At 48.4% G+C, this 72089-nt stretch overlaps 1 protein-coding gene, 1 long non-coding RNA gene and 1 pseudogene across 2 annotated transcripts in view; 1 reads left to right on the forward strand and 2 right to left on the reverse strand.

Annotated features, from left to right (window-relative positions):
* LOC146194112 (uncharacterized) overlaps window positions 1–1451 on the reverse strand; it is a 7139-nt gene extending 5688 nt beyond the window's left edge. Inside the window, exons 1-2 of the long non-coding RNA XR_014705729.1 lie at window positions 1296–1451; window positions 1–19 (exon numbers count right to left, since the gene is read on the reverse strand). The exon at window positions 1–19 is cut by the window's left edge and continues 107 nt beyond it. This is a non-coding gene — a long non-coding RNA (uncharacterized LOC146194112). The remainder of the gene's footprint in view (window positions 20–1295) is intronic.
* A 34309-nt stretch (window positions 1452–35760) lies between these two features.
* On the reverse strand, window positions 35761–40522 carry LOC146194113 (uncharacterized; annotated as a pseudogene).
* An 11694-nt stretch (window positions 40523–52216) lies between these two features.
* Window positions 52217–56057, forward strand: LOC146194114 (uncharacterized). Its single transcript, XM_084596003.1, has 4 exons — window positions 52217–53634; window positions 54700–54885; window positions 55667–55772; window positions 55849–56057. The coding sequence occupies exons 1-4, from the start codon at window positions 52300–52302 to the stop codon at window positions 56055–56057; spliced, it is 1836 nt and encodes a 611-aa protein (XP_084452129.1). The 5' UTR covers window positions 52217–52299.
* The last annotated feature ends 16032 nt before the right edge of the window (window positions 56058–72089 follow it).

The raw sequence follows: 72089 nt of genomic DNA on the forward strand, positions 1-72089 counted from the left end.
CGGCTACAGCAAATGGCATCTGAAAAATTTTTGGAAGCCTCATGCTAGTCTTCAACGAGAAAAACATTGCCATACAGAAGCAGAACACAAATACTTTTACAACACACTAAAAGCACCAACTGCGGTGCTGTTTTTAGGATGACTAGGTAGAGGTTTTGCTGTAGCAAGCCAAATGTTAGCCTTCAATAAGGAAAGCATTCCCATGCCCACATCATGTGACCAGCGGTTATCAGAAGCCTTGTATGTGAGCATGATGCCCTAGATTCAATTTATGGCTATCACTGTATTAACAAGCATGGGTTTAAAGCTACTTTAATATGATAATCTAAGAACATGGTAAGAGCTTTCAGTGCGAGACATAAGCTCAGTATCATGCACTATAAGATGCTGCATGGCTCTAGTGTAGCTTTGGCATTATCTTGCTGTCAATAATGCAATGAAGTTCTGAGGAGCCTTTGAATATCTGTAAGGACAAAGCAACAACAATTTTGTTTTCATCTCACTTTTGCTCAACTCGTTTGTTTTTTTTTCTTTTGAGCCCGCGGCTTGCATGGCCTCCCAGTATGCCTGTTTTGCATAAAAGAAGGCGTTGCAGGCACCAGAGCTCACAGCCCAACTGTGTCGCGGCGGCGGTATGTCAAATTCCTGCCAGAACCGCGCAGAACAACGGGTCAAGAAAAAGACAAGTGCTGACTTTTTTTTTTCTCACATCTCCTTGTCCGGTTGTTCTGCGCGGTTCGGTCCCACATGCATAACCAACATGCGCAAGGTGCTGTCCTGGTTTGTCAAAGCTGAAGAAGAGTACTAAACCTTTAGTTATTTAGTAGCTACAGCCGTTCCTTCTAGAAACTGTAGTTGCCGTAAAGCTCGAGAGAAAGATGAGCGGCTGTCCATAAAAAAAAAAAAAAAAAAAAAAACGCGCGACGTTTTCACAAGTGTAGGCATGTCGCACGATAGGCTCGCGGAGTGCAAAAGTTTTCTCGTATAGTTTTTACAACTCAGCACGTTGCGCATGGTTAACAAATTAACTCCTTTAAAGCTCGGGCAGGCACTCCTTTATCAGAGACAGAGAAGTTGCGCGGCTTACTGGCGCAGCGTCCAGTAATGCCGAGAAAGATGGCCCTCAGACTTGAGGCTGCAATTTAGTTAGTCGGCGCGGAGCCATCCTGTCAGTCTCGCCTAAAACACTCGACCGTTCGGCTGCTGTACAGAGCTGTTTCCTTATCCAAAAGCTCAGCACCATCGGTGCATCGAAAAGTTCCACTAAAGAAACAAAAGTTCGGTGAAATACTTACTTTGGAATCGGCGGGTGAACAAAGTGTGCCAGCCGCACCAAGCCACAGCAAAAACAATGCTAGCAGTGCATTACAGCCGTAGGTATTTGTAACTGCGCAGAAAATGCAGAACACGGAAACGTGAAGCCATCTCCCATGACTAAACTTCAACTTGTCAGGTGGATTGGATTGGCTCATTTCAGATTTTTTTGAGGATAGGTTCGGTTTCGTTCTTTTTGAGCTTGCTGCTTGCTGCGTCTATTCAGCCACTGATTAAAATTTCACTGAAGCATCATGATAGAAAATGTTTAATGGTCATCTAACTTTTCATCAAAAATTTTTGATGGAAGAATTCAACGATGAAACATGCGGAAAATAAAAAAAAAGCTGTTTAATGGAAACGCTTTCTATCGCATCGATTCGCTCTGGCATCATATAATGGACTTGACGGCACTACTGATTTATACGCAGTTCAGATGAGCACGACGACTACAAACTATATAATAGCTGTGTAAAAGCAAATCCAGTGGCGGACGTACGGCGGCTGTCCGCTGGGCGAACGGATTCGACCATCCGCTTTCGTACGTACGCCGGAATTCCGGCGGACGTCCGAAATCGGCCGCCGAGTTGAGGCCGAGTTCGGTTGTCCGTCGGACGTCAGTGGCCGTCTGGGAATAGGGTGCTCCTCCAAAATACACCCACTGGAGCACCCCTCTAGCACCCTAAGTTTCATATATACACCCTTCATTTCGGTTCAAAATGGTGCTTTTGCTCTAAGCACCCTTGGTTTTATGTAGGCTGTAGCAAATGTGCTGAAAGGGTGCTAAAAGCCTGCTCAGATATGAGTGCAGATTGCATTTCAGTACTTACATATACCTTATACAAAACTAAACGAGGCCAGAACCGCGGTTAAAGAACCGCCAGTGAAGTGTAGTTTTCTCAAAGCGCAGCTCTAAAGGGTAATTTGTCTAAGTTACATGCTGGAATACTATCTTCACAGCATAAGCTTTCCAAGATCGCTCGCCATAATGAGCATTCCGAACGCGCCATATTACCGCATTAATGACATGGAACAAGCTATGCGAATAATCATCCACTTTGTTAACTCTTTCTAGCGCGATATTCTTAATGTATATATTCATGTAAGTTGCAGTTATTCTTCCATTAATATACGAATGGATATAATCTTTTTGACTGTGACCTTTGCATTTAGAAAGATGCTAGTATTTGACGATTAAATTTACATTTTATTTCAATTCAGCTAACCAATCAGGCGCAAAGGAATGTCTTTCAACAATCACTATTTTGTTCATATGTAGTAAACCAATGCATAAAACATGGAAATAAGAGAGAAGATGCCTGAGGAGACACCCCGGCTAAAATATCTGACAGTCACATCTACGGTCACGAAAAAAAGAAAACCACGCATGTGCAAGGAAAACAGGCTATATTTAATTAGTACCGCTTTTATACCGCTCTTCATGGAATCACGCTGTAGGATGTACAAACTATTTAAAAAAATTGGTTATCTGCGAGAAAAAAAACATACGCCATCAAAGTTATTATCCAGCCTCATCTCCACCATTTTCGCAAATTGAAGCCGGAGAACCTGCTCGTCCACTGCAATTAAGTTCTCTAAATCCAAACAAAAAACTGCAGATACAACATTTTCGGTGCAGGGCTAGCGCTTAGTACTAGGCACGGTGCAAGATATATAGGTGGGGACACAGCGTACCGCGCCGGTTCCAGATAAAGTCCCCTAGTTAGTCTAAGCCGTACGAGATGGCAGTTCACTCAGCGGCCTGTGACGTAGTGGGAGGCAATGCATTTCTATGGTGAATACACACTTTTTGAGAGCCATTTTCTCGTAAACTGTGGCCGATGATGAGAGAAAAATATATTTGCCGTGTTGTTTTTGTCTAGGTCCATTAGTCAGCGCAGTTTTATCAATCTGCGGCTTCGTGAATGCTTAAATAAAAGCACAGAAGGCGAATAATGTTTCGCGCGGAATTTGAAACTGCTGCACGCATAAGCGGCGGCACTTTGACAACAAAGCATTAACCTTCGGCCGTTTCATTTGTTCTTTGACTTTGCATCTTTTGTTCGCCCATCAGTGTGCCCGCTCATCCTTAGTTTGCTCCTTACTTTATTCCGTCCCTAAATTAGAGGTCCTCTAACTGGATTATGCCAGCTCCCACTGAATCCCCCCTCCCCCCCTCTCACTTCCTCTATACCATTACTTCTCCTAGCTTCTTTTTTCCTTTCCCTCATTCTTTTATCCTCAGTGTATTCGGTACAGTACAGAGTGGAAGAGAATTTCACAACAATAGAAAAAGAACACCGAGGATAATTTATTCAATACAAAACAATAGAGGTAAAATTACGGTTAACAGCTTTCTTGAATCTACGTTAGAGATTGGCGAACAGTAATGTAATGTGGTGCACCAAAGCAGCATATAAATCAGTTGATGAACATAAATAGATAGACAGATCGTGCAGCCATTCGTGCAGTCGGGATTCGTGCAAAATTGAAGACAGTTGAGCTTGCTTGAGGCAAAAAAGCCGTAAATCACGGCAGCATTTGTTCCGGTTGACGTACAAATAACTCGTCCGTACTTTTCCTCGCTTCCTTATTCCATTCTTCCAAACAGCTGGCAAGTTAGTGATTTAGTTATTTATGCGATAGAGAAGCGGTACGGGGCGCTGTTGCATTTCCTTCATTAAGCGGTTAAGAATACCCTGTGAATTTTTATATTTTTCTCCCATTCGCCAAACCGAACGCAGGATTCGCTTTCTCTGCTCTATTTACGCTATCCAAAGTGAGAAAACTGCTTCCCCGGTGCCTTGAATTGAATAACGATGACTTAATGGTTGAGTAATGCAGTACTCACTCCCCCATATTTAAAGATAAAGTGCAACTTCAACCTTTTCTTCACTTCGTTTTTAGGAATAAATTACGTCAATAGTGTTGACAAGCCAATAAATTATTCTGAACTTCGCTTCTGCAGTGATGCAGTGGGCACGGCTTAAGAATAAAGTGCTACGGTGATGCTTCTGGCGACGACGGGGAAACAGTTCGGGCCACGCAAACGGCTCACACAGGAGAAACGCGCCGCGCGATATCAGCAGGTTGCTATCGCAACGGCATCGTTGATGTATGTGTTTTTTTCTTCCAGCGAAGATTCACCGCTACATCGACGCTGACGCTGCGATCAGCGGCCCGGTTCGGAGGAGCGTGGCTGGTACTTTATCTGGAAACTTGCGTCCAGTGTCTCGCCCGTGCTGTGTCCCCACCTATATATTCTTACACCATGGTATTAGGCCAACGCTGATCTCGTGCTCAGTGTACAAGAACCGACCTGAATCAAGAGTGAAAACTGGGTCTGATTAGCTGTAACATCTTTCAGATTACTTGCAGCCTTAACAGCATATCGTATCGAAGCAGCATCTGCTAAAGATAAGGAGAGAGCCGAGGCGGTCTAATTGGTGCGTAATAACAAAAAAGTCAGAACAGCGCTGTATAAGGTTTTTGAAAATACGAACTAAACTTATTAACAAAGTAACACCTCAATGCGCACAACAAAAGAAAGCTCGAAAGACACAAGCTGGGGTGTCAAAGGTTCAAGCCGATCATCGAGGGATAAAAAAAAGCGGCCACCTGCAGCGCTTTCCACAATGATACCTGTATACCCAACAGCCAGCTGCAACATGATAGAAAAGGGCCGGAATAGCTTTGCTAAAGCCGACAACGTGGGCTAGCTGATAGCCGATACGGTCCGAGCTGCCAAAGCGCATACGTGCGCCAGCAAAACACGCGTGCCGCTCGTGTTTCTGCGTTTCTCTACTGCCTTTTACTTATGTATATTTCGCGGTTTCTGCAAGGCTTCAGGTGTACAGCAGAGAACGGCGACGTGAAACCGAACCGGTGCGGTAATCCAAGAGACGACGGTGACGCTATGCCGCCGTGCACAAAGGCCCCAAGTTATTCTATCCGAGTGATAAGCGTTCAAAGCACCACGAAATGCACTGTGGGCTCTCAGACACTGGCCCTTTTTTATTTGTCGCTCCTTTCCTCGCACTCATGTTGGCTCGCTCTGCCTTCTCTGCTTCGTTGGAGAGGAGGGCGCCGCATGACGCCGACTCCTTTCCCGCTTTCCCTTACACATGTCCACAGCGCTGCGATGTTTATCTGAAGCGCTGATCACGCGATCCTTCCCGTCATCCCTCCGTTTTTGAAGTGGTGGGTCGTTGCTGACGCTTGCGCTAACGAGTGTCTGTCGCCGGCCGTTGCCAGATGGAAATGTTGCTTGTGCGTTGCTTTGCTTGGTTTCTACGTTCTATGTCAATGCGAAGAGGATGGTTATCTCTCAAAGCTGCTAGCATGCTTGACACAAGAACAGCATCTTGCACTGTGGAGGTCTCGTCAACCCGTCGTCACCGTCGTCGGTGAAATTTCAGGTAAGCATACCTATATTACGTCCTCTTTTTGTCACATACCAATCTTGAAATGGGGTAGGCTTATGTTTGTGGAAGTTTTATCTGTGCTTTGTGAATGTGTCATTCAGTTAGGCTCTGACACTCGCAAGGGAGATAGTTGGTCATGGCGCTTTTTGGCCGGTAGTGCTGTGGGTACGAACGACACTTGAGCGCTGTCAAAATATTTTCTAGACCTGCCGAAAAATTTCTTTATTCGACATGGCTTTCAAGAACGCATTACGCGACAGTAAAAGCTTATAAAGGTAACACGTAGCACAACTACGGATAGCAATTGAGCTTTTCTTTTTTTCTAGCAGCAGTGCTCGCCCTCGCGAAGCTGTCGCAGAAAGGAAATTAGAAGGGAATCCATAGCGTGAGTGTTTTAAGCGGAGAGTTATGCGTGGGAAACGGGTGGCATTATAGTTACTTCAGGGCTCCGAATAGCCGACGTGTCTGCTGCGCAGCACGGGCAGCGTGCCGCGCAGCAGACACGTTGATCTCTACGACGAGGGCGCCCTCTCGTTTCGTGATTGCTTTTCTGCGGTGACTACATGCAGAAAAAACAAAATTGCCGCTTTTGTTTCTGGTTTAGGTTCCGACTAGCAATAGGCGGCCACTGACTAATTCTATGGCTCTAGACCTCTTTGCCTTGAACTCCTAACAGCTCACAGAGGTTAATTCTGTAAGCCGCTTTGCTTACCTCTGCAAGTTTGTCTTAAGCATTCGGCACTACCCGCAGTAACATGTTCCCCCGCTGAGTTCCCTCCTTGACGACAAAGCGCTAGCGAACACGACACAGCCTTTTCCAGTCGCTATCCCAAAGTTGCATCATATGTCCGCGAATCATTCCCGGAGATTGGACCTTTTTTGTGGAGTCTGTCAGCTGGCTGAACATCATTGTGACTTTTGCACAACCCTTACAAAAATGTCTATGATCACTTTATGCGACGTCTTTAGACAATATGATCACAGAAGCTATCGACCATCAAAAGAAAGTCTTTAGAACACATATGATCTATGTATGACCTCCCTTCCGACAATTGGCCACCGCGATTGAATAGAATGTATTTACATAGAACATATTTATACCTCCTATGATTGGACTATTGACAATGTATATGGACACCGTAACGACTGTGTTCCGATAATTGGCCACCGTTATTTTAAAGAATCGTGTTCATACAAAGTATTAATATCTGTTGTTAGGTTAACCATATTTCAAGTGTCAAATAATAATGTGTATTTTACTCACTGTTCATATGTGTTGTATATTTCGTGAAAAGTGAGACTGGTGAAAGAAGCAGATGCAAATTGATACCTTTTGTTGGCTGTCCTCTCTTAAAGACCCGTCCGGCCGCCTCGCACGATGGGCTCTCCGCCTACAGGAATTTGACATCCGCGTTATATATCGCTCTGGCCGTAAACACATGGACGCCGACGCACTATCTCGTTCTCCCGTCTCCAACGAACCTGCTTGCTCTACGGCGGCTGATCCCGTCCTCTCCTCTCTAACCATCGCTGACATGCCTGCGGAGCAGCGAAAAGACCCGTGGCTCGCATCTCTTATCGAGATCGTGTCCATTTCTCCTAACGCTGCTGCGCCTTCTCGGGCTTTGCGCCGTCAAGCACCACACTTTGCCCTACGAGACGGTCTTCTCTACCGCCGCAATTATATGACTGATGGTCGACGGTGGCTTCTCGTCAAGGGGTTTTTTACTGTACTTTAACAGGGATAATAGCCCTGTCGAAGTTTCACGGCGAACCACACAAGAACACAGCAGGTCTCAGTCTCCACAAGCGAGCACGAGCAGCGCAGCGGCACTTCGTCGTCCTTATCCTCGTCTTCGTGATATTCTCGCCTACTTAATCCTCGTCTTCGCATATCCTCGTGTAGTTCACTACACTTTATTTATTGCACAAACCCTTGACACAGAAGCACTTGGTTTCCTATGGCAACAATGACATTGTGTGTTTGATGTAGCAGCCATATCAAAATTTATCATGGTGTCACCTAGAAAAGAAATATACATGCTCAAAACTTTTCTGCCAATTTCACATGCTTTGTGCTAGCATCACACACATCTCTCTTCACTCAGATGCCTCTTTTTCCTTAAAATATGCCAACTGCATGGTTTCCGACCACGTTCTGTACAAACTAGTACCTGCAAAACATCCTTAGGAGATAGAGGCTATTGCTGTCTTTAGTTGTATTTTAACAGAGCACGTTGCTGGGCTAGTCGGTCATACATACCTAAAAAAGGGGAATTGTGCTAAAAAAAGACACGGACGAGCGGATTTGCGCCCGTCCATGTCCTCTTCTCGTCCGTGTCTTTTTTTAGCGCAATTCCCCTTTTTTAAGTTTAGTTGTATTCCCTTTGACCCTCTATATCATTCAACATTGGTTAATCACAATAGGGGCCCAAGAAACAAAGGACTGCAATTTACACGCGAGTATGCTTAGTCATCAGAGTGTTAATCAATAGTAAACTCTCTTCTCTACCATTTGCTACATCAAGCAAATAAACATGTTGAGCAGCAACTTATCAGTATGTATACATACATTTAGTGCATGCTACCAGCAAGTGATGCCAGTATGCCTGTTTGCTCCCATTTTTCCTACTATGAGTGATACCTATGTTTGCCATAGCAGATAACACACACACCTAAGTAATTACTGAAAGAGACCAACTACACCAAGGTTCTAGGTGAATACAAGAGCAATAATAAGGAATGATGAAGTATATTATAGTTACCCTAGAATATGCAGTCACACATACTTTTGCTACATATGCCGGTAACAAGTCTCAATAGTGTAATCCTATAGAGCAAGAAAATAAGAAAGTGCCACTCATGCCCATCTTTTCCTTTCAAGAGCTTGTCACCAAGGTAAAATCTTTATCACACATAAAAGCAAAATTTAGAATACCTTTCTTTTATAAGAAGTCCACATGGATGCTGAAGAAACTACGCTGCTACGCCCCACTGCTACCTGTCCCGGAAGTCAGGTTGCCTTGTTGTTACTTGTCGGCACAGACCACGGCAACAGGGAGTCTCCAGATATGGCTGAATGAAGCATCAAGAGGACTGCATATGCATACGAGAACACTAGTCAGAATAGGAGGAAGAAAGTTCTTTTGAATTATAAAAAAAGGAAAAGTCAAGTGCACAAGTAACAGAAACAAACAAGGAATACTTCATATGGTTGCTTAGTAACAGCATAAAAAGAGAAGCAGAATTAGAAATACAATGCTCCACAGAGGCAAACTACAGTAAAATGCTTGTGCACAAAATTCTAGATTCAGTGATATATGCAAGGGGCTACATTTATCTATTGTGCATGCCTATGGTACTATAGGAATATATTACTTTCTGGGAAGTCAGTCTCCACACCACCAGGTATCAAACTATTTCAGAAGTTTCTGAAAGATTTCTATGCAATGACAGGAAGATCTTTCACTATCAAACACAGTAGCAAACAACACTAAAATCTCTTGAGCACATGTATGTTTCTCTGAAAAATGGGCGGACAAAGGAAATGTAGTTGCTGCTCCTTTTATATTTTTTACTTGCAACTAATACTGCATCATTTCCAGCTATAGCAGGCGTGAACACAATGCAAACAAACAATAGAGGTGAGCAAGCTTATCTAAACATTTAGAATGACTTTTTGTAATAAAATGAACAGAAATCATTTAACTAGCCATGTACAGGAGAGAATGCGTGTATTTAAGCAGAGCTGCACAGATTTAAGAGCCTTAAAAGCTCTAGCAAAACAACCTTCTTGTCACTGTTGCCTTTTCACAAACACTACAGGCTGGCCGAGAGCTAGTTTACGTACAATACCCCTAATTATCAAACATTCAACTGATCACTTTTTAAAATACATTGATAAGCTCAGGAACGCATGGCTGAGCTTTCAAAACATCATCTGTTGGACAGAACCCTCATTATACTCTTGGATAGGTCTGATAATAAAGATCAGCATGGCGAACAGCCATTCGGCGCTTCCATGCACTATGCAAGCTTAATAGCATTATTGTATCTCACAGAACACTGTTGTAATTTTCAACACCTGAGAACCAAATTCCATGGGGGTTTAAAGGGACATCTTTGAGCAAAGTTCACTGTAGGATATTGCCCCCAAAAAGCCTAATCACAACAATCTATAAACACATTTTCGACAGCCTCTGGCTTTCTGCACAAAATACAGTTCACACCCCATGGCAGAAAGATCTTTCTCTGCCATGTTTATCCAGGCAGAGTTATCCAGGCAAAGAAAGGAGTCTTCAATGTAAGTTGCCAAGCGTTTTCATTCCTTTCTTATAAACGGTTTATAAGAAAGGAATGAAAACGTTTGGCAACTTACATTGAAGATTTCTGGCAGAAAGAACGATTTTCCATGCTAGACGTCGCCAAACGCCGTCTCCCCGAAAAGTTTTTTGCACATCTTCGGTACACAATCACGTGACACATGAGTCGTGGGCAAGTCGCGGGAGAATATTTTTGCAGGTTTTCGGTGAACAATCACGTGACACATAGGAGCCGTAGCCAAGCCGTAGCTACAGTGAACTAGAAGTAGCCTCGGCGTCCGCTCGCACGTGTCTCGTGGAGTTCGCCTTTTTTTTTTTTTTTTTTCCAGTCGCGCTGCCGCGCTGCTCAGACGAAAGGCGTGAAGCGTGGAATGCCGAGCGAGCGCCGGTTCTGTGCGTTCGCAATCTTTTGCCTTCGTTCTTTTTCTTCTGGTGGTTTTGTGGGGTGGCTGGTATTCGAGGCGACGCAGAGACTGGGAGTGGCGAGCCCGCTTCTTCACAGCGCGCTGCATGGATCGTGTGTTTGCTTTCCTCATTGTAATGAAAACGAGTTCTGACCGTATACGGGGCCATACATATTGAGTACCTGCGCATAAGTTATTTGCACACACGCCCGCTCATACATGCAGCTTTGCAGTTGCGGAAAAGAAATAGCTCTCAAGACTGATAGAATTATCCATTTGTGCTAAATGAACACGAAAAAATGATTGCATGATTTGGTTACTTTTACACGGAGACAACTTCGTGAATATTTTGTGAAGCTTTCAAGCCATCCTTTTTGCTGTATTGATGACATCACTGCGGTATTATCATGAAATTGCCCTGTTATTCGGTAAACACATATCTATTTTCCTTTTTTTTTTTTGCTTTTGATGCTGTTCATCTCTGTAATGCCTCCAATGTTTATGCCTGTGTTTATGCCTGTAATGTGTTCCATGTAAACTAGGTTCCTGTTGAACTGTCACCTGCTGATGAATGCGGGGGTCCTCGGCACTCTCAAGCAGTGTGCAACTGCTTTCTCATTGAGGAGCCCCCCCCCCCCCCTTTTCGGATTAGAAAATAAGTTTGATTGATTGATTGATTGAAGGGTGCGTAAATGTTGACGTATGGATGGATGGATGGATGGATGGAATATAGGAGCATCCCCTTTGAAACGGCGTGGTAGCAGTAGCTATCATGCTCATTTTTCTCCATATATCTTAATTATTGATTTAGAATAGTTAACTAAACCATCATTCTATTTATTAAATTTTCCTCCTACATTACTAACATTATGTCACTTCTCTGCTTTTAAGCCACCAATCTTCCAGCCGTTTTTTGCTAGTTTCCACCGCCGGTTTATTGACCCGGCCACTGTTATCTCTAAACCCCAGATCTCCAGGAACAGTGATTGCGCCTGCATCAACTTCCGGATGGATACCATTGCATTCGAGTATAATATGGTCAATTGTTTCACTGGAGTTTCCACATACAGCACATGTGTCATCTCCATTGTTAAACTTCTTTTTGTAGCTGCGTGTTCTAAGGCACCCTGATCTAGCTTCAAAAAGTAGGGCACTGCCTCTTGAGTTATCAAAGAAATCTTCCTTCCTGATCTGCATTTTCCACTTTCGGTATAATTCCACACTCTGTTTTTTTTTTCATCAAATTTATCCATTTTTTACCTTCTGTGTTTTTCACCTGTTGCTTAATGCTCTTTATTTAACCGTCCTTGTTACTAGCATACTTACTAGTTAGTTTCCTAGTTCTTTTCCTCCATTGTGAGTCAATGCTTTTCAGGTACAGGTATTTAAATACTTTAGCTGCCCATCTGTTACTGTCCAATTTCCTCAGGCGTTCCTCATATAATATTTTACTCTGAGCTTCCCGTACTTCGAAACATGCCCAGCCCATATCTCCCTGTACCGTCTCATTTGTAGTTTTGCCGTGGGCACCTAGTGCTAATCGTCCAACGGATCTCTGATTTGTTTCTAATGTCGACTGTACCTCTGATTTTAGGCACGAAACCGCATTTCCGAAAGTAAGTCCGGGCACCATAATTCCTTTCCAAATACCCCTCAAAACCTCATACCTATTGTATCCCCACAATGTCTTATGCTTCATTATCCCGGCATTCCTTCGCCCTTTTAAGTGATTGCTCATGATTTCCAATGTATGCCAATCCTTAGTTTACCCATACCCCCAAATATTTATATTCTGCTACTCTAGGTATTTCATGGCCTTGTATTTTAAGACCCTGATCAGTTGAGCCGTTGAAAATGATCAGACCCGACTTAACTGCGCTGAACCTGAAGCCTAGAGCGTCCCCTTCGTCTCCGCAATACTTGACTAGAGTTTGCAATTCTTCCAGACTCTCAGCTAGCAGCACAATATCGTCTGCATACATCAAACCGGGGAGGCGCTGCTCTAACGCCTTTCCACCTAATCTATATGACAGGTTAAAACCTAGGTTACTGTCTTGCATCCTCCGTTCCAGGTTTATCATATAAAGCATGAACAGCACCGGTGATAGAGGACAGCCTTGTCTTAATCCTTTGCATACTTTGACATCCTCCGTACTTCTTATCCCTTCCCACTTAATTTCTACTTTGTTATCCCGGTATATTTCCTGCAGGAACTCTAATATCTCATAACCGATACCTTCTTCTTTTAATATGTTCCACAGGAGTTCCCTGCTTACGTTGTCGTACGCCCCGTTTATGTCCAGGAAGGCCAAATACAAAGGTCTATTTTCCACTCTAGATATTTCGATGCATTGGGTAAGCACGAACAGGCAATCATCTAAGCGCCTACCATTTCTAAAGCCGTTCTGAAGTTCTCCGAGTATCTTGTTACTTTCTACCCATGCTTGCACCTTTAATTTCACCGCCTGCATGGCTAACCTGTACATTACAGATGTTATGGTAATCGGCCTGTAGGATTTTATGTGCATCCTTTCTCCTTTCCCTTTATAAATCAAATTCATTTTACTCTGCTGCCAGCTATCCGGAATTTGCTTATTCGCTATGACTGTTTCCAAAACTTTTAACAACGTTTCCTTACTTTTTGGACCGAGTTCATTAATCAGCTTGATCGGAATTCCATCTATTCCTGTAGATGTGTTTTTAGGAATATTTTTTTCTGCCTTTTTCCAGTTTAGATTGGTCAGTTCTAAGCTGCTTTGTATTCTGCTACCTTGTGTTGCTTCCTGATTTGCGGAGATTACCCTATCGTCGTTCTTAAATGACTCGGCTATAACTGATGTAATGTAGCTCACTGCATTGTCTCGCTTTAAGCAATTTCCCTCGTTATCTTGAATCCGATCTTGCTTTCTTTGATTCTTCTTCCTTAGCCAGCTATCAGTCGAATCGTCAGCGCTACCTAGCTGCCGCTCAGGCTAAAGCAGTCCATACCTAACTTAAAACAAATAAAAGAAAGGAAGAAAGCGTGCAACCTTCTCTGTGATTTGCCGAAGGCAGCTTCAAGCCGCCACAGGTTTGACACCGCGCTGTCTACGTTGGCTAGTCTGCCCGCTTCTCCCTCATACCTTTCGCACTTGAGGGGCGGGGGGGGGGGGGGGGGGGGGGATGCGTGCGTGCGTGCTGCTGTGTGCTTTGCTCGCAGGACGGCTAGACGCTCCCCCTCCTCCAGCTCGAAGGCGCGCGCTCCGATGGCCAAGCTGCTCCTTGCATCCTCCCCGCGCATTGGATTTGAAAGACATCTTGCAACCACTCTCTCGAGAGGGTGGCTGCAACTAGAAGTAGCATAACGTTCCCAATGGATCACAACACACGGAAGGATGAATGTGTTCAGCTACAGCTGGTCGATATTCCGTGGTTCTGCATTGTGAAGTGCGTGTGGATTGTGCCGTAAGCGCGCCTAATTGATTTACAGAGCAAGGTCAGTGCCACGGACCACAGGTAGCGTGGTGATATAGTTCACGAGGCTGAATGAGCGCGATGCAAAGGCAGCGAGCGAATAGGCGTGTTTCTGCTGGCGCATTTTATGCCGTTATGTGTTTTAGTTCGCCGGCACCTCCCCCCTCCCCGCCCCCTTCTCCGCGCCTTCCCTCTCCCCGGTCTCTTTTCTTACCATTAGCGCGCCTCCCTTCTCTACCCTTGCCCTTAGCACGCGCCTCACCCAGAAACCACCTCTAGCAAAAACATAACAGACAAAAGCAGAACCTGTAGAGCACTCGCTCGGTTGACGCACATGCCCAAAGGCTGCTGTGTGGTCTCGGATAACCTCCGCGAGCGAAACATACCATGCGCGCAGTCAGGAACAGATGGGCTGAGATATGGTCGCTGCCTTGACGGGAGCTGCGGCGCAGAAGTGAATAAGACAATTGCTAACATACTGAGCGCGGCGATAGAAAATGTGGGCGGCGCGGGAGCCGATCTGTTTGCATAACTGGTGGGCAGGGGCGTAGCGTGAACAGCGGGGTGGCTCGGCGGCGTCTGGGCGCACACTTCTAATCCTCGATCGAGTCGATAAAAGAAAAGACAAGTTCATTTTTTTTTGTGATGAAAATTTTGTCCTTGCCAGGGAAAAGCACCCCAGTAATTTCGGCGAGTGAAAAGGCGTTCGGTATTTTACTGAAAATGTGCATATACGCAGTAATTGTGTGCCATTAAATAAGGCTAAAGTCCCGCCCAGGGCCTCTTGGAGAGCATCGCGCGATGTAACCCGACAACAGCACACAGCGGACATTCGCCATCATAAAGTCGATAACAGGACTCAGTGCGTCCTCAACAAGAGCGGACGTTTGACGAAGAAATGCGCGATGAAGAAAGAGTGTAACCAGTTAAATCTTTCAAAATATAGCCTTATACGTTTTTATCTATAATTCGTGCAAATTGATCGTATCAATTGTCCTTTTCCATTTCTTTTTTTTTAACAGATGTTATTCACAATAAAAAAGTAATTCAAATATGATTTGCAATGAGCAGCATGCATTCGGTCAGTTAATTGGAACTTTCGATCTGAACATTTTTTCTGACATGCCAAATTGCTTCAATATATTTTAATAGCTGTGTGTGAGTGGCATAACCAGACATAATTTTCGAGGGCGTTATATACGGCATCGATTAAAAAATTGCAAAAAGGCCGAAAGAAGGAGTTCAAAAACTTTCGGAAGGTGTTCTGACCTCGAAACAAGCCCTGGCTACCCCCCTGCTGTATATTGACAGGAGTACATACAGAGAAGTATAGTCACTTAACAACTTGCTATGTACTAACTTTATATGAACTGATCCCTAACCACTAGGCCACGACAGTAATAGAAGTTCTATGACGCTTTTTTTTCAATCAAAGTTTTGTATTTGGTGGGCAAATGTTTCTGCACAACGAAATTTGCTTTAGTTTTGCAAGATACGCTGCAGTTTTCTAAAAAAAAAAATCCTATATCACTGTTCACTACAGTGGAAAAACGCAATTTTTGCCATTTCAAAAAGTTGCACGTTTGGAGACCTGTGGCTAACGTACTAAAATTTTGTAATCTGTTGTTTTTGCCCACTAAATCTATGTAACTTTTACTTGTATTGGAGTTATTAAAAAAAAAGGTTTTGTTGCAGTTCGTTTAGTAAAAAATCTCTAACATTGCTGCAGAAGTAACGCGCGGCAAAAAGTGCATTTTCAGCCTTAAATACAGGCATGATGCATTATGTTTTTAGCATTGTCTTTTTTCCGTTCTTTATTCAGATATATGCCTAAATGTCAGGTAAAATTTGGAGTTCTAAACTGTTAAGTGTGTTCTCCACAACGCAGAAAATTCGCCCAAGATTCGAAAACAGCAAAAAAGACTCAACTTTAAAGAAAAACGTCATCAATATTTAAGAACATCCCTCACAATAATCCTCACTACCTCATAAATATTACAGCCTGAAAAAGTGTTGCATTATATTGTTTAAAATTATGAACTCACGTAACTTAACACTGAGCGCTGATTTTGAAAATCGTTAATTTTCAGCCCTACATTCTGGCACGACTGAACAACGTGCTGCACCTGAAACATCTCCCCTCTATTATCCCGGCCTGGTTGTCTATTTCTAGAAACATTGAAAGGTCTAGACGCGTTTGTTCTTTCTCCATATTATTTTGGAATCGGCCGAAATTCAGAATTATAAAAAACGAACAACTTTGACTCGAATTTGAAAAACTGCCACATTTTCAATTTGTATCGAAGTCCAGGAAAACAATCTTAAGTACTTTATAAACATGTACTAAACTGTGCCGTAATATGTAAATTAAAATGTAAAAATAAACATAAAACTAAACGCATATGTTGTCATTCTATAGAAGTCCTTATGGTTTGCCCTTGTGGTGTTGGCGTGAAAAGTTCGAATTTAGTTACATTTTAACTTATGCAATATCCAAAGCCTTCTCAATGCCTCTAAAGTCGTTTTCTGCTTGTTGACAGTGCTTATGATTGCTTAAAGTGGAATGAATTCGCTATTTCTAGCAATTTCATGGGACAACGTCAGTGACGAACTTTTTCACTATCGTATTTTTCTTTTTTTGCGAAGAGCTGAGACAATCCATCCAGTTCTTAATTATATTATTTCATTTCTTCTTTATGAAAAAAATTGAAAATACTCAGTACTTGAAGACCTTCTTGTAATTTTATATTTATTTATAGCAGCAACACGAATGAGCCGAGATGATGAGCATTCTTGACGACTGAGCCACTGAGCCATCTAGCCCAGAAAAAAGACGAATCAACACGCAGTTAACACCCTGACCACCTAACCTGTAAAGATTAAGAAGTTCGCAGGGGTCAAGTGGATGCAGCTAGCACATAACCGGGTTAAGTGGAGAAATATGGGAGAGGCCTTCGCCCTGCAGTGGGTATAGTCAGGCTGATGATGATGATGATGAACCTGCAGTTTAGGTGAACGGCGGTTTTGCTTTGAGTTAGCTCGCCTTTTTCTAGGCTATACACCTCTGTCGACTAGAACGCTCGCCATCTCGACTCATTTGTGCTACTGCTATAACGACATATAAAATTCTACCTAAACTGTCATGAAGCAAATTGTTTTGATTAGGATTCAAATTATGTGCAGATTAGAAAAATGGTCTGCAAAAAGAGAGTATGTCAACGTTTGTCATTATGGAGAACGGAAATAGCATAATTATAAACTAGAGGGGGGGGGGATAACACATGTCACCTCGCTATACATGTATATATAATGTGTGTGTGTGTGTGTGTGTGTGTGTGTGTGTGTGTGTGTGTGTGTGTGTGTGTGTGTGTGTGTGTGTGTGTGTGTGTGTGTGTGTGTGTGTGTGTGTGTGTGTGTGTGTGTGTGTGTGTGTGTGTGTGTGTGTGTGTGTGTGTGTGTGTGTGTGTGTGTGCGCGTGCGTGCGTGCGCGCACACACAGGATGGAGAAAACTTCTGCCGTCACTTACACACTCCACGAAGGCATGCGGCTACTTGCAGTCAGTTACGCATCACAGTCAGAGGCTCAGATTAATGATTCGGGACTTCGGACTTACTGGACTTGATTGGCTTTCCTTAAAAGACAAATTTTGCTTTCACTCAGAAAGTGGCATATTTGCATCTTTTTTCAGACTGGATGTCGCAGTCATGAGGATAACCGCGCTGAGCGTCGGAAATTTTCCATTTTCCGACGCTCCATTTTCATACAAGAGTGCTTAAGTCCTACCAATTAGACTCGCATGATATATGTGCTGTACGACGTGGAAATTTAAATAATGTATTTGTAGCAGAGGAATTTACCTTAACCTTTACAAGGTTAGGAGAAAATGGCACCAGTAACGTTTTTATATACTTCGCATCTCACAGCTGGCAGTTATTCACGCATAAAAAGCTGATTACTGTACTTTAGTCTGTAAGACCTTTCCTGAAGAATAGGAATGTATTACCATGTCATTCTGCGTTCAGTTTGCATAATATCAGGTAAGTCCTTTTACTAGTGGTTCTGATATTTTTGTTATCAGACGACCTAAATATTGTCAAGGGATAGTACTGATTCAATTAACACCTATACATTATAAATTTACCTTTTTTTTACTGCAGGATCAGCTTTACTGTAAGGAGCTAGCGCCCCATGGTGTCTACAACTCCCGGCACGAGGAAGAGAAGACCCAAGATGGGAGGTGCCACGCAACGAAGAGTGACACGTAGGAAAAAGATCGGCGAAACAGCGTTGCAGCAGGACAGGTGGTCAAGGAGCTGCGGCTGATCGTGTCCCGCCTGGCCTACGACACGGGATAACAGATCTGGGAGTGGTCACGGAGCTGCGGATCGCGTCCCACCTGTCCAATGACCCAGATGACCAGACCTGGGAGTGGCCAACTCCTGTTGTGCTCCTGGAGCACTTAGCCAGCACGGACGTTCAGCATCGTGCTGGGTGCTCTAACTCACGCACTTGGAAATCTAGAGTCTGCTGCATTACGGCAACCTTTGACCTCTCGCCTCGGTTGAGCGTCTCCGTCCGCCAAGCCACCTGCTGACCTGAACCAAGCGTTAGTGGACACTGGGCGTTCCGCACACTCCGAGCCCATGCAACTGGGAACGTTCACATGGACTTCCTTCTTCCAGCGTTCGGTGACTGTTATCAGTTCATATTCATATTTGTTTTGCCTGTTACGGTTATTTGCTAGGTTGTTCTTTAGTCTAGTCTAATGTGTTTGTGTAAGAAAATGTTCCTAGTTTGACCGGTCTGGTCGTGTGTCTGTTTAATCCCACAAAATCAACCATTTAGTTGCTGGATATTAAAGAATCTCCTCACATTTATGTAGTCTACTGTAGCGAGCGCATTGAAGAAACACTTTTTCTACCTCTTCGTTGAGCACCAGCGCCTATTGTCTACAGGCAATGCAGAAGGAGATTGCTTCCTAGCAGAAAATTGGCTCTTCAAAATGCGTTTTTAACCTTAAGCATTCAGCAACTCTTCCTAGAGCAACTCTTCTTGAAGATGAATTTTATACACCAGGAACGGTTGTGATGAAATTCATGAACAAGATTGTGAAAAAAAAATCATGATGTGGTTGCGATTTCAGTGTTCATAAGTGCAGATTTTTGTGGCACTTTTATATATTCTTCTTTATATTAAAGTACTGGGCACTACTTAGTTCTGAGGACTCTAATTTGAGTCAGTGCAAGCCAAGTACAATAGCTTTCTTGATGGCGTATGGGCAAGAAAAGGCAAGATACATTTGTGAAGTGTCAATAAATGAAATTTCTGACTGTTCTACAAATGCCGTTTTGTTACTATGTTTTACAAATGGACTCTGGCTTAGGAAGTTGCCACAGCCTTATTGTTTCCTAAACTTTCTTTTGGGTTGAAAGTGTGAAAGTACATTGTTTCTTGGTGGTTATTCAAAGAAATGTTTTTTCTATAGGCACATTCTTGAGCTTCAGCCAGCTAAGGCATAAAGAGTAAGCACATTGGTGCTAGAAGCTGGCCTGGTGCTTGGATGCAGATGATGTCTGACCAATGCTCTTGCTTGTAGAATGTAAACAGGTTTGCATTTTACATGCGTATGGGTCAAGTTACCCATACACCATTTATACTTTTATTTACTTAATTTCTTCGCAATAATGCACATAAGCACACATACTGTGCTCAAGCCTACGTTTTGCTTTATGAGGGACATACAAAGTCATTTGGAATGCTCAGGTTGGGATTGCTGCACGAGCACGTATACAATACAATAATAATAATACAATAATAAGTTTATTTCCAGGTTCAACTGGAGGGTTTCCCTGATAAAAGCTGCCTTCGCAGCTTGACAGTGTCCAGGAAACCCTTACAAGCAGCAGCAGACGAAATCTCCAAATCTGTCATATATACAGTAGTCACATTCAATAACAAAACATTAAATACACACGGAAATTCACAATAAGCTTTAAAGTAAATGGCACAAAGAGAAAAACAGTTGAAATGCGCAGTAATTTAAGGAAAAAACGTCAACTGGGCAAACATTCAGCAATCTACAAACAGAAGCATAAAATCACATTTGAACAAAATATTTGCGCAGCTCGGCTTTTGTGTATCCTATTGTATTTTGATAAGTGTTTAAAACATGGGGCAGGTTGTAAGAAAGCATTTGTAATTTATAATCAGTGCGAAAACGTGGTACATTCCATGCATTAGTACTTCTTGTGTGCATGTTAGCACGATGCGTCTCCAAAGATGCTAAGGAAGAATAATATTCGGCGACGGATGCCTTTGAAAAATACATGATTTGTAGTAACCTATAATTATACAATTGATCAACACGGATAATATTATGAGCTTGGAATGCATATTTGGAGGTAGTCGCATAATCAACTTAGCTATTATTCTAACAATTTTCTTTTGAAATACGAAAAGCTTATTTATGTTTGCCTTGGTCATTGTGGCCCACACTAAACTACAGTAGTTAAGGTGAGAAAAAAATAATGCGTAATAAACTTGTAGTTTACACTTCATAGGTAGAGTTGCACGACATCGCGAGAGGACCCCACAGGCAGAAGAGAGTTTTTTGCAGATATGTTCAACGTGAGCGTTCCAGTTTAAGTCAGATGAAAAGTATACACCAAGGGATTTATATTCCTCACCAATTTCTATTTGTTGGTTTTCAAACTTCAGTACACAGTTTGGTGTTGTCGGCTTATTTCTTTCGCGAAATATTACAGCCTTCGACTTTGTAGGATTTATCTTTAATTTATTCATCATTGACCACCTAGATACTCTATCCAGTAGGTCGTCACCTTTCGCTATTACATCACTGAGATTACGGCCTGAAAGAAGTAATGTGCTATCATCGGCGTAAATTACAAAATGAATCGGAGGATCTATAGTTACAATGTCATTTATATAGGTATTAAACAAAAGGGGTCCAAGTACGCTCCCTTGCGGGACACCACAGCTAATAGGTAAAGGGGATGAAAGTTCATTATCTACAGATACTGACTGGCTTCTGTTTTGGAGCTAATCTTCAAGCAGTCTGAGTGGTTTACCACGGATTCCGTACATTTGAAGTTTATAAGCAAGGATCGCATGAGTTAAGCAGTCAAATGCCTTACTAAAATCACGGAAAAGGCCCACCGTATAGAAGTTGTCATTAATATTGTTCAAGATAATTTCTTTCATTGCTAATAAGGCTGTTTCTGTTGATTTGCCTGTTCTGAAACCAAACTGCGACTCAGATATTACCTTATGTTTATCAAAAAACTTCGTCATTCTTGAAGAGATAACCTTTTCCAGTCCCTTAGAAAACACGGGGAGCACCGAAATCGGCCTATAGTTTCCTGGTAAGTTTCGGTCGCCCCCTTTATAAATTACTGACACTTTTGCAGTTTTCATTCCGCTGGGAAAAACCCCGGATTCAAGTGCCAGATTATAGATATGAGAAATCAGGGGACAAATTATAGATATGACATATTTCAACGGTGTCATCTGCATGGCGTTTATATCTAAGGCTTTGCTATTACTAATTCTCATATACACATTGTAAACTTCACTTGCATCAGTTGGCTCGAAGAATATAGTTTCGCTAACCTGACTAGGATAACCGGCGATAAGGGTGCCTGTAGGATCTTGAGATGAAGTAACACTATTAAGCAAATGTTTGTTGAAGTGTTGTGCGAGTGCTCTCCCCCTTACTTCGTTTCCACTGACAAGCATCGTTTTCGTAGCATGGTTATTTACACGGCGACCAAGGACATCATTTAAAGCTTTCCAGGTAATATCAGGGCCCGCTTGCACAAAACAATCTTAAGACTGTCTTAGCTAAGTCCAGACTTAACTGGAGTCTAAAGAATAGGCGACTAGCATGGCCGCTTAAGATTGGAGTCAAGACTGGGCTTCAGTCCTGACTTGAATAAGTCGCCTGTATGATTACGACTCTAGTGCTGTCTTGGTTAAGACACAAGGACGCCAGGTGTCTAAGTAGAGAAATTAGGGAAATACAGGGATGCGCTGGCACTGTCCCTGCTGTAAGATGTACATATTCCGTCAATTTTGCGTTGTGTAAAATCCGTGCCATTGCTTTTTGCGGCTTAAGATTGTGTTACGAGGAAAAATGCCCCAAGTGGTTGCTGAGGCCGTTCTGGGAAGCCACTCTGGTGAACATGAACCCGAAGCGTACGACGTTCGGAACACGAGCCGTCTTAAATAAGCTTGGTCTTTCTAAAGACACCATTTAAGTCTGGACTTAGCTCGGACTTTATCGTGCAAGCCGGCTCAGGTCTACTTTAACTGACGTTAGAAAAGAGCCGCTGATAATAGATATTTTTAGCTTTCCGTAGCTCCGCGTTCAATCGGTTCCTTAACTTTTTGAAAGAAAGCAGCGCATCTTCTGTGCGTGTTCGAAGGAACATTTGATACCGGCAATTTTTGTCCTTTATCATTTTGAACAATTTTTTTGTAACCCATAGTTTTCTTATCTTTTTGGGAGGGGTGTGCACTTCCAGCGGAAAGTGCTTCGAATAACAACGAAGGAAATGGTGAAACAATAGGTCGTACGCATCATTGACGCTCGTTTTCTGCAACACACAAGAATATCGTGCTTAAAAGCTTCCAATGAGCTATCGTTGATGCGCTGCACACGTATGGACTGTTTCACAATGTTTCGCTTAACATGCTCATTCCGAAAAACGACAAATACCGGACAGTGATCACTTACATCACCGCAACTGTACCGCAAGAGAGTACACTGGTTTCAATATCCGTAATTAATAAATCAAGTGCAGTCGCACTAGTGCACGTGACACGTGTTGGTGTTTCTATTAAGTTTACAAAACCGCAGGACATAAGTTTCAACCCCGCCGGGGTGGCGCAGTGGTAACGGCGCTCGGCTACTGTTCCCAAGGGCGCGGGATCGAATCCCGGCCTCGTCGGCCGCTTTTCGATGGAGGCGAAAAGCAAGGCGCCCGTGTGCTGCGCAATGTCAGTGCACGTTAAAGAACCCCAGGTGGTCGAAATTACCGGAGTCCTCCACTACGGCGTCTCTCATAGCCTGAGTTGCTTTGGGACGTTAAACCCCACAAACCAACCAGGACATAAGTTTCATGTTAAAATCACGTACAGTAGCATTCTGGTAAAGCATATTGATATTAAAATCACCCCTGCACAAAAGCGAGCATTTGTTCAGTGACGCATATTCTAGAATCTGGTCAAAATAATCTGTAAAAGCCTTCATGTGGGGGCGATATACAACAGAGATCACTTGGTTTCTATTTTGCAGTGTTAAAACTTGATAATCTTCTCTAACCTCACTAAGATTAGGCAGAATGTGGCATCTTTTTTACGCGAGAGTATAGATAGCGCCTCGTTTATTTCGTCTGTTAAGGAAGAAGGTTTCGTAACCGGGTAATTCCAACATCTTGCAGCCAGATTGATACCATGTTTCAGTGAGCATCAAAACCGTAAATTCAAAAGTGAACTGTCTTAACAAGAACGTGATTTCTTCTTCCTTATTTCCTTCGGTCCTTTAGTTTCACCTGTTGTGGTAGTGCAAGTTCGTGATAGGCCATTTTTTTTTTAATTGTTACGGATTACCAAGCAGAAGGACGCCCCATTTCAATTGCTAGGTGAGCTATGAATATCGCCTTTTTCCAACTCAGCACGACGAGAAGATCTCGATAAGGTCTCTCTCTCTGGTTATCGGCATAACCGCCGAGCCATCAGATTGCCTCATGAAAATTTTTCCATTTTGCGACCAGACAGACTTCCACTGATGCTCATACTTTTTTTTTTTTTAACAGCGTATGCAAGCAGTTTCTTTTGTGCCGGCCGGAGGTGTTCGTTGAGAAGTTTCTATCCCAACATCAGCCTCATTTTTTTGGCTTGAGATCGGAACTTGACCACAATATTCGACTTGTCTGCCTTACGTGTCGGTACTTAGGCTTCAATATCCCGTTCTTCAATAGGCTCACTAATTGCAGTTCCTATTTTTGAGACTATGTCAAACACATACTCGCTGTCATTTTTGTTGACTCCTTGAATTTCTAGGTTGGCTTTTCTCGAGTATTGCTCAGAAAGAGTAAGTCGCTTCTCCAAGTCAACCATTTTACCTTCCAGACTCGTGTGCAATGACTGAAGGGTCTCATTTTCTTCAGCAAGGTTCTTGTTTTTAGCGATCTCTGCATTTAGCTTTTCCTCTCTGATAGAGTCATGTGCGAACTCGATGCTTTTAATTAAGCCTTGTTTTTCACTCTTCAGTTCTCTAATTTCATTACGCATTTCTCGCTCCATCCATTCACGAAATGTTTTGATTTGAGCTTTCATTTCTTCTCGTAGCTTTGCAACATCAGCTTTAAACTCATCTTTCACTTTTACCGCCTCTTTCCCAGTCATTTTTGAAAATATGCCTCTCTGCAGAACACTCGATAGGCCTCAGCAAACAGACGGAGAACAGCACAAGTTCACAAAGCACTTTCCCTTAAAACCACTTTCACTTGAAAGCAAATAAAATGAACTGAAATGAAAAACGCTTGGCAGCAGCGACGAGGGGCCAATAATAATGCTTAAGATCAATGTGTTGTTTTCACTAACCTGCGATGAATGCAGAAATAGATTAGGACGTTTCCAACGCACTCGTCGCTACTGCCAAGTGCCGCGAACGTCGATGAAGGTGTTCCTTTTGTAGTGGCTGAGGTCACGTGGAAGCAAATGTAGCAGGTCACAACGCAGCCGACAATGACGCCTCCTTGAACCGGGTGGTGACCAGCGTAACCCGCGTTTTCACGATGGTGGCTTCCAGATGAATCAGTGTTGGCGCCTAGTACGGTTGCGCGGGAGTGCCCTGCGATGAATGCAGAAGTAGATTAGGACGTTTCCAACGCACTCGTCTCTACGGCCAAGTCTCCGCGTGCTGCACCCTTCCTTGGGGAAGGGTGTAGCACGCGGTGCTGCAACACCCTTCTGCTGCAGCACCCTTCCTTCGGGGAAGGGTGCTGCAACCCTTAAGGGTGCAATTGGCTTGTCGCATGGGGATCAAATCTTTCTCCAGCGACTCATCTCTTCTCATCAGATGACCAAAGTGGCTGAGCTTTAACTTTAGAATTTGACCCTCCAATGAGCAGGCAGGGTTTATGGTTGACAATACCGACTGATTTGATCTTCTGGCAGTCCAAGGAACTCTCAAGAGTCTTCACCAGCACCACAATTCAAACGCGTCAATTCTTCGGCGGTCAGCCTTTTTCACAGTCCAACTCTCGCATCCATACATCACAACTGACTTGAATTAAAAACTGCCATATCTTCGATTTTTATCGAAGGCTCATAAAAGAATCGTAAGATAGGGCTTAGTGAGGTTAGGAGACCGAATGAGGCATATACTGTACTGAAGAATGGGCATGTACTATGTTATCGAGATTTACCAGAGAGGCGACAACTAGGAGTAGGTTTTCTTGTCAATAAGTATATAGCGGGTAATATAGATGAATTCTATAGTATTAATGAGGGGGTTCCAGGCATCGTTATTATGCTTAATATCCTTATTATGCTTAATAAGCGATATAAACTGAAGGTTGTACAAAGTTATGATGACCAGGCAGTTGAAAGCTTCTACGAAGATGTAGAATCGGCAATGCGAAAAGTAAAGACGCGCAGTATACTGTACTAATGGGCGACTTCAATGCTAAGGTAGGGAAAAGGCAGGCAGGGGACCAGGCAGTAGGTGACTATGGCATTGGTTCTAGGAATAGCAGGGGGGAGTTACTTGTTGAGTTTGCAGAGCTCAATAACTTAAAATCATGAATACCTTCTTCAGCAAACGGAAGAACCGGAAATGGACATGGAAAGGTCCTAACGGGGAGACTAAAAATGAAATTGACTTCATAATGTGTTCAACCCCCGCCATTATGCAAGATGTAGAGGCAATCGGGAAAGTGCGATGCAGTGACCACAGGATAGTGAGGGCCCGAATTAGCCTAAATATGAAGAAGGAACGCAACAAATTAGTAAGAAAGAAACCCATCAATGAATTAGCGGTAATGGGGAGGGCAGAAGAGTTCAGGATATCGTTACAGAATAGATATTCAGCTCTAAACGAGAATGGCGACATTACCCTAGAAGCAATGAACAATAATTTCAGAGATATCATTACTGAATGTGCGGTAGAAGTAGGTGGTAGGATAGTTAGAGAGGATACCGGTAAGCTGTCTAAGGACACGAAAGATTTGATTAAGAAACGCCAGCGTATGAAAGCTTCCAATTCAACAGACCAGATTGAATTGGCCGAGATATCAAAGCTAATCAATAAGCGCAAGGTGGCCGATATAAGGAAGTATAACTTGGAGAAAATTGAGCATGCTGTAAAGAACGGGGGAAGCCTTAAAGCGGTTAAGAAGAAATTGGGCATAGGCAAATGCCAGATGTATGCGATAAGGGACAAGGAGGGCAACGTCATCACGAATATGGACAAGATAGTAAAGTAGCCGAGGAGTTTTATACGGATCTCTACAGTAGCTAAAGTAGTCAGGACCGTAAGGAGAATGACGGTAGCGAAAAACAGTCAGGCGTTTCACCAGTTACGAAGGACGAGCTCAAGAAAAAATGAGAAACTATGAAAAGGGGAAATCAGCAGGAGAGGATCAGATAACTACAGATTTGCTGAAGGACGGGGGGGATATCGTGTTAGAAAAGCTGGCCACCCTGTATACGCAGTGCCTGGTGTCATCGACGGTACCGGAACCATGAAGGAATGCAAACATTATCCTCCTTCATAAGAAAGGGAACTCTGAGGACCTTAAAAATTACAGACCAAGCAGCTTACTGTCTGTTACGTATAAGGTATTTACTAAGGTAATCGCTAATAGAATCAGGACAACCTTAGACTGCAATCAAACAAAGGATCAAGCAGGTTTTCGGAAACGGTACTCTACTATCGATCATATCCATACCATCAATCAGGCAATAGAAAAATACTCGGAATATAACCAGCACTTGTACATAGTATTCATTGATTACGAAACAGCATTTGATTCAGTGCTGCAGAAGATGCTGCAGAAGACAATGATTTCGAATTATTCGTAGTCGAATCAGGCAAGTACATAATCTAATCTGGTATTAAAAAGATACACAGTTGTATGCTATAGATGTGCCGAATTTCAGCTTGAATAAGCGAGCGGTTTAACCGACAGAAGCATTTTACGGTCCGTGTTGACCGTTGGAGCAATCATACCAAATGAACTATTCCCAAAACAAACTTTGCGCTTTTAATTACTAGATAAATTGAAGAGCACTTAAATAACCCTGATTTGTGCATTAAAAGATGTTTGTTTACCACAACACGGCTAGATGCTCTGGATTGTGAATCGCACGCCGACGAGCGAAGTTACAATGAGAACACGGCCACTCGTGCTGAGCGGCTAGCGGGTATGGCGGGTGTATGCTTAGGCTGGCTTAGCGAGACTTTGGCCGAGTCGCCAGTAAACATATATATGTAGCATGTTGCCGCAGTATGCCAAAATAAGAACTTTGACATAAATTTAATGTATCACAATGAATAATATGCCGCATTTTTTATTAAAACAGTATTTTAACATCACTTTATTACTATTATTTGTACACTTTGAATCAAGACAAAACCGAAGCCATCTATGATATTGCCGCGAAACCTTCAAAACAGTTGTTTTTAAAAGCCGCCGGCATACGGCATTATCACTCTGATTCTGGATCGCGTAGCAGTTCCGTATTCTTTGTTTGTTAATGCTCGATGTCGCGAGTCACACCTTTATCAGATTTCGTTGTAGCGCAAGATGCACCGAGATCTATCCCGAAGATTCCGGCCACTCGTGTGTCTTTCTACAATGGTCCAGCCTGTGCTTGTAGCTGTTTGCGACGTTATCTAGATTGTTCTGAGCAGCCTTTAAATTGAGCGTTGACCAGTGTGACGAGCATTCTTTGTTCGACGATCGACCAGCACGTTTGTTGCTATCGCCGCCGCCGAGTTGCTTAGTTGTTTTGCGGGCGCAAGTCAGCCCAATAAAGAGTTAATTTCAGTACCATCAAGCCTATGTCTTCTTTTGGTGTCAACTGCCTTGTCACCACTACGTGACAATATGTAAACATACATGGCGGATGAAACGTCGATAGTGAACTAGAATGTATTCAATAAGCTGTAGTTATAGTGCGTTCGAAGCGCTGGTTCAATGCATGTGCGATTGAAGTACATGAACTGAGGACGCTTCTTCGCAGTTAGTGACATCATGAATGTAGTAATTAGGATCAGAGCACTGTGAGCGCGTCCAAGGAGCGGTGCCAAAAGGCCAACGCACTGCTGAACGCCGCAGAACTGCTCTGACAGCTTCCTAAACGGATAGCTTTTCGCAAGAAAACGCGACCATTGATAACTTGATATAAATTGGAATAACTGGCAGGGGCTATTGCTTTTTTACTGGTACATTCATGTTATAATGAGTGTGCACAGGTCGGAATTCTCTAGGTATCCCATCCCACTAATGAGTGCCCACTCATGAACTTATGCACACGGGTGCTGTTGAGGTCTGTATCGAGAGACTGTTTTCTGAAGAAATTGTTTGAATGCTGATCCGAGAAAGACGGTCCCTCGTTAATCTTACGGACATCCCAATTCGGATGTCCGTTTTCGGCAGTTCTTCGTTCTACCGGTTAATGTAACAATGTCCGGCGGATGTCCTGCTCCGGCTTCGGACGTACGGACGTTAATCGGATGTCCGACGGACATTATTGACTATTTGGGGTGTAGCTGGGCTGGGGTTTTTAGTATGTGTTTTCTTCAATAAACTTTGAAGGCTTCGCCTTCAGAAGACGGGTGCGTGAGCCATGGTCTCGTCCGACTAGCGGCAAATTCAGCTCTTTTAAAAACACTGGTTTATTCAGGACAAACTAAAAGCATTCGGTAAAAAGAAACAGCTTTGGGCGCTACTGCGCTGGACCCATGCTGCCGAAGCGCGCGACAATAGAACACCAAAAATAAAGCCTAAAGACGGTCAGGGCATTACCGCGGCGAGACAAAAAACACTGCGCCGCGAATAGGGCGAGCGATAAGGCTAAAGCGCTAACGGCGGCCCAAGAAAGATTGCTCCTCGCTTGGCAGCCATTCACGCAAATACGTCTAATCAATTCCTGCAGGCACTGGTTCCGTTTTCTCGCAGGTCTTCGTACCGTCGTCCGTGCACATTCCGCTGGCCCTTGACGCTCGCTGGCCACCCTTCACTTGTCCCCCCCCCCTCGCCCCCGGGCAAAGGCCATGAGTCTGGCTTTCATCGCGCTCATCTACCTTCGTTTCCCCACAGATCAAATTTCGCCTCCACAATTGCCAGCTCGGTCATGTGCACTCGCGCTTCCCGAGCAAACACCAATACAAAGAGGTAAAAGCACGTGCGTTTTCAAGATATAAAGAGGCACACTCCCCCCTTACAAGACGAGACACCTCCAGAGACATGAAAGAAGGGGGGAGGGAGTACAAAAGCTGCTGCTGCTGCGGGAGTACCCGCTTGAAAGCGTCCGCCTGGTTGTGGAAATCCAGTCAGGCCAAGTGACTCGCATCTGGTAGACCAAGTGCCTCTACGTGCCCACTCGTAGTACTTTCTGAGGTCGGCGACGTTAACCGCTCTCGACCACGCTGCACATGACGAAGCATGTAACGAGCTGCGAAAGACTCTTTATTACCACGAAAGGGCCAGTCCACCGAGGAACGAGGTGTGGGCGGCGGAGTACTTTAACCCCAACCTCGAACTGCAAAGGACGCTTGGCTTTATTGTACTGGCCGCTGTGCTCGAGGCGGGCGAGGTCCAAATTCTTCCTGGCCACCTTTAGGGTTCTAGGTGTACGACTGATGAGATTCTGGGTGAACTTTAAATAGCTGGAAGCCTGTAATTCAGAGGCATGTGCAAGTACCGACTGAGGGGAACAGACACCGACGAAGAGCCCGTTGGCCGGTTTACTGTCGTCCTTGTGGCGAAGTCCATCTCCTGCACATGAGAACCCCAGTCTTTCTGACGCTCCTTGAAAGCCGAGATCATGTTTTTCAGGTTTCTGTTGACCCGTCCTGTGATGTTGGCCTGAGGATGGTAGGGCATAGTCTTTTGTGCTGCATGCCAAGAGCTTATCAGGTGTCAGCAAATATTCTGCACGTGAAATACGCCGCGTTGTCAGTGATCAGCTGCGTCCGGAATCCGAACCGGGTGAATGCGTCTAGGAGCTTATCCCAGATTACCTTCGAGTCCGGTTTACGCAGCGGGTATAATCCTACCCATTTAGAGAAATGTTCAGTGACCACTAGGAAGTAGCGGCTTCCTTTCACTGATATAGAATAAGAGCCGATTACGTCAAAGACAACAATTTCCCACGGGTAACGGCTCTCCACGGGTTGCAAGGAGCCCGGTGGTTTCCCTCTCCTCGGCTTCACTGCCTGGCATGTTAGGACATTCCCATGCGGGCCATGTTGCGACGGGACACAACTTTACATATATTTTCTGGCCATTGCTGTGGCCTGCAAGGCGCGTGCAGTGAAATGGCTTAAAAAGAGCTTGCGAAGGTTCGTCGGCACAGAACTGGCGCAAAGCTCCTCTTTCATGCGGATGACCGTAGTCAGGAGCAAAAACTCTTCTTGAAAACGCTCTATAAAATCCTTCTTTGTTGTGAACTGGCACTGTCTACGCCTCCAGGTTGCTGCGGAGGCTACTAAAGCTACAGGAGGCCCACGCGTGACCAGAGCATTGTCCGCAATTGCTATTGCCATCTAATAGTAATCGATTTCATGAAGAAAATCGCAAACTTTTCGTCTAGGTATTCTTCAAACCTCAGCACGGGCAAATTCAGCTGCAACTGATAATCGCGATACAAGGGAGTGGGCAATCATAAGCAATCACTTAAGGCCAAAGGGCGAAGGAATGCCGGGGTAATGAAGCATAAGGCATTGTGGGGATACAATAGGTATGAGGTATTGAGGGGTATTTGGAAAGGAATTATGGTGCCCGGACTTACTTTCCGAAATGCGGTTTTGTGCCTAAAATCAGAGGTACAGTCGACATTAGAAACAAATCAGAGATCCGTTGGACGATTAGCACTAGGTGTCCATGGCAAAACTACAAATGAGGCGGTACAGGGAGATATGGGCTGGGCATCTTTCGAAGTACGGGAAACTCAGAGTAAAATATTATATGAGGAACGCATGAGGAAATTGGACAGTAACAGATGGGCAGCTAAGGTATTTAAATACCTGGACTTAAAAAGCGTGGACTCACAATAGAGGAAAAGAACTAGGAAACTAACTAGTAAGTATGCTAGTCACAAGGATGGAGAAATAAAGAGCATTAAGCAACAGGTGAAAAACACAGAAGGTAAAAATTGGATAAATTCGATGAAAAAGAAGCAGAGTGTGGAATTATACCTTAAGTGGAAAATGCAGATCAGGAAGGAAGATTTCTTTGATAACTCAAGAGGCAGTGCCCTACTTTTCGAAGCTAGATCAGGGTGCCTTAGAACACGCAGCTACAAAAAGAACTTTAACAATGGAGATGACACATGTGCTGTATGTGGAAACTCCAGTGAAACAATTGACCATATTATACTGGAATGTAATGGTATCCATCCGGAAGTTGATGCAGGCGCAATCACTGTTCCTGAAGCTCTGGGGTTTGGAGATGCTAGTGGCCGGGTGAATAAACCGGCGGTGGAAACTAGCAAAAAACGACTGGAAGATCGGTGGCTTAAAAGCAGAGAAGTGGCATAATGTTAGTAATATAGGAACAAAAATTTAATAAATAGAATGATGGTTTAGTTAACCATTCTAAATCAATAATTAAGATATATGGAGAAAAATGAGCATGATAGCTACTGCTACCACCCCGTTTCAAAGGGGACGCTCCTATATTCCATCCATCCATCCATCCATCCATCCATCCATCCATCCATCCATCCATCCATCCATCCATCCATCCATCCATCCGGTGCCAGCTGAGCAGACGACGCAGTTTTCTCTCTTCAGAATACGGCAATCTGTTGGTGTTGTGCGTGCGTGTTAAACCTGCTTCTGCGAGTCTTTTGCTTTCACGAAGGTGCAGTAGTTTATTTACGGTGTAGGTGTTTGCTCATGCGAGTCGTTCCGCACTTCTACCTGCTCGGCGACGATTGCATCGGTTTTTTTTTTTTTTCTCGTTTTGTGCGCGCGTTCTGTGCTCGCCTGTATCCCTTCTTTTTTTACTGTGTCGCCAGTGGTGAAGCGCGGTTCCCGATTGTTGTTTCCCCAGTGCCTCTCACTAGACTGCAGAGAAAAATGCCAAAGAGAAAGCGGTGGTGCACAGAGAAGACTTGCTTTTTTGGCAAACGGGGCTACCGCTAGAACAAGGAGCGTACGTATTACTGCGCTATCTGATGCTACGTAAGTACGCATTCTGTACAATGGGAACGAAGCATCGATAGAAATGACGGAAGGTAAACGGCAACTGCTTTTGTTGGCGAGAATCAGTTTAAGAGCATGCAGTTATATTCACAAGGATGCAAACCTGGGCGAGTCGGTAACGGTGCTCCATGGCAGTGTGTAGCACAAAGAGTGTACACAGGCGCTACAGACAGCACCTGTGTTGTGTACCTTTTCGGTGTCCCTCGATTGTCCTTTTGCGCTACACATATGTCATATAGATGCAGTTGTATATTAGGCGCATGTTTCACCGTAAGCGCGGCATTACCAACGAACTTCATCGCGATTAACCGGCCGCGTCTCGTGCATATTGTGTATCTGAGAAAAAAAAAAACTTCGTCAGCTTCTTCATTCAAAAGATGGTAACTTCGGCAAAACCTTGTGTAATCGCAGGCCGCGATGTACCTTAATTAGCCGCTGTAAGTAAAGGTTCCTCGTTTGTGTTCTGCAGTTTTTTTTATTTATTTTTTTTTATTCAAATACCTCACGGGCTCCGATTGGAGTATTATGTGGAGGGGGTTACATAACTGGGGTGCGAAACAGAAGCATGTAGAAGACGGTTATTTTAACATCGTTATTTTCAAAACGTTAACATTATACCCTCCACACCTTGTGCCCAAGACGGCACCAAAAAGGAAGGAAAGAAACTTATGCGAGCAGCAACCAGCTCGTAAACGCCATAAGCGGGACGCAGGGACTGAACCCGGCGATTCGGGCTCGGAAATCAACGAGGGCTCCTGTTTTCTCGAAGCTGGCTTTCAAGACTGCAACGATTCCTCCGACTCCAGTGAAGCGGGCATTGTGGGTGAACTGAGTGGCAGCCAGGCTACACTGCAGACACCTAACCACCACAAGGCCGTCATCCGTTTGAGGACATTCGCATTCCGGTTACATGGATGCTGATACCTTCCGTGGATGACAGCCTAGCTTATGCTTAAGACCCAATAACTTTGAAAAGATGAAGGTTGACCTTGCATTCCAACTTTTTGGAGATGAGGTTATTAAAGGACGTTTTTTGCACCGGCGGCATGTGGAGACTATATACATTCGGGTGCAACCAACAGAAGACTTCGTCAAGCTAATCAATCGCCTGATACGAGTAATGACCTCCAGGATAACCAAGCGTGCACTTAAGCCGGGTAGCCCGGACTTGCGTTTCTTGGAAGACTTTTTAGGATATCTGGACAAGTGGGAAGAACATGCCAGCATTGCCTTCCACTCGCATTATCACCTTTGATTAAACATGCTGCCTTCGTTCTATTAAACCGAATCTGTGTTTCGTGACTTGTATTCTTTGAGTTTGAATTCCTCCAAACGCGAAAGCTCTCATGTGCGTTTACCGGGTTAGCGTGTGGCTCACGTACCGATTGAGCTTCCAAGTTCGAGCAATCTGCACAAAGCAATTCGATATTAACATTAGCATGTTAAAACGTTATATCAATCCTAAGCTCCTGAAAGAGCTGTAAAACAAAGTATTAAACGTGAGCCAAAGCAACGCGCAGCTCCCTTTCCAACTCTCAGCAGCGCGGCGCAATGTGCGCGAGAAACCGGCTCGCACCCTCTCGCACCACAGCGCCGCTATGCGGCCGCCGCCGGCAGGCATCAACTCTGGTGCCACCGCACCGCCCGCGCTCAGCACACTAGTCAGTATATTCTAAGCACTATAGTTGAGATGATCCGAGGCGCGCGACAATAAAACACCAAGGATACAACGAGATAAGCACATTACAGCGGCGAGATAATACGGCGCGAATAGGGCGAGCGATAGCGTCAAAGCTGTAACAGTGGCTAAAGAGACATTGCTCACGCAAATACGCCGAAGCCGTTCCTGCAGGCACTGCTTCAGTCTTCTCGCAGGTCTTCGTACCATGTAGAAACTCTGAAGTCAGCGGGTTTCAATTTGCCTGTTGGCTACCATGAACAAACTGAAAACATATCTTGCATTCGCATCGAAATAAATATTAGTCTTTTGTTCTTTGGGAGAGATTCTCTGCAGTACGTGCTACCTGGGTCTGCTCTGCTCATGCCTGGCCGTAGCCTAGCAACGGAGACGCGGAGCGCGGGAACAAATTGTCGTGCAGACGGCCCCTGAAGAAGTGCTGCTGCTGGGGCTGTCTTAATTTTTATTTTCTTTTGTTCGAGCTGTTTTGCATGCTCACGCGCAGAACGCGTCTTGGGTGATTGCAGCCATACCCGCGCCTGCGGGCGCTACTTTGAGGAGACGCAATGCGTGCCTTATTGGCCATATGCCAATCAATGATCAATTACTAATTAACAAATAATAAGTCGTTTTATTAATGTTTAATTATGAATAATCAATTAAGGACTGCCTAATCAATCTGTAATTATTACTAATTATTGTCTAAATAATTATTAAATACTAATTAGCGGCGGTTGCTTAATTGTTTAATAACTATTTCATATCGCGCACCCAGTGAAATCAACCACACAACAGTTAACGTAGAACTGCGAAGATACAAGGAGCGCGATACAAGCAGAATTCACCATGTTTTCGAATATGAGACCTTCTGTGCGCAGTAATGTGTTAGCAAGAAATAAAACTAGATATATACTCTGAATCCTTATACTCAATGGTCACCAGCCTGCCCTCATTCTATTCATCATCAGCATACCCGTTATACCACTATAAAGAAATAAAGCGCAAAACAGCCGAAGTGCCAGTAGATTTGGTAAGGAAACTGGTAGGTCTGCCAGTGTTGATCAGCTAGGCTGCTGGTGCGGTGTTAATTTTTTTCTTTTATTCCAGTTTTTGGCGTGCTCACGCAGAACGCGTCTTGGGTGAATTGGAGCCGCACCCGCGGTATACATAAGCGCCTGCGGGCGCAGCCGCTCTCGTCTCCCTTCATTCTATAAAACACTACACCTCCACAGCCGGACGCAAGCGCTCAAGCGGCGCTGCCCCGCATGCATCGCCGCCAAGTCGCAAAGCTCTCCTGTACTTCACGTTGTGCCAGGAGGAAAGATGAGAACGAGAGAGAGCAAAAACAGCGCGCGTCTCCGTTGCTAGGCAACGACCAGACAGGCGCAGAGCAAACCCATGCGACACGTACTGCAGATAACCTCTCCCTTGTTCTTTTGAGTTTCTTTATTTTGATGCTGAAAACCAGGAACTGTTGATCCAGTTTCACTTACGATGCGGGCCACAACAACGAGTGAGCCGCCGTACCAGAGTAAACGTGTGAGAAAACGGCCACACCTAGACGCACAACCACGGACACAACTGCGCATCGGGGCCTAGCGGAGCTTTCCCGCTACGAAACTGGTGGTGGTGGTGAAAAACATTCAATTAGAAAATGAGAGTGCGCAGTCTCAAAAAGGACCCTTTGCATGAGTGGAGTCTTTAGTCCGGGACCCCGCTGGATAAAGTAGCCGCCCTTGCCATTTTCACCAGAGCCCGTTGGGACTAGCGATGAGCAGCTGATGGTGGAAGGGATGGTGGAAGGGATAGGGGAAAGAGTAGATTTCTTTGCACATGCCCACATCATATGGTAGACATCGGAAGTCTCTCCACAGTATGGGCGCCGCCCATCTATCTTGGAATCGAAATGTTTAGCTATAGCAGGATAAAACAAAGTGTAGGTATACAGGCGCCTCATGGTTCGTTCGTCCTCCCTACTCAACCCCTTTGCAGGAGCCGGGTAAAGCTGACGTTGTTCGCAATAGTCAATGAGAATTTCGCGAAACCGCAGAAGCGATAGCCTAGGCTCGAAGCCGGAGGAATCTGCGTGAGGAGCCCGGTAAGAAAGCGCTCGGGCAGCCGCATCAGCGGCCTCGTTACCTCGCAGACCCTGGTGGCCCGCAGTCCAAATGATGCGTTTGGAAGAGGGAACCGATTCCCTCAGAGTCTGTCTAAGACGGTGGTAGGCTAACGGTGACACATCGCCGGCCACGTGATGCTTACAGGCTCGTCGTGAGTCGGTCGTTATTGTTCTCGATTTCGGGTCAGTGGCGGCTAACGCAATGGCGACCTCCTCTGCCTGAGCAGAATTTCGAGCTCGATAGGAGAGCCCGTTCATGTAGAGGTACTGGTGAAGTACAGCTGCCATATAGAATCCGGAGGGCGATGGCCCTGCCACGTCCACGTAGTAGACCCCTGTGCCTGTCCTGTGTTGATGTTCGAGTGCCCGAGCCCGTGCTGCTCGTCTACCTTCATGTGTTTCTTTATCCATGTTTCGAGGGAGTGGCTGGACCCAGAGCTTGTGACGCCACAGCTCCGGGATCCGAAGCGTCTCCTCTGGTGTATGTGTAAGCGGTCTAGCCGGCGGAGCCCGGCTGCCGTCTGCGAGTCGCATGTATTGGTTCACGAGATGAGCCTCCCGTAGTTCCTGGTAGGTGTTATGCACCCCCAGTGCTAACAACCTCGCGTTAGCGGTGGCAACCGGGAGATCCAATGCTCGCTTTGTGACCTTCCTAATTATGGCATCAATGCGTTCTTCGTGTTGTTTCGTGGTGCGTAGGTACGGCACGGAGTATAGGATCCTGCTGGTTCCGAAGGCATGGGCGAGCCGAAGCGCGTCCCTGCCACGTAACTCACCACGCTTGTTTGAAACGCGGTGGATCATAAGTCCGATCTGTTCACCTACTCGCTTGAGTTTGACGAGGGTAGACTCCGGTCAGAGGTTATTGTGAATGAATAAGCCCAAGATTTGGAGCTCCTTCACCTCTCTGATGGGACCTCCCATCAGCGAGGTGTGTAGACTCGTGTTATCTTTTGGGCGTGATAGGATATGTAAAAGTTCAGATTTCGCGGGAGTGCATTGGAGTCCACAGCCAGCGACGTAACCATCAAAAATTGCGGCTGCCTTCTGAAGGCGGTCCTCCATATCTCCAAGGCTCCTCTCGCCCGTCGAAATTTTTCGTCCGCGTATAACACGTGACGGATGCCTTCCACCCGGGCCAATTGATGTGGAAGCTGCATCATGCTATATTAAAAAGGAGTGGTGACAAGACCACCCCTTGCGGTGTGCCAGTGTTCCCATGGTGCAAGGTCCGTGCTCCTCGTCCTCAATCATGTGGAGGGCCTGACACTTCGAGAAAAAATCCCGAATGTAGGCGAAGGCATTGTGCCCACAGTTAGTTGAGCTCAAGTTAGACAGGATACTGCCATGTTTGACATCGTCAAACGCCCCCTTCAAGTCGAGGGTAAGGATGACCTTGTCATTTTGGCGCATTGCAGTGGATCTGATTATGTCTCAGTGTAACTGGAAAAGGATATCCTGTGCCGACATGTGCGGGCGGAACCCGAACATGGTGTCGGCAAAGGGTCCCTTGGACTCCATATATGGATAGAGGCGATCCCTTATCATTGTCCCCATGAGCTTGCCCACACACGATGTGAGTAAAATGGGCCTCAGGTTGTCGGTATTCACTGCCTTCCCTGGTTTCGGAATGAGATTGACCAATGAGGTCGGCCAGTCTGGGGGAGTGGACGTCCATCCCAGATCTGATTAATGTACTCCAATAGGTGTAGGTATGCCGAGTTCGGAAGATTCGTTAACAGTTTGACTGTGATGCGATCTTGACCCAGAGCAGTACCTCGCCTCATTTTAGCTAGCGCTGCCTCAAGTCATTCGTCTTGAAGGAGGCGTCGATTTGGAGGTTAGGCTGTCCAGCGTACTCGTACTCTGGTCCAACTGGGTCTTCCGTACGACAGAGGTACCTGTCGCACAAGGTGTCCTCTAGTTGAGTCGTTGTACCATCGTACCCATGCAAAGCCTGCCGGAGCTGTCTCTGCGTCTCCGCTCTCGTCTGAGCGGGGCCAATGAGATTGCAAAAGAGGCGCCAAGTCTCTCTCGAGCTCATTTGACGGGCTGCCGAGTTACAGCGTTCAATCCAATTTGATTCTGTAAGCTGGGCAGCATACGCCGCGGCCTGCTCAGTCAGCTCGGCAATGCGAGCCTTGAGTTTGCGATTTAGTTTGTTTCATGCACCTTTTCGTTAGACTCCGGCGTGCCTCCCACAAGTGCAGGAGGTGGTTGTCCACTGCGCGGATCTCTTCTGTAGTCTGAATGGCGGTGGCGTACTGTTGTATTTTGTCGAACTGTTTTGCCCACTCCGCATAGCCGCCGGTGAAAAGCACGGGCAGGATTTCTTTCATTCGGAAGCGGCGCCAGTTGGTCAATTTGACCTCCCTCCACTCTTTTCGATGTGCCTTCGCAAGAAGGGTAATCCTAAGAAGGTAGTGATCGCTAGTGAACCATGACCATGCTGTACTCGTGATCTGTTTCTAACTCGAGATTGACCGAAGCGGCGGTATATGCCTTATTCACCAGGATACACGTTGTGGTGCCCCGCCCCCTGAAACGAGCTGTACTCAGTGCATTTAATGTCTGCTGCGGGCTCCTGTAATACAAGAATCGCTGGTTCAGCACCGAGGGACTGCAGGTAGAGTTGGAGATGCGACCTCTTGTTCCAGCTCTTCAACCCCCTGCAGTTTCATTGCATGATCTCAAATGGTTCGCGTTGATTGTTTTTGGCTTTACGCTGGGGACGATTAGCCATACTTAACGTTATTCTTTTAATTTGGGTGGCGCACGTCCTATCCCATGGTTGATGGTTCGCCAGGCACAGGCACCAACATCTCCGACGTCCAACATCACCTTCACCTTCCACCTACAAGTGCCGGGTCGCGAAAATCTCGAGCAGGAATGGCTAGACCGGATTTGGCTTTGAATAGCCAGCGTGACGGATTCGGTCACCTGGTTAACGATGATGGGCAGAATATGGCTTAGTTCGGTCTGAATGAGCTCCAGAATGGAGCCCTTGACTGCCTCCATGATGTTGGCTGGGAGCGACTCAGTCTTATGCTCTAGAGCGCTCTGGCGGCTCTCGAAGAACATGAGTCACTTGGTCACGATTCCACAAGAGGAGTCAGAGGCGCTGGTTAGCCCGGATGATACCAAATGCGCATCCTCACTATTCTCCGGCTCAGATTGATCCATAGACGAGAGCCCCGCCGGACGGGACTTCGATCGCCTGTTTAGCTTAGTTTCCAGTTCCTGAATTTTGCGCGCCAAAATTTCAGTTTGGCGCCTCAGATCAGTGTTTTGTTGCTGAAGGGCGGTTTCGGTGGCGGTAGGGCAGTGAGAGCTGCCCTAGCCAAGGCTCTCACCTTGGGTTCAACGGGTGCCAAGGGTGGGAAATCCCCGGCTGAGGCACCGGTGGAGGCGGCGGCTGCTCATGGGCCCCAGACTTCACATGATTTGCACCACCGGAAGCCTTCTTCAACTTCCGGCGTTTCTTGTTCTTGGGGGCGGATCCTGGGGTGGCTTGCCCGGTTGCCCTTTGGCTTGACGGGAGATGGGGTTCCTGGCTTGCGGTACTTTCCGGAACATTCGGAAGATGCCGTAAGATGTGCTCGCCTGCAGAGCAGGCACTTTGGGGAGCATTCGTGTTGAGCTAGGCCCTCAGGCGTGACAGCCACCTGAGACCCACAGAAAGCACATCATCCGGACTGTGGGCGCGGGCAAATATCTGCCCGGTGTCCTACCGTGCCGCAGCGTTAACAAGCAGGAACAGTTTTCTTATAGAGGCGTGCAGGGACACTCTCTCGATGGTATTCAATTTGTCGCAATGTTGTATTCAGGGGCTTTGAGGTGGCCCCGGAATGCGAGCTGACGGGCTGCGCTCGTCAGCGTGACATCACCGAGTAAGTGTACGGCGGCTGGAAGGAAGATACGGGCTCACACCAACGCATTTTGGTCGCACACAGGCTACACGGTACATCCCACGTCACCGAGGTCCTTGAGTAGGCCGTCGACGGCGGCTCCGGCTTGTCCAGGGGCAAATGTAGCCTTCAAGTCCAACATTGCAGCTGGCTTGAGCACAACAATGATTTCTTCTCGCCCAATGCGCGGCGTCTGCAGCGGCCGCCATTTGGGCTGGGAGGCTCCGCCTGTCACGGAAGACCCAGCAGCCGCCTGTTGCCGGGCGGAGATGCCGTTGTCTTTAAGAGCTGATGAGTTCTTGTTGCGCCGAATTCTCACCATGTCGTCGAGGCATTCATCTTCAGATGGTGTAGAGTCCTCGGGATAGACGGTGTCCATGTTCACCACTTGCAGGGTCGACGGATCATACCCGCGGACCGAGTTGGAGGCCGTCATTTCCGGGGAATCCGCGGTAGCCACGGGAGCTGCGGCGCGTGATCGTCTGGGGTGGAGATGCGGCTGGGACCGCGGGGCTCACCATTCAGGCGCACGGCTTCCCGGGAGACCCGATTTGGGTGCGGCGCGGGCCAAAGTTCGCGTGCTGGCTGAGCTCGGAGCGTGAGAAAATCAGATCCGACCTCTCCGGTGGCGTGCGCAGAAGCCACGAAACTGGAGACGCAATGATAAAGCGAAGAGGGCCGCTCTGAGAGCTCAAGTGACGACGCTGCTCGCGGACATTGACTCATCCCTTCGAAGTGAAGCCGACGTTTTGTTGCCGAGGTTACGTGCACTGCAGATGCAGCTTACAGAAGTGGATGCAGCTATAGAATGAGTTTTACCAGACAGCGACGCTGAAGAAGACTACATCCGCATAGTCAATATAAGCGACCAGATCGTCGCGTACATGGCGAAGCTGGACCAGGAACTGAAAGAGGGATCACTGGCCGAGAGATCGACAGGTCCTAAAATGGAAAATGGGAACAGCCATGTATCAGAGCGTAACCTGCCGAAATTGCAGCTTAGAAGATATGGTGGTGCCATGACAGACTGGCAGCGGTTCTGGCAACAGTTTCAGTACGCTGTACACGACAACGCTGCGCTCACGAACTCTGAGAAATTTCTCTACTTGCGCTCACCGATTACAGGAAAGGCATTGTCAGCTGTGGAAGGCATTCAGGCGGCGGGAGGAAGTTACAACGCTGCTATCTACCTCCTCAAGGAACGCTTCGGTCGGCCTGATGTCCTAATTTAAGAACATATGACACAGCTGCTCGACTTGCCACCGGTACGTAACAAAAACGAAGTGAGCTCTTTACGACGACTCTATGATCACCTGCAGCGTAATATGGCAGCTCTAACGACTCTTGGAGTGCAGAGCAGTAGTTATGGAGCCATGCTTTGCTCCGCACTGTTCAGAATGTTACCTGGTGCTTTCGTTGTGGAGTTTCACAAATGCCGATTTTCATACAAAATGAATGACAATCTGAAGATGCTGGAATTCTTGAAGTTGGAAGTCGAAATTCGAGAGAAGGCACTTCAAGTCGCTCAGTGGCAGAGCAAGGAGGCAAGTCAAAAACCATAAAAGAGAATTAAAGGTTTAGAGTTGCTGAATGGCCGAACACTCCAAAGGGATCGGTAGCTTCATTGCTAACAAATCAGCAGAAGTAGTCCGAAGATTGCCGAAGTAGTCCGAAGATTTTGTGCATCGAAAGATCGTGTTACTCAGGAATGCAAGATCACTTTCTTTGCAAGAAAAAAAATATTATGCTGCAGAAAGCCGGCCGATGCTTCCAGCACACAATCAGAGAACACACACAGTGTCACAACAAAAGAAATAAATGTGGAAATTGTGGAAGGACGCACATCACTTCAATGTGCGACCCAAACTGCAAAAGGTCAAATACCAGATCAGGTAACACAGTGACTGAGTTGCACTCTGCAACGAACAATACGGCAAAGTTGACGTCCACTGCGCTGCAGCAGACAGCTCAGGTCTGGGCAGAGAATAGCCAACGAAGAGTTCTCCCTCGTACACTTTTATTGCGTTAGCATTACTGTCCCATGTTTCAGCCCGTCGCGTCGCCACGGAAAAGGCCACGTTTGACCTTGAGCCGAAGCCGAGCCGCAGCCGGCTTTAACCAAGCCGCATGAACATGCGTTAGTGGCCTACAGGGGTAACATGAATGTCAGAGTCCTGGCAAGGTGATTCTGGCATAACCGTCCCATGTGAAACGAGAGACCCAAGTAGTGCTAACGCAATTCAACCCGGTTTAACCAGAGCTACACCACAGCAAATTTTTAGAGCGCAGCTCTTTGGCGCCCGTTTCTGGGTTTCGCGTCGTCGGCGGCGTTGGCCGCGTCGGCCTCGTAATCATCTCCGGCCCCCTTTCATTCCTCCAGTTCCAGCCGGCGCTTCGGCAACCGGAGCCTCGCAGGAAGAGGGGGGGGGGGCTACACTCAGCGGCGAACGATGGGGGCACGAGCGCGCGCAGCAACCGGAGAACACGAGGAATGAAAGGCGGGGGGGGGAGTCGGCGGAGGCAGCGCTAGCAGTGACTGACTGATGCCGCTGACGCCGCTAGCGAGTCAAGACAGCGTGACTGCGTAGAACACCGTCGCCGCCATGCAGAAAGAGGAGGAAGGGGTCCCCCCCTCTTCCTGCGTGGCGGCGAGGGTGCTCTCCGGTTGCCGAAACGCCGGTTCGCTATTAGCGGATCCCTGTGCGTGCATCCCGTTCTCACTCGCTTCACTCGCTAGCGGCGTCAGCGGGGTTAGTCAGTCGCTACTATCTGTTCGTCGCGCAAAGTTCCTATGGCCCCACGCGCTGCCTCCCGCAACCTCCCGATAACTTAATTGATCTCTTCAAGTCAAGTCCAGTCATTTTTTATTTACATCAAAACGATGTGGGTAAGCCCGGACAAAAAAGTGAAAAATATTTCACTTGAAGTCAGTCCGAGCCCCCCTGTACAAGGCAGGACAAAGCAAAGACAGGTCAAAATGCTGGATAACAACGTCGATGTTAGTTTGGTAGGAACAGCATAAGGTGAGTGTCACAGAATAAGCGGCATCCATTCATTTGCCCATGATGCATTTATACACGCACAGAATTGTTCTGTAAACCCCATATGTTCACGGGACGTGTATATGCGACCATCGGTCGGGCGCGCAAGGACGCGTATGTGCACGTTGCCTCGGAACAGTATAGCTTTCCCTGGGTTAGCTCCAACTCTCTCCATGCTCGAGCAGAAAAGTACGTGCTGCCTGTGTCGTACGTTCCTCACTCAAAGTCACCCCTACTACGTTCAAAGTATAGGGCTTCCTTTGTATATCCGTATATTCGTTATGGTACCCCCAGAAGAACCGAAGTCGGGGAGACTGTCGTTTCTGTTGTGCCTTATGTTTTTCAAACCTAAGGTGGCGGCCATGCAGTGCTAAAGTGTGGTGTGTCTACGTGCGCCTTCCTCTGTGAGTGAACTACTTTGTGCGCTCTAAGTGTGTGTTTTATTACGAACTCCGACCCTGCGCACAACGCATCAAAAAGGAGCCGCCGAGGCTCCAAAGTCAGTCGGCCCAGTTCGCTCCCGAGGAAAGAAACCCGAACTGCCGCGTGCTCCCGGGGGGTGCCCGAGCGCCGCCGCCGGCACCGCATCCTCAGACCGCAAGCTGCACCGGTAGGAGCGTCGCCTTCGAGTGCCGCCCGTCTGCGTCGTCCCAGTGATGGACTGCAGCCGCGTCCCAACAACCGGATGCGGCGCGAGGGGGAAACCGAAGATGGAGAGAAGAAGAGGCCGTACTGGCTGTACTAGCTACGGCCGGCACCCCCATTTCCAGCTAGCAAGGGTAAGGGCCTCGGCACCCGTGCACAAGCCCGTGCATCTTTCTCTATGGCCCGTGTTATGGTGTGCCTAGGCAGCGTGCGATGCGCGTTGTTGCGTGGATGTGAGTGCGTGTTCTTGAGCTATACTTGTGCCGCGAGTCTTCTCCAAAGATTGCATGAGGCTAGTCGTTTTGTCTTGCCACGGATGAACAAACTGCCATTTGTGCATTGATTCAATCGCTGGCGCACGGTCGCTCCACGAAGCTCTTTGTGGCTCAAACGCAGGTTTGTTACATACGGCTTATGCAAATCGGCCCCGAAATGGTATTTTTGCCAGTTATGAGGGAACGCAAGCCTTGTATTTCGGCAAGATCGCCATGTGCTGACTGCTAGAGTTCGTTCTAGTAACGTTGCTGCTAGCCGTTGGATGTGCATGCGTGCTGTCATGCCGCGAGACTTCCCCAAAGACCGCAAAGGCTAGCGCTCTAGTGGCTAGTCCTGCCACGAATCAATTAAATGTGGTTTATTTGTGCATGTATTCAATCGCTGGCGCACGGCCGCGCCAAGAAACCTGCCGTGGCTCTAAGACGCAGGTTTGTGTTACATATCGTTAACATGTGAAGTGGTTCCGAATGCTATTTTTGCCAGGTATGAGGGAACGCACGCCTTGTATTTCGGTGAGATCCTTACTTAAACCGTCCGGTGAAGAAAACGCCTGCATAAAAAAAAATGCGAACCGTCCGCAGCTGTGCTTCAACCCTAAAAACTGATACATTACTTTTCTGAGTGCCTCTACTGCGTGCAGACACCTTCCGCCGTGCGTGTAGTGAAAATGGTTTGTGTATTTTGCCAGGCGAAATGCAAAGCAAAATGTTTCTTTACTCGTCCGCTTTCATGAGTGACATGCAAGCCCTTCTGTTGAAGTGACCGGTGGCTTTGAACAGCTCTTGCAGCTGTTCCAATACTAATACAGTGTGAAAATTTGCTGTTTAGGTATTGCAGCAATGTGGCACTTTTGAAAGCTATCTTGTTTGCTTCTAAGTTTTGCAGGGTATCAGATAACAGTGAAAAGGTACTCACAATGTCGCAAATGGCAATATAGCATCAACAAAACCTGAAAATGTCACGCAATTATCTCTAGGCCCTTCGTCAACAATATTCCTTCTAGAGATTTACTTTCACATTAAAACAAGCATTCATTGAATATCCACGCCCAGGTGGAGACTACCATCACCAGCTGTTGCCTCTGAATACACTTTCTTTCCTTCAACATCAGTGTTAAAGGTCAGGGCAATAACGAGTTTCGTTTCTTTTTCGTGTCATTAAAGAAAGTTTTGTTCCTTTTTCGGTGTGGTATGTTTAACTTCTAAAAGTAATATATACTGCCTATAAGAGACGTCATAGCGGACAGCTCTGCATTAATGCCATTGATTTGGGGTTCTTTGTGTGCACTGACATTGCAAGTGTCTTGCGTTTCACCTTCATTTATTTGCAACGACCACTATGGCTGGAACTGAACCCAGGTCCTCGGCCTACCGTGTCTTAATATGAGTGCTATTTTCGTTTGCAAATGCAATTCTTAGAAATGTAGTTTGTTGGTTGCAGACAGCAGCAGAAGCAAAGCCCAGCACAAACATAGACTAGAAATCACTTACTTTATCTGTGTCATTGGGATGTGGGCATCAACAAAATCAGCCTTGCATGCTACACACATTTGCAAAAATGTTTTTTTTTCTTGCAAGCAAAGTAAGTGGTAAAAGTTTGAAAATAATTTATTGGTACAATATATTAATCCATTTATTTCTGCCACCAGCCCGAAGTGCAATGTCTGGTGAAGGTATGTGTCTAATACTGATCAGTTAAGCGAGGCAAAATCCATGAAACAAAGTCGATTACTGTTTTCACATAGAGGAGAAGTAATTCATTTGTAGCCAGTGTGCACGAAGCAAGAAAGGTATTAACTTTGGCATGTTTTAACCTTGACAGTGTATTCCATTGCAGCATACTTGCGCTCTTGCTGCCCATGTGGCCATGAGGGAGCTGCACTAGTTGCTACTGTTACCATATGGACAAACTGTCCCGAATAACTAGAATGCTGGCAGGGGTTGCCCACAATCACTATAATATTTGGCTTCTGCTGTGCCTTGGATGTATAGTCCTTCCACCTAGCAATAGCAGCACACTTTCACCGCTAGTGCAGTCGTCGGCATACGTTTACAATGCTGGAAAGGTGTGCTGCGAAGCAAACAAAGTGAAATTATGTCTGGGATTTCAGGTAAAAAACGATTAAAGTAATAATTTCCCACTGAATACCCTGTGAAACAACAACAATAATAAAAATTTCCATATGCTTTACTTGATTTAAGTCACTTTTGGATTTCGTCATATGCATGTCGTCCCGAGCCATCCATTTTCCTACCCTTGTCTGTGCTCAAAAAGAATGAAGTTGTTACATAACTGCTGCATGGAAACTACAACAAAGAAGGAACAAATAGATGAGAACAAAGCTGCATGCATTTTTGTGATAATGAACCAACTAGTTCAGCTATCTCACTTGATTAAAGGAACATTGAAAAGGTATTTGCTGTGGCTAGAAAAGGTGCACTACCGATTAGTATTTCATCGCTCATTTTCGCAACACAAATGTTTAAGCTGGTTTCACTAACAGAGATGGAGGTAAAAAATCATGCCCCTTCTTTCCATTCAACTCAACACACGCCGATGAGAAAAGTGAAGAAAATCTCACAACCACTCCCCGCTGTGGCCCATTTCGCCTGCATCATTTGGTCCCAGATGCCACACTGTAAACCACTTTGCACCCTTAAGGGTATATTAGTCATTTAACACCCTTACAACACTCATGTTTTATCGTGAAATGGGTGTTCTTAATTGTTCGCACCTATGTTACCCCCACTGGGGATTTTTGGGGTGTTGAAAAGGTTCATTTAGTAAAACGCACCCTGCTAATCTCCAAGGGTGTAAGGGTATTTTTGATTTTTTTTTTCATTTTTCATTAATAACGGAAGCTTCAGGATAAAGGGAGGGATCAGCGTGGATTTCGTTGGCAGAATGACGAAGTCTGTTCAAGTAATTGTGAAAGCAGTACAAATGCTGTCACGGTGCTGATATCATGTGCTCTTTACTACACGTTCAGGCGCTCATTCTGTTTTGCAAATGATTGCAAGAATGAAAAAAAAAATACAGTATGCGGGGTTCAGTGCCCATAATTAGGCTATATATATCAGTAACAGCTAGGGAGCGTCGTGCGTAGTAGAGCAATCCGAGATTAACTTGTAATGCACTACACATTGGCATTGTAAACATTACATGTTTTTAGTATCCATTCCGGCAGCCTTACGAAATCTGAGAACTGCACTACGCCGGCCAGAGTCCATGCATCGGATATAACTTCAAGCCAACATTTTCATCCACCCCGTTACCATCGTATTGCGGACTCAGAGTGACGGCGCCAAACGGAGCGTGCAATGCCGTTGCGGAATTAAAATTTTTCCAGCATTTCTTTTGCATCCTGACGATCTAGGAGAAAGTTGCATATTACTGCAGGTGCATTGTTAACTACATGCGCAGCTCGTAAACATTACTGCATGTTACTATTTTATTTGGCCATATAATTAACGCCTAGACCACCAACACTCTACCTCACCTTAAGGCTTTCCTGCCTCGCATGACCCCACTACGAGTAGCCAGATGCGTACATCACTGCACCGGCACTTACACGTATTCAGCCACGACTTGCTGAAAAGACCTCGGACGAGAGCGTTACGAAGGCGAGTGCCCGTCGGAAAATCGGTCTTCTTCCGGAATTTGGCGGCAGCGGCGGCAGAGCAAGGACGCCCACCTAATTCACACCTACTTCGTTTTTAAGGCAGGAACCAAGCCTTTTCAACATTACCTGCATCAGGCTCAAGTGGACTGGATTGGCGGCTGACGTCACATTACCAACGCGCTGGTCGTGCTTTGCTCTTGGTGGCTGTTATCGCAAACGAGGCATTTTGGCGGCCGCGGCGGCAGAGAGGGACGCCCACCTAATTCGCACCTACTTCGTTTTCCAGGTCGACCCACTAACCCTGTTGCTGGCTTACCTGTGTTCCATACGACCAAGCGAGGCGTGTTCCACTCATCATTGTTGCGGTATTTCGCCTTCCCAGGCAGGAACCAAGCCTTTTCAACAATACCTGCATCAGGCTCACGTGGACTGGATTGGCGGCTGACGTCACATTACCAACGCACTGGTCGTGCTTTGCTCTTGGTGGCTGTTATCGCAAACGAGGCATTTTGGCGGCGGCGGCGTCAGAGCAAGGACGCCCACCTAATTCGCACCTACTTCGTTTTCCAGGCCGGCCCACTAACCCTGTTGCTGGCTTACCTGTGTTCCTTACGACCAAGCGAGGCGTGTTCCACTCATCATTCTTGCGGTATTTCGCCTTCCCAGGCAGGAACCAAGCCTTTTCAACAATACCTGCATCAGGCTTACGTGGACTGGACTGGCGGCTGACGTCACATTACCAACGCACTGGTCATGCTTTGCTCTTGGTGGCTGTTATCGTAAACGAGGCATTTTGGCGGCAGCGGCGGCAGAGCAAGGACGCCCACCTAATTCACACCTACTTCGTTTTCCAGGTCGGCCCACTAACCCTGTTGCTGGCTTACCTGTGTTCCATACGACCAAGCGAGGCGTGCTCCACTCATCATTGTTGCGGTATTTCGCCTTCCCAGGAAGGAACCAAGCCTTTTCAACAATACCTGCATCAGGCTCACGTGGACTGTATTGGCGGCTGACGTCACATTACCAACGCAGAGGTCGTGCTTTGCTCTTGGTGGCTGTTATCGCAAACGAAGCATTTTGGCGGCAGCGGCGGCACAGCAAGGACGCCTACCTAATTTGCACCTACTTCGTTTCCCAGGTCGGCCCACTAACCCTGTTGCTGGCTTACCTGTGTTCCATACGACCAAGCGAGGCGTGTTCCACTCATCATTGTTGCGGCATTTCGCCTTCCCAGGCAGGAACCAAGCCTTTTCAACAATACCTGCATCAGGCTCACGTGGACTGGATTGGCGGCTGTCGTCACATTACCAACGCACTGGTCGTGCTTTGCTCTTGGTAGCTGTTATCGCAAACGACGCATTTTGGCGGCAGCGGCGGCAGAGCAAGGACGCCCACCTAATTCGCACCTACTTCGTTTTCCAGGTCGGCCCACTAACCCTGTTGCTGGCTTACCTGTGTTCCATACGACCAAGCGAGGCGTGTTCCACTCATCATTGTTGTGGTATTTCGCCTTCCCAGGCAGGAACCAAGCCTTTTCAACAATACCTGCATCAGGCTCACGTGGACTGGATTGGCGGCTGTCGTCACATTACCAACTCACTGGTCGTGCTTTGCTCTTGGTGGCCGTTATCGCAAACGAGGCATTTTGACGGCAGCGGCGTCAGAGCAAGGAAGCCCACCTAATTCGCACCTACTTCGTTTTCCAGGTCGGCCCACTAATCCTGTTGCTGGCTTACCTGTGTTCCATGCGACCAAGCGAGGAGTGTTCCACTCATCATTGTTGCGGTATTTCGCCTTCCCAGGCAGGAACCAAGCCTTTTCAACAATACCTGCATCAGGCTCACGTGGACTGTATTGGCGGCTGACGTCACATTACCAACGCACTGGTCGTGCTTTGCTCTTGGTGGCTGTTATCGCAAACGACGCATTTTGGCGGCAGCGGCGGCAGAGCAAGGACGCCCACCTAATTCGCACCTACTTCGTTTTCCAGGTCGGCCCACTAACCCTGTTGCTGGCTTACCTGTGTTCCATACGACCAAGCGAGGCGTGTTCCACTCATCATTGTTGCGGTATTTCGCCTTCCCAGGCAGGAACCAAGCCTTTTCAACAATACCTGCATCAGGCTCACGTGGACTGGATTGGCGGCTGTCGTCACATTACCAACGCACTGGTCGTGCTTTGCTCTTGGTAGCTGTTATCGCAAACGACGCATTTTGGCGGCAGCGGCGTCAGAGCAAGGACGCCCACCTAATTGGCACCTACTTCGTTTTCCAGGTCGGCCCACTAACCCTGTTGCTGGCTTACCTGTGTTCCATACGACCAAGCGAGGCGTCTTTCACTCATCTTTGTTGCGGTATTTCGCCTTCCCAGGCAGGAACCAAGCCTTTTCAACAATACCTGCATCAGGCTCACGTGGACTGGATTGGCGGCTGTCGTCACATTACCAACGCACTGGTCGTGCTTTGCTCTCGGTGGCCGTTATAGCAAACGAGGCATTTTGGCGGCAGCGGCGTCAGAGCAAGGACGCCCACCTAATTCGCACCTACTTCGTTTTCCAGGTCGGCCCACTAACCCTCTTGCTGGCTTACCTGTGTTCCATACGACCAAGCGAGGCGTCTTTCACTCATCTTTGTTGCGGTATTTCGCCTTCCCAGGCAGGAACCAAGCCTTTTCAACAATACCTGCATCAGGCTCACGTGGACTGGATTGGCGGCTGTCGTCACATTACTAACGCACTGGTCGTGCTTTGCTCTCGGTGGCCGTTATAGCAAACGAGGCATTTTGGCGGCGGCGGCGTCAGAGCAAGGACGCCCACCTAATTCGCACCTACTTCGTTTTCCAGGCCGGCCCACTAACCCTGTTGCTGGCTTACCTGTGTTCCTTACGACCAAGCGAGGCGTCTTTCACTCATCTTTGTTGCGGTATTTCGCCTTCCCAGGCAGGAACCAAGCCTTTTCAACAATACCTGCATCAGGCTCACGTGGACTGGATTGGCGGCTGTCGTCACATTACCAACGCACTGGTCGTGCTTTGCTCTCGGTGGCCGTTATAGCAAACGAGGCATTTTGGCGGCGGCGGCGTCAGAGCAAGGACGCCCACCTAATTCGCACCTACTTCGTTTTCCAGGCCGGCCCACTAACCCTGTTGCTGGCTTACCTGTGTTCCTTACGACCAAGCGAGGCGTCTTTCACTCATCTTTGTTGCGGTATTTCGCCTTCCCAGGCAGGAACCAAGCCTTTTCAACAATACCTGCATCAGGCTCACGTGGACTGGATTGGCGGCTGTCGTCACATTACCAACGCACTGGTCGTGCTTTGCTCTCGGTGGCCGTTATAGCAAACGAGGCATTTTGGCGGCGGCGGCGTCAGAGCAAGGACGCCCACCTAATTCGCACCTACTTCGTTTTCCAGGCCGGCCCACTAACCCTGTTGCTGGCTTACCTGTGTTCCTTACGACCAAGCGAGGCGTCTTTCACTCATCTTTGTTGCGGTATTTCGCCTTCCCAGGCAGGAACCAAGCCTTTTCAACAATACCTGCATCAGGCTCACGTGGACTGGATTGGCGACTGTCGTCACATTATCAACGCACTGGTCGTGCTTTGCTCTTGCTGGCTGTTATCGCAAACGAGGCATTTTGGCGGCAGCGGCGTCAGAGCAAGGACGCCCACCTAATTCGCACCTACTTCGTTTTCCAGGTTGGCCCACTAACCCTGTTGCTGGCTTACCTGTGTTCCATACGACCAAGCGAGGCGTCTTTCACTCATCTTTGTTGCGGTATTTCGCCTTCCCAGGCAGGAACCAAGCCTTTTCAACAATACCTGCATCAGGCTCACGTGGACTGGATTGGCGGCTGTCGTCACATTACCAACGCACTGGTCGTGCTTTGCTCTTGGTGGCTGTTATCGCAAACGAGGCATGTTGGCGGCAGCGGCGGCAGAGCAAGGACGCCCACCTAATTCGCACCTACTTCGTTTTCCAGGTCGGCCCACTAACCCTGTTGCTGGCTTACCTGTGTTTCATACGACCAAGCGAGGCGTCTTTCACTCATCTTTGTTGCGGTATTTCGCCTTCCCAGTCAGGAACCAAGCCTTTTCAACAATACCTGCATCAGGCTCACGTGGACTGGATTGGCGGCTGACGTCACATTACCAACGCACTGGTCGTGCTTTGCTCTTGGTGGCTGTTATCGCAAACGAGGCATTTTGGCGGCAGCGGCGGCAGAGCAAGGACGCCCACCTAATTCGCACCTACTTCGTTTTCCAGGTCGGCCCACTAACCCTGTTGCTGGCTTACCTGTGTTCCATACGACCAAGCGAGGCGTCTTTCACTCATCTCTGTTGCGGTATTTCGCCTTCCCAGGCAGGAACCAAGCCTTTTCAACAATACCTGCATCAGGCTCACGTGTGTATCGGGCATGCGCTGTCTGCCTTATCGTGTCAGCGCAGTCTTATCAGTGCTACCGCAAACTGTACGCTTAGCACTGCTACTACCCCGCCTCCCTCCATTGCCTATAAAAGGCCGTGCTAATAAACCCTTCTTGTTCTTGTTCCTGCAACCATGTAGTTGCCTCTATCCTTAGTGCGACACACATCGCGATACATGGTGTCAGAAGTGGGATCCTGCGACAGCTATGGAACTTCTAAAGGCCCCGCCACCTTTGCAACTGACCGGCAACCTCTCTGAGAATTGGAAACGCTTCAAGCAGAAATTCGACCTGTTCCTGCAGGCGACCGCAACGAAGGAACAACCTCGCAGCGATTCTGCAAAAGCCGCACTCCTGCTGAGCATAGCCGGCGATGAAGCGCTCGACGTGTTCAACACGTTCAAGTTCGAGGCAGCCGAAAGCAAGGATGATTACGCAACGCTGGTTGGAAAATTTGAGACCTACTGTGCCGAGGTGAGCAACGAAGTTCACGAACGTTATGTGTTTCGCTCCACGAAGCAGGCAGATGGAGAACCTTTTGAGAGGTTTGTCCGGGACCTCAAAAAGCAATGCTATTTCGGAGATCAGCGTGATTCGCTGATCGTGTTTTTCACGAATAACTCAAAGCTGCGCGGGAAAATGCTTCGAGAGAAGTCTTTAACGTTGCTGAAAGCTGAAGAATTCTGCAAGGTAGCAGAGTCTCTCGCACAACGAAACGAGGTCTGGAAAGCCACGGACGATCTGGTCGATGCTGTGTCAAGGCACGCGCCACCATCGCGAAGCAAAAGTGATGATGACTGCAGGAAGCAGTACCGTTGCAAAAAGTGCAACCGACGGCACAGACCCAGACAGTGCCCAGCCTACGGGAAAAAGTGCCATGAATGTCGTAAACTTCACCACTTCGCGGTTTGCTGTGAAGGAATGTCTAAAGTTGAACAAGTTAGTAAAGACAGCAGCGGTGACGACTTTGACATTCTAGAAGTAGGAACTGAAAGAGGAAGCAGCAAAGACTGGGTAGTGGAAGCACAAGTTGCCGGAAGAAATATTTGCTTCAAAGTAGACACCGGGTCCCAGGCCAGTCTGTTACCATTCTCTATGTACCGCAAGACTAGGGAGTCGCAGCAGTTAACGCCCACAAGTGCGGTGCTGAGAGCTTACACGGGGGGTGTCATAACTCACTTCGGAACAACGACACAGGAAGTAACTATCGGTAACGCTTCCGCCACCGTGAAGTTCTTTGTTGTAAAGAACGGCCGTCAAGCCATTCTGGGACTGGATGCAAGCGAAGCTCTGGGACTTGTCCATCGCACGGTGGCTACTGTAAATGCTTCGGAGTACCCAGCGCTCAAGGATTTCAAAAATGTCTTTCAGGGGCTAGGCTGCCTGAAGCAACCGTACAGCATGGTCATGCAACCATCTGCGATTCCAGTTGTTCAACCAGCCCGACGGGTTCCCCTGTCCCTGCGACAACCACTTCGGGAGGAGCTGCGTAGAATGGAGCTTGCAGGCGTCATCGTCAAACAGGATGGCCCGACAGACTGGGTAAGCCCATTGGTTTTGGTTAAGAAAAAGGACGGCAAACTTAGGGTTTGCATGGACCCAAGGAAAATAAACGAGCACGTAAAACGGCAGCACTACCAGCTCCCAAAGAGTGAGGACATGGAAGGGGAATTGGCCGGCGCAGCCTATTTCAGCTGTTTGGACGCAAATTCGGGTTTTCACCAGATACCACTTGACGAAAAGACGTCCAAAATATGCACGTTTTCTACACCCTTTGGAAGATACCGTTATCTCCGGCTGCCTTTCGGTATCTCATCTGCTCCCGAAGTTTTTCAAAAGCGGATGAGGTGTACACGTTTACATCGATGATATTTTGGTGTGGGGCGAAACCAAACAAGAGCATGACCAGAGACTAGTTGCAGTAATGAAAGCAGCTGAAAAATCCGGCCTAACGTTCAACGCAGAAAAATGCAAGTTTTGCGTCACCGAAGTGCAGTTCCTAGGCGATATCATCACACGCAATGGCATCTCGCCAAACCCAAAGCTTGTGCAAAGTTTGCTGCAAACGCCAGTGCCCAAGAACAAATCCGATGTTCAGCGCATGCTCGGTGTGTTGAATTATTTTGGCAAATACGTTCCGCGCCTGTCTGAGCGAACCGCGCTGCTGCGAGCACTTATCAAGTCGCACTCAGAGTTCGAGTGGACTGAAAACCACATGAGGGAGTGGAAAAGTGTCGTACAGATTTTAAGCACGACTCCCGTGTTAGCCATCTTTGATCCCCGAAACGAATCTAAGATAACTTGCGACGCATCCAAAGATGGCGTTGGCTCAGCCCTTTTGCAGTGCCATAACGGCCAATGGCGGCCAGTGGCTTATGCATCTCGTGTGCTCACGCAAGCTGAGCAGCGTTATGCTCAGATTGAAAAAGAGGCGCTTAGCATTTCTTTTGGCTGCGACAAGTTTTACCAGTTCATTTACGGACAGAAGATTTTCATTGAGACAGATCATAAACCTCTACTATCTATAGCTGCAAAAGGAATTTGTGACATGCCCCCCCGCCTCCAAAGGTTTTTCTTAAACTTCTGAAATACGACTTTGTATTGCAGTATGTCGCAGGAAAGCACCTCATTTTGGCAGACATGCTGTCACGATCATCTCCGGCTGCTCAAGACGACACCACTGGCGCCACTGACGACGTGGAGGTACATGCAGTTGCCGCCTTGGGCTACATGGTGACGGATGCAACACGTGAGCAGCTGGCAAATGAAACTGCCCGCGATGACTACCTCCAGGCAGTCATTTCTTGCCTAGCAACTGGCAAGAATGTCGACGGGGAACTTAAACCATTTTCGTCAGAGCTTTCCGTCGTAAATGGTATATTGCTAAAAGGCAAGAAAGTTGTGATACCAAAATGCATGCGGCGAGGCATTTAGCAGGAATTCATGCCGGGCATTTGGGACTACAGAAATGCAAAGAGCCCGTCGTCTTGTTTTTTGTCCCGGTCTCAGCAGTGACATCAATGTATTGATCAAGGGTTGCCCGACTTGTCGCGAATTTGCTTACAAGCAAGCGCAGGAACCACTACTCATGCGCCCAGTCCCTCGATGTGCGTGGTATCGCGTTGGTGTTGATATTTTTTCTTTTGGGGGAAGCTCGTACATCCTGGCGTTTGACGCGTTTTCTAACTTTCCAGAAGTCGAGAAACTTGTGGACACTACTGCAAGGAAGGCAATCGCTGCACTCAGTGCCATGTTCGCGAGGTATGGCGTACCGCTTGAAGTGTGCACCGATAACGGGCCACAATTTGCCAGTCACGAGTTCGCAGCCTTTGCAAGAACATACGATTTCGCTCACGTCACATCCAGCCCCCGCTACCCGCAATCCAACGGACTTGCAGAGAAAGGAGTTCAGGTGGTAAAGCGGATCATGAAGAAATGTGAACATTCACAGGAAGACTTCTGGCTAGGTCTACTGTCCTACCGCTGTACCCCAGTGGAGGACGGCCGATCACCTGGAGAACTTCTTCAGGGCAGGTGCTTGAGAGCTAATCTTCCAGATTTTGGCGCTGTGCAGACAACTGTGGTCAAGAAGCACCATCAGAAGAGTGGCGGAAAGCCTCTGCCACCTTTAGCTGAAGGTTCTGTCGTGAGGATCCGGGACAAGACATGGTCAAAGAAAGGTACTGTCGTTGGCACTGCGGCTCCCAGGTCCTACAAAGTGCAAACAGAGGATCATCGTGTGTTTAGGCGCAACAGGCGGCATCTTCTGCAAACCCGTGAGAAGTGTGCAGCAGACACTAGTGACGACGACAACGGTTCGTCCGAGCGTGAACCAGATAACCCCGGACAATCTGCTCGAAATATCTCGCCTGGTGCCACAATACGAACATCTGCTGACTCTCCTCGGCAACAGTCCGCCACCGACAGCCCGGTGCTCGGAGGCCCTGGAAACCATGTTCCACTAGCTTTGCCTGGACCGACACCAGTTCCAAGGAGGTCGGCACGTACAGTGAAGCCACCGCAACGTCTTCAGTACGACGCTGCTTTTAATCAAATAGCTTGAACATTTGTTGTTTTCATTACCCCTCGGAGGACGTATCGGGCATGCGCTGTCTGCCTTATCGTGTCAGCGCAGTCTTATCAGTGCTACCGCAAACTGTACGCTTAGCACTGCTACTACCCCGCCTCCCTCCATTGCCTATAAAAGGCCGTGCTAATAAACCCTTCTTGTTCTTCTTGTTCCTGCAACCATGTAGTTGCCTCTATCCTTAGTGCGACACACATCGCGATACAACGTGGACTGGATTGGCGGCTGACGTCACATTACCAACGCACTGGTCGTGCTTTGCTCTTGGTGGCTGTTATCGCAAACGAGGCATATTGGCGGCAGCGGCGTTAGAGCAAGGACGCCCACCTAATTCGCACCTACTTCGTTTTCCAGGTCGGCCCACTAACCCTGTTGCTGGCTTACCTGTGTTCCATACGACCAAGCAAGGCGTCTTTCACTCATCTTTGTTGCGGTATTTCTCCTTCCCAGGCAGGAACCAAGCCTTTTCAACAATACCTGCATCAGGCTCACGTGGACTGGATTGGCGGCTGTCGTCACATTACCAACGCACTGGTCGTGCTTTGCTCTTGGTGGCTGTTATCGCAAACGAGGCATATTGGCGGCAGCGGCGTTAGAGCAAGGACGCCCACCTAATTCGCACCTACTTCGTTTTCCAGGTCGGCCCACTAACCCTGTTGCTGGCTTACCTGTGTTCCATACGACCGGCGTCTTTCACTCATCTTTGTTGCGGTATTTCTCCTTCCCAGGCAGGAACCAAGCCTTTTCAACAATACCTGCATCAGGCTCACGTGGACTGGATTGGCGGCTGTCGTCACATTATCAACGCACTGGTCGTGCTTTGCTCTTGGTGGCTGTTATCGCAAACGAGGCATTTTGGCGACAGCGGCGTCAGAGCAAGGACGCCCACCTAATTCGCACCTACTTCGTTTTCCAGGTCGGCCCACTAACCCTGTTGCTGGCTTACCTGTGTTCCATACGACCAAGCGAGGCGGTTTCCACTCATCATTGTTGCGGTATTTCGTCTTCCCAGGCAGGAACCAAGCCTTTTCAACAATACCTGCATCAGGCTCACGTGGACTGGATTGGCAGCTGTCGTCACATTACCAACGCACTGGTCGTGCTTTGCTCTTGGTGGCTGTTATCGCAAACGACCCATTTTGGCGGCAGCGGCGGCAGAGCAAGGACGCCCACCTAATTCGCACCTACTTCGTTTTCCAGGTCGGCCCACTAACCCTGTTGCTGGCTTACCTGTGTTCCATACGACCAAGCGAGGCGTGTTCCACTCATCATTGTTGCGGTATTTCGCCTTCCCAGGCAGGAACCAAGCCTTTTCAACAATACCTGCATCAGGCTCACGTGGACTGGATTGGCGGCTGTCGTCACATTACCAACGCACTGGTCGTGCTTTGCTCTTGGTGGCTGTTATCGCAAACGAGGCATTTTGGCGGCAGCGGCGGCAGAGCAAGGACGCCCACCTAATTCGCACCTACTTCGTTTTCCAGGTCGGCCCACTAACCCTGTTGCTGGCTTACCTGTGTTCCATACGACCAAGCGAGGCGTCTTTCACTCATCTTTGTTGCGGTATTTCTCCTTCCCAAGCAGGAACCAAGCCTTTTCAACAATACCTGCATCAGGCTCACGTGGACTGGATTGGCGGCTGTCGTCACATTATCAACGCACTGGTCGTGCTTTGATCTTGGTGGCTGTTATCGCAAACGAGGCATTTTGGCGGCAGCGGCGTCAGAGCAAGGACGCCCACCTAATTCGCACCTACTTCGTTTTCCAGGTCGGCCCACTAACCCTGTTGCTGGCTTACCTGTGTTCCATACGACCAAGCGAGGCGGTTTCCACTCATCATTGTTGCGGTATTTCGTCTTCCCAGGCGGCTGACGTCACATTACCAACGCACTGGTCGTGCTTTGCTCTTGGTGGCTGTTATCGCAAACGAGGCATATTGGCGGCAGCGGCGTTAGAGCAAGGACGCCCACCTAATTCGCACCTACTTCGTTTACCAGGTCGGCCCACTAACCCTGTTGCTGGCTTACCTGTGTTCCATACGACCAAGCAAGGCGTCTTTCACTCATCTTTGTTGCGGTATTTCTCCTTCCCAGGCAGGAACCAAGCCTTTTCAACAATACCTGCATCAGGCTCACGTGGACTGGATTGGCGGCTGTCGTCACATTACCAACGCACTGGTCGTGCTTTGCTCTTGGTGGCTGTTATCGCAAACGAGGCATATTGGCGGCAGCGGCGTTAGAGCAAGGACGCCCACCTAATTCGCACCTACTTCGTTTTCCAGGTCGGCCCACTAACCCTGTTGCTGGCTTACCTGTGTTCCATACGACCGGCGTCTTTCACTCATCTTTGTTGCGGTATTTCTCCTTCCCAGGCAGGAACCAAGCCTTTTCAACAATACCTGCATCAGGCTCACGTGGACTGGATTGGCGGCTGTCGTCACATTATCAACGCACTGGTCGTGCTTTGCTCTTGGTGGCTGTTATCGCAAACGAGGCATTTTGGCGACAGCGGCGTCAGAGCAAGGACGCCCACCTAATTCGCACCTACTTCGTTTTCCAGGTCGGCCCACTAACCCTGTTGCTGGCTTACCTGTGTTCCATACGACTAAGCGAGGCGGTTTCCACTCATCATTGTTGCGGTATTTCGTCTTCCCAGGCAGGAACCAAGCCTTTTCAACAATACCTGCATCAGGCTCACGTGGACTGGATTGGCAGCTGTCGTCACATTACCAACGCACTGGTCGTGCTTTGCTCTTGGTGGCTGTTATCGCAAACGACCCATTTTGGCGGCAGCGGCGGCAGAGCAAGGACGCCCACCTAATTCGCACCTACTTCGTTTTCCAGGTCGGCCCACTAACCCTGTTGCTGGCTTACCTGTGTTCCATACGACCAAGCGAGGCGTGTTCCACTCATCATTGTTGCGGTATTTCGCCTTCCCAGGCAGGAACCAAGCCTTTTCAACAATACCTGCATCAGGCTCACGTGGACTGGATTGGCGGCTGCCGTCACATTACCAACGCACTGGTCGTGCTTTGCTCTTGGTGGCTGTTATCACAAACGAGGCATTTTGGCGGCAGCGGCGGCAGAGCAAGGACGCCCACCTAATTCGCACCTACTTCGTTTTCCAGGTCGGCCCACTAACCCTGTTGCTGGCTTACCTGTGTTCCATACGACCAAGCGAGGCGTCTTTCACTCATCTTTGTTGCGGTATTTCTCCTTCCCAAGCAGGAACCAAGCCTTTTCAACAATACCTGCATCAGGCTCACGTGGACTGGATTGGCGGCTGTCGTCACATTATCAACGCACTGGTCGTGCTTTGCTCTTGGTGGCTGTTATCGCAAACGAGGCATTTTGGCGGCAGCGGCGTCAGAGCAAGGACGCCCACCTAATTCGCACCTACTTCGTTTTCCAGGTCGGCCCACTAACCCTGTTGCTGGCTTACCTGTGTTCCATACGACCAAGCGAGGCGGTTTCCACTCATCATTGTTGCGGTATTTCGTCTTCCCAGGCAGGAACCAAGCCTTTTCAACAATACCTGCATCAGGATCACGTGGACTGGATTGGCGGCATCGTCACATTACCAACGCACTGGTCGTGCTTTGCTCTTGGTGGCTGTTATCGCAAACGAGGCATTTTGGCGGCAGCGGCGTCAGAGCAAGGACGCCCACCTAATTCGCACCTACTTCGTTTTCCAGGTCGGCCCACTAACTCAGTTGCTGGCTTACCTGTGTTCCATACGACCAAGCGAGGCGGTTTCCACTCATCATTGTTGCGGTATTTCGTCTTCCCAGGCAGGAACCAAGCCTTTTCAACAATACCTGCATCAGGCTCACGTGGACTGGATTGGCGGCTGTCGTCACATTACCAACGCATTGGCCGTGCTTTGCTCTTGGTGGCTGTTATCGCAAACGAGGCATTTTGGCGGCAGCGGCGGCAGAGCAAGGACGCCCACCTAATTCGCACCTACTTCGTTTTCCAGGTCGGCCCACTAACCCTGTTGCTGGCTTACCTGTGATCCATACGACCAAGCGAGGCGTCTTTCACTCATCTTTGTTGCGGTATTTAGCCTTCCCAGGCAGGAACCAAGCCTTTTCAACAATACCTGCATCAGGCTCACGTGGACTGGATTGGCGGCATCGTCACATTACCAACGCACTGGTCGTGCTTTGCTCTTGGTGGCTGTTATCGCAAACGAGTCATTTTGGCGGCAGCGGCGGCAGAGCAAGGACGCCCACCTAATTCGCACCTACTTCGTTTTCCAGGTCGGCCCACTAACCCTGTTGCTGGCTTACCTGTGTTTCATACGACCAAGCGAGGCGTCTTTCACTCATCTTTGTTGCGGTATTTCGCCTTCCCATGCAGGAACCAAGCCTTTTCAACAATACCTGCATCAGGCTCACGCGGACTGGATTGGCGGCCGACGTCACATTACCAACGCACTGGTCGTGCTTTGCTCTTGGTGGCATTTATCGCAAACGAGGCATTTTGGCGGCAGCGGCGTCAGAGCAAGGACGCCCACCTAATTCGCACCTACTTCGTTTTCCAGGTCGGCCCACTAACCCTGTTGCTGGCTTACCTGTGTTCCATACGACCAAGCGAGGCGTCTTTCACTCATCTTTGTTGCGGTATTTCGCCTTCCCAGGCAGGAACCAAGCCTTTTCAACAATACCTGCATCAGGCTCACGTGGACTGGATTGGCGGCTGACGTCACATTACCAACGCACTGGTCGTGCTCTGCTCTTGGTGGCCGTTATCGCAAACGAGGCATTTTGGCGGCAGCGGCGTCAGAGCAAGGACGCCCACCTAATTCGCACCTACATCGTTTTCCAGGTCGGCCCATTAACCCTGTTGCTGGCTTACCTGTGTTCCATACGACCAAGCGAGGCGTGTTCCACTCATCATTGTTGCGGTATTTCGCCTTCCCAGGCAGGAACCAAGCCTTTTCAACAATACCTGCATCAGGCTCACGTGGACTGGATTGGCGGCTGTCGTCACATTACCAACGCACTGGTCGTGCTTTGCTCTTAGTGGCCGTTATCGCAAACGAGGCATTTTGGCGGCAGCGGCGTCAGAGCAAGGACGCCCACCTAATTCGCACCTACTTCGTTTTCCAGGTCGGCCCACTAACCCTGTTGCCGGCTTACCTGTGTTCCATACGACCAAGCGAGGCGTCTTTCACTCATCTTTGTTGCGGTATTTCGCCTTCCCAGGCAGGAACCAAGCCTTTTCAACTATACCTGCATCAGGCTCACGTGGACAGGATTGGCGGCCGTCGTCACATTATCAACGCACTGGTCGTGCTTTGCTCTTGGTGGCCGTTATCGCAAACGAGGCATTTTGGCGGCAGCGGCGTCAGAGCAAGGACGCCCACCTAATTCGCACCTACTTCGTTTTCCAGGTCGGCCCACTAACACTGTTGCTGGCTTACCTGTGTTCCATACGACCAAGCAAGGCGTCTTTCACTCATCTTTGTTGCGGTATTTCGCCTTCCCAGGCAGGAACCAAGCCTTTTCAACAATACCTGCATCAGGCTCACGTGGACTGGATTGGCGGCTGTCGTCACATTATCAACGCACTGGTCGTGCTTTGCTCTTGGTGGCTGTTATCGCAAACGAGGCATTTTGGCGACAGCGGCGTCAGAGCAAGGACGCCCACCTAATTCGCACCTACTTCGTTTTCCAGGTCGGCCCACTAACCCTGTTGCTGGCTTACCTGTGTTCCATACGACCAAGCGAGGCGGTTTCCACTCATCATTGTTGCGGTATTTCGTCTTCCCAGGCAGGAACCAAGCCTTTTCAACAATACCTGCATCAGGCTCACGTGGACTGGATTGGCAGCTGTCGTCACATTACCAACGCACTGGTCGTGCTTTGCTCTTGGTGGCTGTTATCGCAAACGACCCATTTTGGCGGCAGCGGCGGCAGAGCAAGGACGCCCACCTAATTCGCACCTACTTCGTTTTCCAGGTCGGCCCACTAACCCTGTTGCTGGCTTACCTGTGTTCCATACGACCAAGCGAGGCGTGTTCCACTCATCATTGTTGCGGTATTTCGCCTTCCCAGGCAGGAACCAAGCCTTTTCAACAATACCTGCATCAGGCTCACGTGGACTGGATTGGCGGCTGCCGTCACATTACCAACGCACTGGTCGTGCTTTGCTCTTGGTGGCTGTTATCGCAAACGAGGCATTTTGGCGGCAGCGGCGGCAGAGCAAGGACGCCCACCTAATTCGCACCTACTTCGTTTTCCAGGTCGGCCCACTAACCCTGTTGCTGGCTTACCTGTGTTCCATACGACCAAGCGAGGCGTCTTTCACTCATCTTTGTTGCGGTATTTCTCCTTCCCAAGCAGGAACCAAGCCTTTTCAACAAAGCCTGCATCAGGCTCACGTGGACTGGATTGGCGGCTGTCGTCACATTATCAACGCACTGGTCGTGCTTTTCTCTTGGTGGCTGTTATCGCAAACGAGGCATTTTGGCGGCAGCGGCGTCAGAGCAAGGACGCCCACCTAATTCGCACCTACTTCGTTTTCCAGGTCGGCCCACTAACCCTGTTGCTGGCTTACCTGTGTTCCATACGACCAAGCGAGGCGGTTTCCACTCATCATTGTTGCGGTATTTCGTCTTCCCAGGCAGGAACCAAGCCTTTTCAACAATACCTGCATCAGGATCACGTGGACTGGATTGGCGGCATCGTCACATTACCAACGCACTGGTCGTGCTTTGCTCTTGGTGGCTGTTATCGCAAACGAGGCATTTTGGCGGCAGCGGCGTCAGAGCAAGGACGCCCACCTAATTCGCACCTACTTCGTTTTCCAGGTCGGCCCACTAACTCAGTTGCTGGCTTACCTGTGTTCCATACGACCAAGCGAGGCGGTTTCCACTCATCATTGTTGCGGTATTTCGTCTTCCCAGGCAGGAACCAAGCCTTTTCAACAATACCTGCATCAGGCTCACGTGGACTGGATTGGCGGCTGTCGTCACATTACCAACGCATTGGCCGTGCTTTGCTCTTGGTGGCTGTTATCGCAAACGAGGCATTTTGGCGGCAGCGGCGGCAGAGCAAGGACGCCCACCTAATTCGCACCTACTTCGTTTTCCAGGTCGGCCCACTAACCCTGTTGCTGGCTTACCTGTGATCCATACGACCAAGCGAGGCGTCTTTCACTCATCTTTGTTGCGGTATTTAGCCTTCCCAGGCAGGAACCAAGCCTTTTCAACAATACCTGCATCAGGCTCACGTGGACTGGATTGGCGGCATCGTCACATTACCAACGCACTGGTCGTGCTTTGCTCTTGGTGGCTGTTATCGCAAACGAGTCATTTTGGCGGCAGCGGCGGCAGAGCAAGGACGCCCACCTAATTCGCACCTACTTCGTTTTCCAGGTCGGCCCACTAACCCTGTTGCTGGCTTACCTGTGTTTCATACGACCAAGCGAGGCGTCTTTCACTCATCTTTGTTGCGGTATTTCGCCTTCCCATGGAGGAACCAAGCCTTTTCAACAATACCTGCATCAGGCTCACGCGGACTGGATTGGCGGCCGACGTCACATTACCAACGCACTGGTCGTGCTTTGCTCTTGGTGGCATTTATCGCAAACGAGGCATTTTGGCGGCAGCGGCGTCAGAGCAAGGACGCCCACCTAATTCGCACCTACTTCGTTTTCCAGGTCGGCCCACTAACCCTGTTGCTGGCTTACCTGTGTTCCATACGACCAAGCGAGGCGTCTTTCACTCATCTTTGTTGCGGTATTTCGCCTTCCCAGGCAGGAACCAAGCCTTTTCAACAATACCTGCATCAGGCTCACGTGGACTGGATTGGCGGCTGACATCACATTACCAACGCACTGGTCGTGCTCTGCTCTTGGTGGCCGTTATCGCAAACGAGGCATTTTGGCGGCAGCGGCGTCAGAGCAAGGACGCCCACCTAATTCGCACCTACTTCGTTTTCCAGGTCGGCCCATTAACCCTGTTGCTGGCTTACCTGTGTTCCATACGACCAAGCGAGGCGTGTTCCACTCATCATTGTTGCGGTATTTCGCCTTCCCAGGCAGGAACCAAGCCTTTTCAACAATACCTGCATCAGGCTCACGTGGACTGGATTGGCGGCTGTCGTCACATTACCAACGCACTGGTCGTGCTTTGCTCTTAGTGGCCGTTATCGCAAACGAGGCATTTTGGCGGCAGCGGCGTCAGAGCAAGGACGCCCACCTAATTCGCACCTACTTCGTTTTCCAGGTCGGCCCACTAACCCTGTTGCCGGCTTACCTGTGTTCCATACGACCAAGCGAGGCGTCTTTCACTCATCTTTGTTGCGGTATTTCGCCTTCCCAGGCAGGAACCAAGCCTTTTCAACTATACCTGCATCAGGCTCACGTGGACAGGATTGGCGGCCGTCGTCACATTATCAACGCACTGGTCGTGCTTTGCTCTTGGTGGCCGTTATCGCAAACGAGGCATTTTGGCGGCAGCGGCGTCAGAGCAAGGACGCCCACCTAATTCGCACCTACTTCGTTTTCCAGGTCGGCCCACTAACACTGTTGCTGGCTTACCTGTGTTCCATACGACCAAGCAAGGCGTCTTTCACTCATCTTTGTTGCGGTATTTCGCCTTCCCAGGCAGGAACCAAGCCTTTTCAACAATACCTGCATCAGGCTCACGTGGACTGGATTGGCGGCTGTCGTCACATTATCAACGCACTGGTCGTGCTTTGCTCTTGGTGGCTGTTATCGCAAACGAGGCATTTTGGCGGCAGCGGCGTCAGAGCAAGGACGCCCACCTAATTCGCACCTACTTCGTTTTCCAGGTCGGCCCACTAACCCTGTTGCTGGCTTACCTGTGTTCCATACGACCAAGCGAGGCGTCTTTCACTCATCTTTGTTGCGGTATTTCGCCTTCCCAGGCAGGAACCAAGCCTTTTCAACAATACCTGCATCAGGCTCACGTGGACTGGATTGGCGGCTGTCGTCACATTATCAACGCACTGGTCGTGCTTTGCTCTTGGTGGCTGTTATCGCAAACGAGGCATTTTGGCGGCAGCGGTGTCAGAGCAAGGACGCCCACCTAATTCGCACCTACTTCGTTTTCCAGGTCGGCCCACTAACACTGTTGCTGGCTTACCTGTGTTCCATACGACCAAGCGAGGCGTCTTTCACTCATCTTTGTTGCGGTATTTCGCCTTCCCAGGCAGGAACCAAGCCTTTTCAACAATACCTGCATCAGGCTCACGTGGACTGGATTGGCGGCTGTCGTCACATTACCAACGCACTGGTCGTGTTTTGCTCTTGGTGGCTGTTATCGCAAACGAGGCATTTTGGCGGCAGCGGCGTCAGAGCAAGGACGCCCACCTAATTCGCACCTACTTCGTTTTCCAGGTCGGCCCACTAACCCTGTTGCTGGCTTACCTGTGTTCCATACGACCAAGCAAGGCGGTTTCCACTCATCATTGTTGCGGTATTTCGTCTTCCCAGGCAGGAACCAAGCCTTTTCAACAATACCTGCATCAGGATCACGTGGACTGTATTGGCGGCATCGTCACATTACCAACGCACTGGTCGTGCTTTGCTCTTGGTGGCTGTTATCGCAAACGAGGCATTTTGGCGGCAGCGGCGTCAGAGCAAGGACGCCCACCTAATTCGCACCTACTTCGTTTTCCAGGTCGGCCCACTAACTCAGTTGCTGGCTTACCTGTGTTCCATACGACCAAGCGAGGCGGTTTCCACTCATCATTGTTGCGGTATTTCGTCTTCCCAGGCAGGAACCAAGCCTTTTCAACAATACCTGCATCAGGCTCACGTGGACTGGATTGGCGGCTGTCGTCACATTACCAACGCACTGGTCGTGCTTTGCTCTTAGTGGCCGTTATCGCAAACGAGGCATTTTGGCGGCAGCGGCGTCAGAGCAAGGACGCCCACCTAATTCGCACCTACTTCGTTTTCCAGGTCGGCCCACTAACCCTGTTGCCGGCTTACCTGTGTTCCATACGACCAAGCGAGGCGTGTTTCACTCATCTTTGTTGCGGTATTTCGCCTTCCCAGGCAGGAACCAAGCCTTTTCAACTATACCTGCATCAGGCTCACGTGGACAGGATTGGCGGCCGTCGTCACATTATCAACGCACTGGTCGTGCTTTGCTCTTGGTGGCCGTTATCGCAAACGAGGCATTTTGGCGGCAGCGGCGTCAGAGCAAGGACGCCCACCTAATTCGCACCTACTTCGTTTTCCAGGTCGGCCCACTAACACTGTTGCTGGCTTACCTGTGTTCCATACGACCAAGCAAGGCGTCTTTCACTCATCTTTGTTGCGGTATTTCGCCTTCCCAGGCAGGAACCAATCCTTTTCAACAATACCTGCATCAGGCTCACGTGGACTGGATTGGCGGCTGTCGTCACATTATCAACGCACTGGTCGTGCTTTGCTCTTGGTGGCTGTTATCGCAAACGAGGCATTTTGGCGGCAGCGGCGTCAGAGCAAGGACGCCCACCTAATTCGCACCTACTTCGTTTTCCAGGTCGGCCCACTAACCCTGTTGCTGGCTTACCTGTGTTCCATACGACCAAGCGAGGCGTCTTTCACTCATCTTTGTTGCGGTATTTCGCCTTCCCAGGCAGGAACCAAGCCTTTTCAACAATACCTGCGTCAGGCTCACGTGGACTGGATTGGCGGCTGTCGTCACATTATCAACGCACTGGTCGTGCTTTGCTCTTGGTGGCTGTTATCGCAAACGAGGCATTTTGGCGGCAGCGGTGTCAGAGCAAGGACGCCCACCTAATTCGCACCTACTTCGTTTTCCAGGTCGGCCCACTAACACTGTTGCTGGCTTACCTGTGTTCCATACGACCAAGCGAGGCGTCTTTCACTCATCTTTGTTGCGGTATTTCGCCTTCCCAGGCAGGAACCAAGCCTTTTCAACAATACCTGCATCAGGCTCACGTGGACTGGATTGGCGGCTGTCGTCACATTACCAACGCACTGGTCGTGTTTTGCTCTTGGTGGCTGTTATCGCAAACGAGGCATTTTGGCGGCAGCGGCGTCAGAGCAAGGACGCCCACCTAATTCGCACCTACTTCGTTTTCCAGGTCGGCCCACTAACCCTGTTGCTGGCTTACCTGTGTTCCATACGACCAAGCGAGGCGGTTTCCACTCATCATTGTTGCGGTATTTCGTCTTCCCAGGAAGGAACCAAGCCTTTTCAACAATACCTGCATCAGGATCACGTGGACTGGATTGGCGGCATCGTCACATTACCAACGCACTGGTCGTGCTTTGCTCTTGGTGGCTGTTATCGCAAACGAGGCATTTTGGCGGCAGCGGCGTCAGAGCAAGGACGCCCACCTAATTCGCACCTACTTCGTTTTCCAGGTCGGCCCACTAACTCAGTTGCTGGCTTACCTGTGTTCCATACGACCAAGCGAGGCGTCTTTCACTCATCTTTGTTGCGGTATTTCGCCTTCCCAGGCAGGAACCAAGCCTTTTCAACTATACCTGCATCAGGCTCACGTGGACAGGATTGGCGGCCGTCGTCACATTATCAACGCACTGGTCGTGCTTTGCTCTTGGTGGCCGTTATCGCAAACGAGGCATTTTGGCGGCAGCGGCGTCAGAGCAAGGACGCCCACCTAATTCGCACCTACTTCGTTTTCCAGGTCGGCCCACTAACACTGTTGCTGGCTTACCTGTGTTCCATACGACCAAGCAAGGCGTCTTTCACTCATCTTTGTTGCGGTATTTCGCCTTCCCAGGCAGGAACCAAGCCTTTTCAACAATACCTGCATCAGGCTCACGTGGACTGGATTGGCAGCTGTCGTCACATTACCAACGCACTGGTCGTGCTTTGCTCTTGGTGGCTGTTATCGCAAACGACCCATTTTGGCGGCAGCGGCGGCAGAGCAAGGACGCCCACCTAATTCGCACCTACTTCGTTTTCCAGGTCGGCCCACTAACCCTGTTGCTGGCTTACCTGTGTTCCATACGACCAAGCGAGGCGTGTTCCACTCATCATTGTTGCGGTATTTCGCCTTCCCAGGCAGGAACCAAGCCTTTTCAACAATACCTGCATCAGGCTCACGTGGACTGGATTGGCGGCTGCCGTCACATTACCAACGCACTGGTCGTGCTTTGCTCTTGGTGGCTGTTATCGCAAACGAGGCATTTTGGCGGCAGCGGCGGCAGAGCAAGGACGCCCACCTAATTCGCACCTACTTCGTTTTCCAGGTCGGCCCACTAACCCTGTTGCTGGCTTACCTGTGTTCCATACGACCAAGCGAGGCGTCTTTCACTCATCTTTGTTGCGGTATTTCTCCTTCCCAAGCAGGAACCAAGCCTTTTCAACAAAGCCTGCATCAGGCTCACGTGGACTGGATTGGCGGCTGTCGTCACATTATCAACGCACTGGTCGTGCTTTGCTCTTGGTGGCTGTTATCGCAAACGAGGCATTTTGGCGGCAGCGGCGTCAGAGCAAGGACGCCCACCTAATTCGCACCTACTTCGTTTTCCAGGTCGGCCCACTAACCCTGTTGCTGGCTTACCTGTGTTCCATACGACCAAGCGAGGCGGTTTCCACTCATCATTGTTGCGGTATTTCGTCTTCCCAGGCAGGAACCAAGCCTTTTCAACAATACCTGCATCAGGATCACGTGGACTGGATTGGCGGCATCGTCACATTACCAACGCACTGGTCGTGCTTTGCTCTTGGTGGCTGTAATCGCAAACGAGGCATTTTGGCGGCAGCGGCGTCAGAGCAAGGACGCCCACCTAATTCGCACCTACTTCGTTTTCCAGGTCGGCCCACTAACTCAGTTGCTGGCTTACCTGTGTTCCATACGACCAAGCGAGGCGGTTTCCACTCATCATTGTTGCGGTATTTCGTCTTCCCAGGCAGGAACCAAGCCTTTTCAACAATACCTGCATCAGGCTCACATGGACTGGATTGGCGGCTGTCGTCACATTACCAACGCATTGGCCGTGCTTTGCTCTTGGTGGCTGTTATCGCAAACGAGGCATTTTGGCGGCAGCGGCGGCAGAGCAAGGACGCCCACCTAATTCGCACCTACTTCGTTTTCCAGGTCGGCCCACTAACCCTGTTGCTGGCTTACCTGTGATCCATACGACCAAGCGAGGCGTCTTTCACTCATCTTTGTTGCGGTATTTAGCCTTCCCAGGCAGGAACCAAGCCTTTTCAACAATACCTGCATCAGGCTCACGTGGACTGGATTGGCGGCATCGTCACATTACCAACGCACTGGTCGTGCTTTGCTCTTGGTGGCTGTTATCGCAAACGAGTCATTTTGGCGGCAGCGGCGGCAGAGCAAGGACGCCCACCTAATTCGCACCTACTTCGTTTTCCAGGTCGGCCCACTAACCCTGTTGCTGGCTTACCTGTGTTTCATACGACCAAGCGAGGCGTCTTTCACTCATCTTTGTTGCGGTATTTCGCCTTTCCAGGCAGGAACCAAGCCTTTTCAACTATACCTGCATCAGGCTCACGTGGACAGGATTGGCGGCCGTCGTCACATTATCAACGCACTGGTCGTGCTTTGCTCTTGGTGGCCGTTATCGCAAACGAGGCATTTTGGCGGCAGCGGCGTCAGAGCAAGGACGCCCACCTAATTCGCACCTACTTCGTTTTCCAGGTCGGCCCACTAACACTGTTGCTGGCTTACCTGTGTTCCATACGACCAAGCAAGGCGTCTTTCACTCATCTTTGTTGCGGTATTTCGCCTTCCCAGGCAGGAACCAAGCCTTTTCAACAATACCTGCATCAGGCTCACGTGGACTGGATTGGCGGCTGTCGTCACATTATCAACGCACTGGTCGTGCTTTGCTCTTGGTGGCTGTTATCGCAAACGAGGCATTTTGGCGGCAGCGGCGTCAGAGCAAGGACGCCCACCTAATTCGCACCTACTTCGTTTTCCAGGTCGGCCCACTAACCCTGTTGCTGGCTTACCTGTGTTCCATACGACCAAGCGAGGCGTCTTTCACTCATCTTTGTTGCGGTATTTCGCCTTCCCAGGCAGGAACCAAGCCTTTTCAACAATACCTGCGTCAGGCTCACGTGGACTGGATTGGCGGCTGTCGTCACATTATCAACGCACTGGTCGTGCTTTGCTCTTGGTGGCTGTTATCGCAAACGAGGCATTTTGGCGGCAGCGGTGTCAGAGCAAGGACGCCCACCTAATTCGCACCTACTTCGTTTTCCAGGTCGGCCCACTAACACTGTTGCTGGCTTACCTGTGTTCCATACGACCAAGCGAGGCGTCTTTCACTCATCTTTGTTGCGGTATTTCGCCTTCCCAGGCAGGAACCAAGCCTTTTCAACAATACCTGCATCAGGCTCACGTGGACTGGATTGGCGGCTGTCGTCACATTACCAACGCACTGGTCGTGTTTTGCTCTTGGTGGCTGTTATCGCAAACGAGGCATTTTGGCGGCAGCGGCGTCAGAGCAAGGACGCCCACCTAATTCGCACCTACTTCGTTTTCCAGGTCGGCCCACTAACCCTGTTGCTGGCTTACCTGTGTTCCATACGACCAAGCGAGGCGGTTTCCACTCATCATTGTTGCGGTATTTCGTCTTCCCAGGCAGGAACCAAGCCTTTTCAACAATACCTGCATCAGGATCACGTGGACTGTATTGGCGGCATCGTCACATTACCAACGCACTGGTCGTGCTTTGCTCTTGGTGGCTGTTATCGCAAACGAGGCATTTTGGCGGCAGCGGCGTCAGAGCAAGGACGCCCACCTAATTCGCACCTACTTCGTTTTCCAGGTCGGCCCACTAACTCAGTTGCTGGCTTACCTGTGTTCCATACGACCAAGCGAGGCGGTTTCCACTCATCATTGTTGCGGTATTTCGTCTTCCCAGGCAGGAACCAAGCCTTTTCAACAATACCTGCATCAGGCTCACGTGGACTGGATTGGCGGCTGTCGTCACATTACCAACGCACTGGTCGTGCTTTGCTCTTAGTGGCCGTTATCGCAAACGAGGCATTTTGGCGGCAGCGGCGTCAGAGCAAGGACGCCCACCTAATTCGCACCTACTTCGTTTTCCAGGTCGGCCCACTAACCCTGTTGCCGGCTTACCTGTGTTCCATACGACCAAGCGAGGCGTCTTTCACTCATCTTTGTTGCGGTATTTCGCCTTCCCAGGCAGGAACCAAGCCTTTTCAACTATACCTGCATCAGGCTCACGTGGACAGGATTGGCGGCCGTCGTCACATTATCAACGCACTGGTCGTGCTTTGCTCTTGGTGGCCGTTATCGGAAACGAGGCATTTTGGCGGCAGCGGCGTCAGAGCAAGGACGCCCACCTAATTCGCACCTACTTCGTTTTCCAGGTCGGCCCACTAACACTGTTGCTGGCTTACCTGTGTTCCATACGACCAAGCAAGGCGTCTTTCACTCATCTTTGTTGCGGTATTTCGCCTTCCCAGGCAGTAACCAAGCCTTTTCAACAATACCTGCATCAGGCTCACGTGGACTGGATTGGCGGCTGTCGTCACATTATCAACGCACTGGTCGTGCTTTGCTCTTGGTGGCTGTTATCGCAAACGAGGCATTTTGGCGGCAGCGGCGTCAGAGCAAGGACGCCCACCTAATTCGCACCTACTTCGTTTTCCAGGTCGGCCCACTAACCCTGTTGCTGGCTTACCTGTGTTCCATACGACCAAGCGAGGCGTCTTTCACTCATCTTTGTTGCGGTATTTCGCCTTCCCAGGCAGGAACCAAGCCTTTTCAACAATACCTGCGTCAGGCTCACGTGGACTGGATTGGCGGCTGTCGTCACATTATCAACGCACTGGTCGTGCTTTGCTCTTGGTGGCTGTTATCGCAAACGAGGCATTTTGGCGGCAGCGGCGTCAGAGCAAGGACGCCCACCTAATTCGCACCTACTTCGTTTTCCAGGTCGGCCCACTA

This window comes from Amblyomma maculatum, chromosome 3 (genome assembly GCF_055883805.1).
Source record: "Amblyomma maculatum isolate TAMU_Amacu chromosome 3, ASM5588380v1, whole genome shotgun sequence".
In the NCBI taxonomy this organism is placed as follows: Eukaryota; Metazoa; Arthropoda; class Arachnida; order Ixodida; family Ixodidae; genus Amblyomma; species Amblyomma maculatum.

Bases quoted from the DNA above. Each gene is read 5' to 3' on its own strand.
- LOC146194114 (XM_084596003.1), top strand. From the start codon at position 52,300: ATGGAACTTCTAAAGGCCCCGCCACCTTTGCAACTGACCGGCAACCTC. The intron at 53,635-54,699 runs GTAAGCCCATTG...TTTGTATTGCAG, and splicing joins AGGATGGCCCGACAGACTGG to TATGTCGCAGGAAAGCACCT. The intron at 54,886-55,666 runs GCAGTCATTTCT...GGCGCTGTGCAG, and splicing joins CCCGCGATGACTACCTCCAG to ACAACTGTGGTCAAGAAGCA.